The following is a 63,400-nucleotide window of genomic DNA, read 5'->3' as shown; positions in this document are numbered from 1 at the left end:
CTATTTATCACACAGTAAATAGAGACGATTACCCGTGTGAGTGGGCCAATCTTATATCTGTCCGACATACTTTTTCAACTTAAAGTAATGCACTGAGCATTAAGATGCATAAAGATCAAACAAAGATTCCTATGCATTAATAATAAAAAACATAAGTTCATTAATGTAAACAATTTAGGGAAATTACAATATCCCATACATCAGACTCTATGCAATCCTAGAGATTTTACATGACCACAAAACACATCTCTAGGTATTGGCTTTGTCATAGGATTTGCTACCATTCTATGCGTAGATATGTACGGTAAGTTCACATCCTTTCGTGCAACCATATCTTTAACAAATACTTGGTATCTATATGTTTGGTCTTGCCATGATATTTTGAATCTTTGGTGTACGCTATAGCTACTTGGCTATCACAATTAACCAATAATGGATTTGCAGCTTTCTCAATAATACATAAATGATCCAAAAATCTCTTAAGCCAAACTCCTTCTTGTACCGTTGCTGATAATGCTACAAACTCAGCTTCCATCGTGGACAAGGCTATACACGTTTACTTCTTACTACTCCATGATATGGTGCCATAGTTTAGTAAGAAAGCAAATACAAAGGTAGATTTTCTTTCATCTAAATCTCTTCCCCAATCAGCATCTGAATAACCTTCAAGTCGTAGATCCTTTCCTTGATAATTCAATTTGTAATCAGCAGTTCCCTTCAGACACCTCAGTATTCTCTTAACGGCCTCCCAATGCGCTTGACCTAGGTTGGATTGGTATCTTCTCACCATTTCAACTACAAAACATATGTTAGGTCTTGTACACATCATAGCGTACATCAAACTCCCAACAACACTAGCATAAGAAACATGTTTCATTTGTTCCTTCTCTTGTGGAGTCCTTGGACACAATCTATGGCTCAATCTTTCACCTTTTGCAATAGGAGTGTCTATGGGTTTATAATATTGCATACGAAATCATTCAAGAACCTTATTTATATATGTTTCTCGAACGATCTCTTGAAATCTTAACTTCAAGAATGTATGCAGCCTCACCCATATCCTTCATCTCAAAGTTGGAAAACAACCAACTCTTGACAAGATTAACAAACTCCATATTGCTTCCGCAATTAGTATATCATCAACATATAATGATATGATCACAAATTGATCATTGGATCTTTTGATATATACACAATGATCCTCATCAATCATTGTAAAATCATATGCCATTATGGCATTATGAAAACTTATATACCATTGTCTTAACGACTGCTTAAGGCCATATATCGACCTCAAAAGTCGACATACCTTTTCTTCTTGGCTTTTTACTATGAAACCAGCAAGTTGTTCCATATATATTTCTTCCTCTAATTCCCCATTAAGGAAATCAGTTTTTACATCCATTTGATATAACTCAAGATCCATACTAGCCACTATTGCCAGAATAATGCGAATCGAGATAAATCTCACTATAGGAGAAAATGTTTCTTCATAATCAATTCCCTCCTGTTAATTATACCCCTTCATCACAAGGCGAGCTTTATGCCTTTCTATCGAGCCATCAGCTTTTCGCTTTATTTTGAGAACCCACTTGTTCCCAATAGCTTTACGTCCTTTTGGAAGATCAACCAGTTTCCAAACTTGGTTTGACTTCATTGACTCAATCTCCTCTTCCATTGCATGAATCCATTTTTCCTTACTATGGCAATTTAGAGCCTCATTAATATTTCTTGGCTCGTCCTCATCTTGCGGAGCAATCATAAAAGTTTTCTCTTCAATGTCAAAACATCGACGGGGAATACTTTGGCGACTTGTTCGCCGTATGGAAGATTGTACACTTTGCACATCATTCCCCATTATGCTCCCATTAGGATTTGATAATGATGATGTCGTCTCAGCGTGTGGTTGTAATTGAGAATGAGTTGAATTCAATTAATCATTTCTCATATTACTCCCACTTGGATGAACTCTACTAATATCGTTATCTTGATCCAAGGTTTCAAATAGGGACTAATCTTCCCCTATTTCGCCATTCTTAGGAAATTCATCCTCTAAGAATGTGACATCCCGTGATTCAAATTTAGTTATACTCCCACTTCCTGCTCACCTATGAACACATACTCTTTCGAGTGTTCGGAGTATCTTATGAAAATACTCTTCTTTTCTCTAGGACCTAATTTCCCAAACTTGTGAGAGGATTCATGAGTATAAGCAGTACAACCCCATAGCTTAAGAAAACTTAAGTCCGATTTTTTATCTGTCCATAACTCATATGGAGTGGAAATAACTGATTTGGAAGGCACCTGGTTAAGTATATAGGAAGCAGTTAACAACGCATCACTCAAAAAAGTGATAGGTTAGTTAGCATGTGCCATCATGGACCTAACCATTTCTAGTAGGGTTCTGTTTCTTCTTTCCGCAACACCATTTTGTTAAGGAGTATATGGAATAGACAACTATCTTTCTATTCCTTTTTCATCACATAAATTTTCTGAATTCATCAGATAAATATTCTCGACCTCGTTCGGATCTTAATACTTTTATTTTCTTATCTAATTGATTTTCTACCAAGTTCATAAATCTTTTGAAACAACTTAATGCTTTAAATTTATGAGAAATCAAATAGACATATTCAAATCGAGTATAATCATCTATAAAAGTGATGAAATAAACAGCCACATACCTTTCTCTCACATTCATTGGACCACAGACGTCAAAATGGATTAAATGCAGATGAAATTCAGCTCTTTTACCTTTTCCAAATAGTTTCCTTGTCGTTTTCCCTACTAGACAATGCTCACATATGAGCAAATTGACTTTTTCAATGTTGCCCAACAAGCCTTCTTTGGCTAGTCTATTCATATGTTGTTGGCCAATATGACTAAGTCTAGCATGCCACACATTTACATCATTATCATATGAATTAGGAGACGTGAGAAGGGAATAACAAATATTTGCATTAACATAGTAAATATCTAATACAATGAAACCATACAGAAAATAACCACAACCATAGTAATTTGTATTAAAAAACAAATTCACACCTCTATTATGGAAGTTCATATTAAAACCTAGCTTGACCAATACTAAAATAGACACAAAATTCCGACGAATCTCTGGAGCATACAATACATCATGTAGGAATAAAGTGCGTCCACCACGCATGTTCAATTGGCAGGTGCCAATTCCTTTTACTTCAGCTCTGGAGTTGTTTCCCACATAGATTCACTTAGTTCCAGTTGGTACTCATCGGAATTCCACGAAGGATTCAATATCCTTCGTGTGGCTCATGAATCCACAGTCCACAAATGATTAGATTCAGTTAAGAATATAGAACTTAACACAAAAGCAAAGTTCTGAAAAGTACAAGGGGTGTATACTTTCTTTGGCTTACGACAGTCGCGAGCATAGTGACCCTTCTTGTCACAATTATAACACTTCACCCTTGTAAGCTTCTTCATTCGATGACGCTTTCCTCTTTCATGTTGGTTAAGCTTAGGTTTCTTCCCTGAAGGACTTGCTTCCTTGACTTTCCCTTTATTGAATTAGTTAGGACGTTTGCGCTTGGAGCTCGAAGCTCCATGTAAGCTAGAACCAACATGATAGATTTCAGCTTCTGGCTTAACCGCCTACAGGCTGTCCTCTTCCAGCTCAAGATGACGCATTGCATCTTGAAAGGTTTTGATATTCTCATTATGGGTCAGGTGCACTTTCATATGCTCCAAACTTTGAGGCAAGGAACGAATCACTGCTTGCACTTGTTGTTCATCGGTCAGAACATGGCCAGCATCTTTCAGCTCATTAATCATGTTTGATATCTTTCTAAGATGCTGTTTCATGGTTTGATCATGAGACTTCTTATAAGAGTCAAACCTAATAGTGAGTTACCTCAGTCTGGTCACCGAAGTATGACCAAATCTTGTTGCCAATACTTCCCACATTTCCTTGGCATTCTCAAAACGCCTAAACTCTCGCATGACGTCATTTTCCATGTTACTAAGTAACATAATGCGAGCAAGAGAGTTCTTTTTTTTTTTTTTTCCATGCAACAAATGTTTCATTATCTCTCTTGTGCTATGCAGTGTTTCCTTCTTCAGGTTCAACTATGGTCAGGTTAAGAGCTTCTAGTGCCTCTTGCTCTTCCAGCACATATTGGATTTTCATGTGCCATATTTTATAGTTATCGCCATTGAGCTTTTCACATTTGTTCAGCTTGGCAATTATTTTCTTTGTGGCTGAAGCCATTGATCTGAACACACCAGATATATATGCACGAATTATTAATACCTATTATTTATGCATCAATTTTGCACAGACCCATCATATTAATGAACAATTTCAAGTAAATGTGCGAATGGTAACGTTTTTGTTCTTTTTTGTTCCGTGAGAACAAAAACAAAAAAAAAAAAAAAGTGTTTCATTTCCGGAAAACGGTTTTTGAACAAAAGAACGCGTTTGGTAACGTTTGTTCTGGGAATAAAAAATGAATAGAAACACGTTTGGTAAATTTTATTATTTTTTTGTTTCCTTTTAATTTTTTAATATTTTTATTTTATTTTTCATTTTTTCCTTTCTTTTTATTTTTTTCTTCTTTTGGCTGCAGACCTCGCCCGGCCACGACGAGGCCGAGCCTGGGTCATGGTTGGGCGTGGCTCGGCCTCGTCTTGGCCGGGCGAGCTCGGCCTCGCCCGCGCGCCGCGACGCTTGGCCTCGCCGGGGCCGATGACGCTCCGGCGAGGTCGTCGACCCTCGAGGGCGTCGCCGGCCCTCGACGGCCGGTCGGCCATGGCCATGGCCGGCGACCGGCCAAAGAAAAAAAAAAAAAAAGAAGAAAAGAAGAAGAGAAGAAGAAGAGAGAGAAGAGAAACGTTTCTCCAAAATTGTTTCGAACAAGAAGTAAAAATTTGTTGTTTCTTTTTTTTTTTGTTTCGGAAACAAAAAAACAAAAAAGTGTTCAAGAACAGAAATAAAGAACAATTCCATGCATGCCCTAAGGTTTCAGAATCAAAATGTCACTATATTTCCAATCATCCTCCAAAAATCTTAACTTAAAACTATCATTAATATAATTGTCTTATGCAAAATAAATTCTATGAAACTACAAAAACTTCTATGAACTACCCACAGCAGTCAACAATAACAGAAACCGGATAATATTTGACATCCAATAAAACAATAATGTTTTCACATAATACAACTAACATATCAGTTGACACACCAATAATAACTAGGTAGAAAAACATTATATAAAATGTCCACAAAGCACACTAAACAAAGACCAGCCAATACATCTAACACCAAGTCAGTACACAAATTGGGAAAGATCCTCTTTTGTTCAATTTCTTGATCTTTTCCCTTGTAACAATCCAGTAATAATCATCTATAAAATCCATCATAATTTTCCTATATGAATCGGCTTTGTTGATATCCCATATACGATTCAACACTCCTTGCCATTTTGGTGGAAGGGTGTTCATGAAAAATCGCACCATCTCAGACTGTGGCAAGAGACGACCATTCCATATGATCTTTTGAATTTTCCCGTTGACTTCAAGAACGTGATCAATTAAGTCACCACTCTCCCATTGATGATCAGTCAGCTTAGTTATCAACTTAGAAAGCATTTTCTTTTGTTCATTGATAATCGCGCGAATAGGTGTGCGCAACCTAAGAGGAGACATTATTCCTGCAACAAATGCAGAACAAATAAGGGATTACATATAATCCACATAGACTTAATTAGAAAAAAAAAAGGAAACACATCATTTTCCTCTTTTTCATTTTTTTTTCGGTCAACGGTCGTCAACTGTCAACGGGAGTCAACGGTCAACGGTCATCAATCGTCAACGGTTAACGGTCAACGGGTCGGGTTGCCGGGTCAGATCGGGCCGGACGAGCTGAGTCGGACTGGTTAGGTCAGGTCGGATCGACTGACCCGGCACATGTGGCACACGTGCAGCTGATGTCACGATGACATCAGCTAGCGCGTGTCTTGCACGCACTAGTGACGGCACATGCGCACGTGCGCGAGTCGGCCATGCGCGCGCGTGCGATGCACGCGCTTGCCCCTGCGAATTGGCGCGTGCGTTGCACGCGCTGAAGACGCTAGTTCGTTTCGGCTGTGCTTGGGGGCATGTCAGGCAACCTTTGGCGGCGTTCCGCCACTCGTCGCGCTCATCTCGACGAGACCTTCTATCCAACGCCATCAGAAATGGATTTCGACTTACAGAAACTCAAAAAAATGGATGAACATTGCTCATGTGTCGGGATTTTTCCACCCCAATCGGTGTCGGCCGATTAATTTCACGAAAATTAATAAGAAATCATCCATAAACATGAAAGGGGTCAAGAAAAACATGGAAAATGATCGAGAAACAAGAACTATGGCTCTAATACCAATGTAGGGTTTGTACGATTCCCTAAAATCAGATTCGACACTAAATCGAACCCCTAAACTTGTGCGGAAGACGAGCCTGGGAAAAATACATGCATCACCGATCCTAAGGCGCATCACCGATCCTAAGGCACATCACATAATCGAATGTATCTTGTTAGCCACAGATTAAATACCGACGCCAATATGAGGAAGAGAATTTGGCCCTGTTCGATCCGATGACGCCAATTCGCCTTGAAGGGAAGATGGGTGTCGCCTTTTGCTTACTGTTTTTTCTTTTTGGAGCATTTTTTAGAGAGAGAGGGAGGAGGAATGTACGTTATGCCAAAATGTGCGTTCCTCCCTCTTTATTTCCCCCTTATATACGTCCCATCCAAAACGAAACATGTCCCTTCATCATATCCCTCCATCCATGGGCCATAATATTGTGGGCCGGACTTTTAGGCCCAACATGGGTGGACGGGCCAATTTAGGCCCATCACATTAATAAAACCATCACTTAGGATTAATAAAACTAGGACTAAGTATATTGAACCAAATGCAAAGTAATTTAACTCAAACTCTAAAATTCGTTCACTAGCTCGAGCAACCCTATAGATAACTTGAAAGATCAACAAATATAAAGGAAGTTATCCAGAACAACCTCTAATTGCTAGGTTAGTCAATTAGTAACCTTTGAGTTGACAATGAACTTGTAAATCGATGTTAGTTTATCAACAATCACAAAATCAACAAGTGTCCAGTGAATTGACAACTTTATTGCATAATTAACATTTTCAATTTGAACCCATCGAGTCAAAATCTAGCTAACATCAATTTTATGCTTCCAAATGTAAGAATTGAACACGATTAACTAACAAGATCTGAATTGAGCTTGCTAGTTAATCGACAGAGCTTGATACTCCCTTATTAAAAACCAGTTTGGCTGTAGCTTTCGGCTCCCAAAAATTCCACCAAGATGCCTACACTTCAATTCACATTTTTCCTTACCAATAAAATCAACTTGCATCCCAATTACACGATAAAAAACAGTCCCCTGAATTTTCTAAACAAAAATGGCCCTTTCTTGAAATTTTGCCAAAAATCTCGATTTGCAGAAAAATCTTCGGAGGGTGAGTCGACGTTCCTAAAATGACTCATGACATAACAGAATTTTCAATTTCTGAAATCGGATTCAAATTCACGGTTAATTTCAATCTAGCTTGATTTTAGCATGACTTAGCCTACTGGGTAGCTTTTAGAAATTTTTGGTGCAATTGACCCGTGGTTGATTTTCTTTGAGCCACAATGTACCACTTCGACACATTGGTGGCTCTCGGTAATCGTAAAACTCTTAATGTTTCAATTACAGACATAGGGTACCAAAACGACAGAAAAATCAGCCTAGTACTAATCGACAGGAATTTTGCAAGTTGATGGAATCACCCACATTTAGCCATATATCTCAATCAAACCGACCTATCTTTGATCTCTAATCGATTTTTAACTGTGCCGTAATGATCTCTGTAGATGAGCATGGTTAAGTAGTCGATTCCTGGTTGAATTCTTAAGTCTATTACATTAAAATCTCTTAATGACTTCTCTAGATAGTCTAATTATCTCATGAGTGATCAATTCAGAGAATAGCACTATAGGTGCATCGATGAAAGGTCCGATTCATTCAATTGAAAACATAACTGAATTTTTTAGGATGTCACATAGACCGTGCTTGTGTTGTCAGTGGCTATCGCATGCCAAAGAAACAGAAAGCTGATCTTGCATCATGAAATGTCCCAGGCCACCTTAGCTATTCAATCTTGATGTATTTCTTTATTAGATTGGAAGTTGGAACTCCGATGTATTCAAGGTTTTGGTAGGCTCTTGTAATGGACCAATATTCTGAAATGAGTTGAGATTTTTTCACCTTAAGACCAGTAATTCAATTGATAGTTTTCACCTCCAATTGTCTAAAACAACAATTTACTGCATTGTTTGAACTATCAACTTCTAATCTTATTGGTCTGACAACATCTAATTGAATAAACTTCATACTCACATTTCCAATTAATGGATGCTAATCAAAATTTTCCAGAAAGGGCTAATGATATTCATTTTTTTCTATATATGAAGTAGAACTTATTGATCAGTGTAAATCAATTCCATATTGCAAAGGATGACCAAGTGTGGTTATATATTCGAGTTTCACAAGGTTTGTAGATGAGGCTAAATATGTCTAGACTTATTTTGTGTAAATTGAGTGATTAATAAATCACCACCGGCCGTGGTGGCTCCACTGGATAAAGCTCTACTGATTCTCAACGAAGAGGTGAAGGGTTCAAAACCCAAGGGAGGCGCTAGGTATATTAAGTGTGACTCAGGGGTGGTTTTTTTTCCTATTTAAGTGTTACCTGGGGGTTTATGGTGCAGCTGTCGGCTGCAAGCCGATTCTTTCCAGTACAAAAAAAAAAAAAAAAATCATAATAGGCTCAATGATAAGTAATTTTAGGCTTTACAAAATGGAACACAATTAGACAATACACTAAATTTTCTCATATTCTTATCTTTTTCATCCAAAAAAAATTGCTTATAGATGGAAAAAAGAAATTCTTATTGGAAAATTTCTAGTGAAAAGACAATGCCAAGTGCCATGAAAGTTCTTCACGAATTGTTTTTGGTGAAATACTCATATTTTTACGCATGTTCATGATCAAAAGATATGGAAAACTGAACTGCGAGCAGGAAATCCAACTAGATATTTCATAATTTAACATAATAATTAGCAAAGTGTAATGAGCGCCAGGTAGCCATGAGGAGATAGTTCGTTCCTATCCCTCCTTGTATAAGCAACCACCGATCGTACACTCAAAATGCTGTGAATGCATATGTGATTAGGAACATATGTCAACAATTTTCAGTTGGTGAGTGCACCAACTAAATTGCTGCAAATCATTGCCACACCATCGTTCTAGAGAGTTATAACACTCTCAATTGAAGGACTTCACAGCTCTGATTTTGTGTTCACAATGACCGTAGTTACAAATACAATTTCAAGAGCCAAATAGGATTGTGTGATTTGCTTCTCAAATTCCTGCTCTGCCCCATGGATGAATCGTGCGTGAAAAGGTTTGCAGAAGAAGGAATGCATCGAGCGGTCATCAAATTTAAAAAGCTACATCCAGTTCTTGAAGCAATTGGGCTGAAACCTCAGTTTTATTGAATAAGAGACAAGACTGGGTTCCCATTTTGAGCCGTGGCTGAGATTGGAGAATGATTGCCATTCCCTAGATCTACCATTCCCTGCAATCCTATTGAAATTGCAGAAACCGACGCCAAGCAATCCTGAGTTCATATAACCTGGAAGAGACATGTAGATATATTCATTCAGCAAAGTTGATATTTTTTCTGTTAAAAGCATACTCTTAATAAAGCTACATAAATGTCCCAAAGCCATCGCAATTTGGTGAAATTGCAAATGCGTATGCCGAACGTTTTCAAGGGATGGGGGTTTATGATTAGCGTCTCATCTGCTTTGATGACGAGAATTTCCTCATGCGGCCCTTAGAGGTCTAACAATGGCTCTACAGGACGAATTCTCTATTTCTGTAATGTGCATTAATGCAATTCAGTTGGCAATGCATGCCACTTTGAATCGTCCAAAACCAGAAAGTTGAGGAATTGTGTGTGCATTTTTGAGTTCATTAACATAAGAAGGCACATGAATGCTCGCTTATCGGTGCGTATATGGCAATGATCTGGTCGTCTAAGGGAAAATAAAAAGCACATTACCTATCCTTGTAAACCAGCTGCACGAAGTTTGTCCCTGATAAAGTGCAGCTGAGCTGCAACTTTCGTGATGTTCATCCGCTCTCTGCGTGCTTCAACTGAGCAGGCAACCCCGATTGTATAGACCATCTCCAGACATTCGCAAGCTGCATCACCTCTGGCAGTGCCTATATGGCTCTCCATTTCTTGAAGCAGAAGAGGATCGGTAATCTCTAGGAGTTGTTCAGGTAAGGCTTCCTTGACAAACTTATTAAGGTTAAGATTTTCTCTGAACATTTCGTTTGTCGGACTCACACCCGTGAACATCTCAAGCAAGAGAATGCCATAACTATAAACATCGCCTTCTCTTGAAACCACACATTCCATTCCATATTCTGCACCTCATTCGAATTGCAAATAAAAGATAAATAATAGCAGCAGAACCAGTTGAGGCAAAAGGAAATAACGTGCGCACACCTATTGCATTTTTGTTGAATGTAATATGTTCAATTTACCTTTTGGGGACAAAGGAGAGGAGAGTTACCTGGAGGAGCATAGCCGACAGTTCCTCTTAGACCAGCAGAGCTCATTTTCGCTTTACTGTCATCGGTGGATTCAAGTACGACCTTCGCCAAACCAAAGTCTACACCATGTCCAACCATTTCTGCATCTAGCAGGACATTGCTTGGCTTCAAATCACAATGAATAATAGGGCTTTGCAGGTGGTTATGGAGATAATCTAATGCTGAAGCAACATCAATGGAAATATTTATCCTCTGGATGAGACTCAATTTCTGCGCATTCCCATCTACAGTAGCTAATGATTGGCTTGGATGTAGCCAACCTTCTAGGCTGCCATTGACCATGAACTCATAAACCAAGGCCTTAAACTCATTTCCCCCATAATCAATGCCCGAGCATACTGTTAAGACTTTCAAAAGATTACGGTGTCGAACATTCCTTAAAGCCTCGCACTCAGTTACGAAACTCTTCATAGTACCGTGAAGCATCAAATTAAGTACCTTCACAGCAATGACAGTTCCATTCTCATCAAGGACTCCCTTGTAAACAGAGCCAAAACCGCCGACCCCAATCAAGTTACTTGAAGAAAACCCGTTGGTTGCTTTAAGAAGGATTCCATAAGATAGATTCAATGATGAATCATCTTTGGAACTTGAAGCTGGCTCTGTTCTTTTCTTCTTCTTCTTCAACCAACCAAAGTACATAAGAGCAAGAACAAGAGCTATTCCAAGAACCCCGAAGAAAATCGAGATGGCGAGCTTCCACTTAGGGATTAGTTTTTTGCCTGAGTTTTTAGGGCTGCATTTCGGGAGATGAAATTTAGGCATATCTGCACAAAGCTTGTCATTTCCGGAGACAAAAATAGCGCTAACATTAGTAAAGATTCCCTTAGTCGGTAATGTGCCTTCAAAGTTATTACACGACAAATTTAGAATCTCCAAGAAGTGAAGTGCCTTGAAAAACTCTGGAATTTGACCAGATAAATTGTTGTGTGAAAGATCTAGCTCCTTGGCATTCCTCAACATACTAATAGATGAAGGAATGGAGCCTTGGAAAGAGTTCTCTTGCATTTTGAGCACTTCCAATCCAACACAACTACCAAGGCTGGCCGGCATGTCACCTTCTAACATGTTTCGAGAGACATCCAATTGAGCCAAAAGATTCAATTTCCCGACTTCCTTAGGTAGGACACCAGTGAGATGGTTCTGAGACAAGTTTAGAAGTATAGACAGTGATGCGAGACCAATGAACTCTAAAGGTATAGTTCCATTTAAGTTGTTACTAGAAAGATCAAGCTCCACCAAACTTCGGCACTCTGATAGACTTGAAGGAATGTAGCCATGAAAGTTATTATGATTGAGATAGAGTCGTGCAAGATTTACTAGGTTTCCTAATGAAGAAGGAATTGCTCCGGAAAATTTGTTATTCGATAAATCTAGTTCCACCATGTTATGAAGATTTCCCAAAACCGAGGGGACCATACCTGAAAACCTGTTGTGGTCCAACAACAACCTTTGCATGGTGACGAGATTTCCAATTATTTTAGGAATCATGCCAAACAATAGATTCTCCTGCAGCCACAATTCGTAGAAATATGTGGAGAAATTACCTATGCACTCGGGCAATGTCCCGCTAAAACTGTTGCTGCTTGCAGCCAAGAACAGTTCACTACTGGTAATGTTAGTCAACGAACAAACGAAGCTCAAATCATCATATCCTCCTCTTCCCAGATAATTATAACCGACGTCCAACAAGTGGAGCTTCTTTAAGTGGTCCAAAGCAGGCATGCTCCCTAAGAGTTTGTTCCCATTGACTTGCAACACCTGTAAAGCTGTTGCATTAGACATTGAACAAGGAATCACTCCAGTGATTTGGTTACCACCTACTACGAAAAGCTTGATGTTTGGAAGAGTGAAGCCTATATTGGCAGGAAGATTCCCTCCTAGTTGGTTCATACCGATGTTGAACCGCACCACAGAAGAAAGATTGAATATAGATGGAGGAACTGTGCCTAAAAACCTATTTTCTCCTAAATCAAGCCATTCAAGTTTTGTTAGTTTTCCTAGAGCTTGGGGTATCTTCCCACCTAACTCATTAAAACTGATACTGAGAATCTCTAACGATGACATGTTTCCGATGGATGAAGGAATAGTTCCTGTTAGATGGTTGATAGCTAGATCAAAAATTTGAAGCTTCACTAAGGAGCCACACTCGATGGGAATTCCTCCAACCAGCTGGTTGTAAGTTAGGGCAAGTAATGCAAGACGAGCACAACCCGACAGGTTTCTAGGGATTTCCCCTTCCAATGTGTTGAGGTATAATTCTAAGCTACTTAACCTGTGCAATTGGCCAACTTCTTGTGGGATTTCGTGATGGAGACTATTGTTGCCGAGCATCGGGACACTCATGAAGCTCAAATTTCCAATGTGAGGGGAGATGGATCCTGAAAGCTTCTGGTCATTTAGGTCTAGTCTCGTGACGCTACCGTATAGGCGACTGCACGTGACTCCGGACCACTGACAGTGGTCGGTTGTATCATTCCATGAACTCAGCACCCCATAAGGGTCCTCGGTCATTGCGGCCTTGAATGCAAGCAATGCGAGCTTGTCTGTCATGTTATTAGCGGAAGAGACCAGGCTAATGCATGGCAAAAGCACTAGACATGTGAAAAAGAAACGAGATGATGACGAGAACTCAAGGAAAGACATGTTGAGAGGCTCCATAGTACTTGAAGTGAAATCTTAATTGATACCTAAAGAATGTAAGAAAGTTGAAGAAAAGGAATTTTTGGGACGAAAAAGCAGGTTTTGTTGTGATTTGCATATGCATGCTTATAAAGAATATATTTTTCTAGGAGGTCTTTGTAAGTCAATCCTAACCGCGCACGCCAAGTTCATGAGCCATCCAGCTCCATATATCACGGCAAAGTTCTAGTATCAGAATAAAAAGACAATAAAGAGAACCTTTTTAACTTTTCAAAAAGAACCCTGTTTAAAAAGGAAAGAAGACCATTTTAAAAAGGTGCCCTTTTTTTTTTTAATTTTGAATAATGATATAATGACCTCTTATGAACAATCTCACCTGACTCGATCCATCTAGAAATGGCAGAGTTAGGATGAAGCTATAATGCAATCATTTGATTATAGCACAGGAATTTATAAAATGATTATGTTTTTGTTTCAAGGTAGAATATCAATTTCTGCAAATTCAAATACAAATGGCGCTATACGTTGGTTCTTATAATCTGCTAAAGTTGATAACCTCCACTTGTTTGTGGACAAAAATTATCTTCATAAACCAATTTGGGCAATACATTACAACGAAGATGATCCAATAATCTTTAACTGACATTTATGTCACGAAGAACTCAAGAATAGGGCCATATAAAAGAATCCTAAGTGTGCATCTTTCCCCTACACATGACGGGTAGATTTTCTCTTCCTAAAGTGGTGGCTCTCGCTGTGCAGAAATCCCAGTCTTCGAAGGTGGGATTTTTATTACACATGGGAGTTTCCCTCCATTTAGTAGAGTTTATAACACAACACAATCGCAGGATTAGTCAAAACTCACGTCAAGTGTCTTATGTGATAAAAATGCCAAAAAAATCACAGAAATTTAAATAAAATATCACAAATACTTAAAACAAAACCATCCAAGAAGAAAAATCAAGACGTAAAGCCGATAAGAATTTATGAAGTCATCCTTTAAAATTGACTCATATTCTACTGTTCATAAAAAAATAAAATTCAGTCGTCATCATACAAACTAAATGTGCTATATATATGTAAAATATTTTAATACCCCGAAAATTTAGAGAATTTCATATTTTACATCAAAATTCTTGCAAATTTCGATTAATACTTTAGCTTCAGCTAAATTAGATTTGGGATAGTAAGAACTTGATTAGAAAACTCCGGTGACTTCAATAAGTTGATTAGACAAAGTAAAAGTTTAAGTACTTCATGAAAAATTTGCATCAAATCAGGTATTAAAAAAGGAATTTTATCCAAATCTCATTTTCACCTACCGACGCCAAGAATTTGACCCTTTTTCTTATTTATGTATTTATTTATTTATTTATTTTTAGAGTTGATCATTTTCCTTTCCCCAATTATAAAGCGAGTCACTTTACTGGGCCCAACAAGCGGGAGTTTACAACCAAAAGAAGACTCATTGATTGTCGAGTCAACTATGAGTGACTGACCTTGACTCAGTGCGGGGGTGCTTACGGCGCTCCTTCTCTTGGCCGCTTTCCGAGCAAAGGCTTATACGGACCAGATTCACATATGAATTGAGTCAATTACAATCGTGGATAGAACATTTCTTTCTCATCCACACAGAATGAGACAGACACACCTGCACAACTAGTGACTAATTATGCTTTCTATTGTCAATTTAATTTGAATATAAAAGCATAAGATAAAAAAAATCTAGTAATATCTTGAGAATTGTCTTCAAAAGATAAAAGAGTAATTGAAAAGAGAAATTGCTGTAACTATTTTCTCTAATGGAAAACGATAAATCGAATATGAGAACATGAGGTTTGCAAGCCAAAAGTTCTGCCTTAAAAGGCACCTAGAAAGACTACAACCCCTATATTTCCAAGTCGATTGTTTCTAGTTTCTACATTTGGGTCAAGAAAGACTTAGAGGCTGCATAGTAAAAAGGATTGACTTGGAAAGGAATTGTTATTCTGCGTGCGATTCCGTTTCTTTTGCTTGTTTCTTAGAAAAAGGGTGGAATGCTTAGTTAGGAGTGCCTATTCCTAGAATGACCATTCCATTCCTCAGCAAAATATAAACAAATTAATTTTACACAAATATTTCAAGCGTAATCTTGATTTTTTTTCCTTACACATTATAATAATTAAAAAAATTATAGATATTTTGATATTATCCTTTCCATCCCAAAATGATCCAGGACACTTGAAAGAATATCATCAAATTTTCTTCTCGCGGTTCCTTCACAATAAACAAACACAAAATTTGTATTTACTTATTTCGTTTCATTCATTCTCTTGTTTTATTTATATTTCATCAAAATAGTGCTATGTTACACAAAATATATACTTTCTTCCTCTCATATGTGATGCAGAATCTGCTCACATTGAAATAAATAATTTTGAGATAGCAGGCAGTAGACTTGATTTTACTAACTGTTATTGTGCATCCAATCGACGAATGGTACTCCACATTTTTTATTGGGAAAGTATGAAAAACCACCATTACTTTTGCCACTATTACCAATTAACATCATTTCTTTAAGTTATCACATTGCCTCCTAATTTTTCATTGTGAACGCCAATTTGCACATCATACTGGTCAACAAGCTCGACGTGGGCATTGGGCTGCAGAAAAGAGAGGGAGAGCGTTAGAGAGAAAGAAAGAGAGCACACAAAATGAAAAATCAGTTATTTAAGCGATAGGTGTGGTCAAGGATAGTACTTGTAAGTCAAATCTAAGACGTGCATGCCAAGTTCATAAGCCATCCCACTCCATATATCACGGCAAAGTTATAGTATGGGGATCAAAAGGCCTTTTAAACAGAACCCTTTCTGAAAATGTTCCCTATTTAACTTTACAATGATCTCACTTGGTCCGACAATGATGGAGTTAGGATAAAGCGTTAGTGCAATCAACTGATCAAAGAATAAGAATTTATAAATGTGATTATGTTATTGTTTCAAGGTAGAATATCAAATTGTAAATTTAATTACTAATGGCACAATATCTCGGTCCTAATAATCCCTGTACGTTTGTGGCCAAATATGATCTTCGTCGACCAATTTGGGCAATGAATTACAAAGACGATGATCCATTAATTGTTTACTGACATTTTTTTTTTTTTTTTTTTGAGACTCAGGAATCTCTTACAGCCAGCAGCCGGCGAGTAAACATGGAGGACATGTAAGTGGGAGGACCCACCACACCCGGTGTCTCACTTAAGACCCCAAGCGACCGTGAGGGGATTCGAACTCCTCCCCTTCGTGAGGGGGAGAGAGCCCAAATCATCACGGTCACCAAGGCGGTGGTGTTTACTGACATTTTTGTCTTGAAGAAATCAAGAATAGGGCCTTACAAACGAATCCAAAGTGTGTACATTTCTCTTGCACAAAGCGTGAAGATTTTCCCTCCCGTTGGTGGTGGCTGTCGCCATGCAGAGTCCCCACCTTTCAAAGGTGGGATTTTTATTACAGATAGAGTTCTGCCTCCCTTTAGTGTAGCTTACACCCGCGTTGGGTGTTTCGATCCCATTGTCTATTTAGTAGGTTATACGATGGGAAAAAAAAAAGAACACATAAATTTAAGTCGAACACACAAAATGCATAAGCAAGTCCTGGAGGTACTCGATAAATCAGAACAAAATCATCCAAGAAATGAAGGAAAGTCAGGACACTAATAAATCCATTAATCAATTAAGAAGTCATCCTTCAAAATCAACTTATATTGTACTATTCACAAAAATAGAATTCAATTGTAGTCATATGAACTAAATGTGCTATATATACACATAAAATATTCATAAAAGAATATTAAAGTACCTTGAAAATTTAGAGATTTCCATATTATGTGTCAAAACTCTTGCTGATTTCGACAAATACTTTAGCTCAAACTAATCGGATTTGGAGCAGTAGAAACTTAATTAGATGGCTCGTGCAAGTTAAATAATTTGATTAGACAAGTTGAAGTAATTGATTAGAAATTTGCGTTAATTTAGAGATTAAAAATGGAATTGGATCCAAATCTCATTTCCACCCAAGTGCCAACAAGTCGACTCTTTTACTTTGCGCAATTATAGAGCGAATCACTTCACTGGGCCTAACAAGCAATAGGTTTTCACAAGAGAAGACTCGTTGACTTAAGTCAACAATTGATAAGTAACCTTGACTCAGCATGGGAAGGCTTCTGGTGCTCTTTTCTCCCGGGCACTTTCTGAGCAAGTGCTTATATGGACCTACTTCACATATCAATCGAGTCAATTACAGTTGTTGGTGGAACATTTCTTTCTAATCCACTCAGGACGTGGCGGACACACTTGCGCAACAGGTGACCAATCATGCTTTCTATTGTCAATTTCATTTTAAAACTAACGCATTAGACAAAAAAATATCTATTGATATCTTGGAAATTGTCTTCAAATGATGAAGGAGTAACTGAAAAGAAAAATTGCTAAAACTGTTTTCTCAAATGGAAACATGATAGATCGAGAATGAGAACATGTGGTTTGAAAGCAGAAAGTTCCGCCTCAAAAGACACCCGCAAAGACTGCATATCCTATCTTTCCAAATCGAGTATTTCTACTTTCTACATTTGGGTCAAGAAAGAACTTAGAGGACGCGTAATAAAAAGGTATTGCCTTATAATGAAATTGTTAGGGATAAGTGCACTAGAAGTTTTAGAACTTGTCACAAAGGTGCACTAGAAGTTCTAGAACTTGTTACGAAAGTGTAATTGAGTACTAAAATTTTTAAAATGTACAAACAACTCATAAAACTTGTCACAAAATTGCAATTGCTACAAAAGGGCAATCTAGTCTCATAACTTTCAAAAAGTGCTATCAATGGAATGACTTAATTATAATAATTTGGCAAGTTTTAGTATTTGATTGCACATTTTCAAAGCCCAATTGAACTTTCTTGATGAATTTTCCTAAAGCTTATCATAAAAGTGCATTCCGTGATAAGTTTTATGACTTAATTACACTTTTTCAAAGTTTTAGAAATTAATCGCACTTTCATGATAAGTTTTACAATTTTCAGTGTGCTTATTCGAATTATTGTTCCGCGTGCAATTCCATTTCTTTTGCTTGTTTCTTAGAAAAAGGTTGGAATGCTCATACTAGGAGTGCCTATTCTCAAAACGGCCATTTCATTCCTTGACAAAATATTAACAAAATAATTTTACACAACAATTTCAAGTGTAATCTTGATTTTTCCCTTACATATTATAATTTTCAAAGATATTTTAGACATTTTGATGCTATCCTTTCCATTCCAAAATCTTCCGGACACTAGAAAAGACATCATCAAAAACCACCGTTACTTTTGCCATTGTTACTGATTAACATCATTTCTTTAAGTTATCGGGTTGCCTACTAATTTTTCATCGTGGATGCCAATTTGCACGTCACACTAGTCAACAAGCTCGACGTGGGCGTTGGGCTGCAAAAAAGAGAGGGAGAGAGTTACAGAGAGAGAAAGACGGAGCACAGAAAGCAAAAATTCAATTACCAGAATCTCAGGCGTGGTCAAGGACAGTAGTTACTAGACTTGATATTTTGATGGAGAATATATTTGTTTAAGAGGTCTTTGTAAGTTAAATCTCAGACGTGCACGCCAAGTTGATGAGGCATCCTACTCCATATATCACGGCAAAGTTATAGTATGGGGATAAAAAAGCTTTTCACACAGAATCCTTTCTAAAAATGTTTCCTATTTAACTTTGTAACGATCTCGCCTGATCCGACAACGATGGATCTAGGATAAAGTATGAAGATTTTCCCTCCCACTGGGGGTGGTTGTCGCCATGCAGAGTTCCCACCTTTCAAAGGTGGAATTTTTATCACAGATAGGAGTTCTCCCTCCCCTTAGTGTAGTTCATAACACAAGATATTCGTGAGATTAGTCAACACCCCTGTTGGGTGTTTCGACCCTATTGTTTATTTAGTAGTTTATATGATGAAAAAAAGAACCAAAACCATAAATTTAAGTCGAGTACAAAAAATGCTTAAGCAAGGTTTGTAGGTACTCGATAGATCGGAGAAAAATCACCCAAGAAATGAAGGAAAATCAGGACATTAGCAAAACCATCAATCAATTAAGAAGTCATCCTTTAAAATCGACTTGTATTCTACTATTCACAAAAAATATAGTTCAATCGTCATCATGTGGACTAACTATGCTATATATACGTAAAATATCCATAAAAGAATATTAAAGTACCTTGAAAATTTAGAGAATTCCACGTTATGCGTCAAAATCCTTGCTGGTTTTTGACAAATACTTTAGCTCCATCTAATCGGATTTGGAGCAGTAGAAACTTAATGTAAAGGCTCATGCAAATTCAATAATTTGATTAGACAAGTCAAAAGTTTAAGTACTTGATTAGAAATTTGCATTAATTTACGGATTAATCTGGAATATTATCCAAATCTCATTTCCACCTACATACGCCAACAAGTTGACCCTTTTACGTTCCCCAATTATAGAGAATCACTTCACTGGGCCTAACAAGCAATAGTCTTTCACAAGAGAAGACTCGTGATAATATGCCATTACAATAAGATCCAACAGACAAAATCAAGATATTAACAGCTCTACTATGGAAGTTGACATTTGAAGATATTAACAGGTCTTGTTGCGATAAATTTCAATGATAAACTATTCTCAAAGAATACAGCTGCTGGTCTATTTTGGTTTTCATCAAGATATTATTCAAAGCTTCAACTATTGCACATAAGACCTACACAAGTTCTTCCTGGAGCCCAACAAGGTTTGTTACCAATAACATTTATCCCCAAAAAATTCAACCAAAGCACATAACACATGGAACTAGATTAACATACACGTCAACACGTGCGAGAATTTAGATTTTGAGAAAGAAAGGTTTGTTTACAGATTATCACCATGGTCATCCCCTATAGACAATTGACCGTCAAATTAAAGAAAAGTTGGTAGTGGAATACTACTGTTCCTCCATGTTTCACAAATTTAAACCAGAAAGACTGAGAAATCAAGTAGATTGGCAAGTTCAAAATGAGTATTTAACAAGTAGACCATATTCAAACACCCAACATAACCTTGGCACATCACTTTGTGAAGCAATTTTACAGATACATTTTTTTTTTCATAATAAAAGAGCATATCAAAAAAAGACAATTGTATAAATTGAGCAGCAGCAAATTACCGGCCTCAAATTTGTGGAGAGAGGATATGCAGCAATGGAGAAACTGAATATTCAACAACAGACTTAATTGATAAATGCCTTGATAGATGAGGAGGAATCCTATGACACCAGGCCCATAAAGCATCTGCCCTCTCCATTAACATTGTTCGACATCTGAAGTCCAAGAGTATATGACAGGTCAAGAAATAAATGGTCCGAGTATTTTGCATCAACTTTAATGTCATGCACCTTTGGTAAGACTTCGGCCACTCGATATGTGCTTTCCGAACTTGAGCTACATGGTGATGTCCGGCTATTGCAATAGAAGGCTGATAAACTTGATAAAAGAGCAGCAATTAAATGAGCTTCCCCAATATTGGACACATTCAACATGGAAAAGTTGACATTGACAGGTAAACAGCTCACCTTGAAGATGGATGTGCTGCGAGCGAAGTATATAGTGGTGAATCAGGTCGGACACACCAATGTTATGGAGGCACACAACCTTTTAATTGACGCAATATAATCAAATCTCAGGTCAAAGTAATTTATGCAATAATGTCATAGTTCAATATAGTCATCTAAACTGATCATCAGTAACCAGAAAGTCGTTGGCCTTACAGTTTCCCACATCACAGGATCATGATAATGAAGCTGCAAGATATTTTCATGAATCCCTTCCAAGACTAAATCATAGTCACCGCTGCATTAACCACATAAATCCAATAAGGTCATCCACTGATAACAAGGACTGGAAATTGCAATTCTCGGAAATCCCCACCTACCGACTAGAAATCAGAGAGTGCAAAGTGTAGACTTTCTGTCCCTTTCATGTTTTCTCTTGGAAAATCTGCACAAGAAAGAGTCCGCGATTATTAGCTGTAAGTTAGAAACTAGATATAATCAGATAGCTTTTACAGATATCAACTACTTCATTGGACCTCTTTTTCGTATATCAAAGATACTTCCTGAGACGTCCTTTCGACCAACCATTTGAGAACTTATGTCCAGCTGAAAAGCAAAGATATGAGTATTGGTGAAACTCAATAGTATAGCCAACTGCCACTGGCAATGTAGAATATAGAAACCAACAATTCTTAGAATGCAATTTCCAGCAAAACTAATCAACTCTCACTAAATCATCCTGTGAGTATGTAGGGAATGGCTATTTGGTCTTCCTAGTAAAGGGGAGTTCACTTCCTCAGAACCCACATGTAAAGGGATTGCAGATACTTTCCTGCTAATCTGTAGCAGGAAGGATCCATCAATCTACAGCTACAAGATCATACTACTCATCTAATGCTTACTTCTCACAGTTATGACTTTTACATAGCAGTTCATGCGTTTAGTTTTCGAAGCCTCCACTGCAGTTCATATCCACGGAGTCTTCATATCAATGGAAAAATCAGATTTGTCTGGCTACATCGATAAAAATAGCATGACTTCAACTGTTAGATCCAAAAAATCAATTTTTAGCAGAAGTTAAAGCAATTGGAACCTCAGTTCCGACTTCGAAGAAGTAGCCAATATGCTCAATCTACCCACTGCTTTTATTGACCTAATCAGTCAAATCAAATTTAGAGTTATGCTTCTCCTATATACCAGAAGCATGTACATGATCCAAGCTCTGGCACATTAAACTACAAAGAATAATAACCCAATGAAAAAAGGTTTGGAAGCCATCCTCTATCTAACATTGTAGATATCGTTGGATGTATGCCCTAAAGTTACTATGTAATAATTACATATTAGGGATTTCAGTTGTACTATCATTATTATTATTTAATTAATGGCAATAACGTATTCATTCATTTGTCCAATTATTTTATATTTATGGATAATTCCATAAGATCAGTTGCAACTAGACCTATTCTTGAGACGTTAAGAATATATGTGATGGGTTCATAGTTAGATCGAATCTTTAAATCGTTCTCGGTCGATGGATTATTGAGTAGATATTAATAATCATGTTGAGACCGGTGTGTTCATAACTTCACCATTAAGTATTGGATACCTAAAAGAATGATGAGTCATAAGTCATTAGGTATTGTGATGCCTGAGTTAAGAACACAAGTATTTGTATTAGACAATTCACTGAATATGACGCATATGGAACGATTAGCGACATGGAAGCTTTTAGCGTGGTCAATGTCTAATTGTTGTGTAAATAATCCTTAGATCTGAGGTACAATGTTAACTTGTGTGTCAAACAACTATGGTTCACAGGTGCACGTAATGCCAAACCATTGATCCGTCTTTGTATTTGATGGTCATATTTTGTTTATATACGAAGTTGAACGTGTGCGCAATATGGAATCTGTCTCCTTATTACATACAAGGTATAATAATGATATTCTATGCGATCTAATTATGACAATGTATTGAAATCCTTGGCCGGGGTTGTAACCGAAAATAAATTGTTTATGTCTCGAATAAAATGCATGTTAATTAGATTTGTGCATATGATCGAATTCGTAACTTGACAAATATTCAATGGTCTTTATTTGATCGGAACATAGTAAGATAGGGGGATTGAATTATACTGTAGTCAAAACTGACAAGTTCATTATGTTCTTAAAGCATTCACAGTATCTGGGTAGCCATGACATATTACTAGATGTCAATCATGGCTTGTAGGATCCAAAGATTAATCAGGATAATTAATTTTTTTAAGAGCACTAATGTGTTAGTATAAGTCTTACTACTAACTTAGTGATGAATCTAGGGATGTTACACACCATAAAACAATTAGAATAACGTGAAACAAAAGAGAAATGTTGTTGCAAATGTGTTTGCAATTACTGCAATCGAATTGAGTCGATTTGAAATTAATTTAAATAAGATTTAATTTAATTTGTAGTATAGTCACGAGCCTATCTGCATATAATGCACATACATATCTAAAGTGAATATATGTTAATGTATTCCAAATGTACATATAAAGATTATGTTCTTTTTATTTTTAAAGATGATTGATTAATTATTTATTTATTCATTTAATTAATTAATTAAAATTTGAAGCTTTGTGCATGTGCACGACATGCACGAAGCATGATGGTTAGCGGTTGTTGACCATTTATGCACGTTCGTGCATGATCGTCATGATCAGCAACGGTTGCTGATCCCACGATCAGCAACCATTGCTGATTCATGAATAAACAAAGAGAAAGTCCACAAAAAGGTTGCAACAAAAAATAGAGAGAAAGTGGGCGTTTTGTTTTGTGTCTTTGAGACGGGAGAAAGAAAAACAATTCTCTCTTATTCGGGCTATGGCTAAATACATAAAGGATACGGAGAATTGATTCACGTGATTGCTAACACGATTAAAGTGGTGATTATCCGAAAGTTCTCTCTTTCGTTCGAAGTCCGTTGTTGGTGTACCTAAACTAGAGGTTCGACGTGTGTGGGACTCGAATTGTAGAACATTCGAACCAATTTGTATAAATCGCGCTTCGAGAGGTAACTCATTTAACTCCCTTTTTATATATTCGAATTTTTTTATTAAAACGCACGAACAACACTTTCGGAGAATCATGTATTAAATATATCATTTTGTTTCCGCTGCATTCCTTTTGTTAATTTTATCTATACATGATTCATGAAACCCAACAGATATAAGGGACTAAGGCTAAAAAGTATAAGTTAAAATCTTATCATTAGTATAGTAAGCGAGAAATTCCTGCAGATTAAGGCCTCACCACATTGAAAGTTTCCTTCTTCTTGTTCAGAAACTGAAGAGTATTTAAGCAATATTGGATGTCACATTCTGAAATTAAAGACACGGAGTCAAGCATTTAAAGGAAAAAAATCACAAATGAAAAGACCAAGGAAACAATCAGACTTTGTGACAAATACGTATGATGCGTGGCTGGAGCATTTGACACATTTTGACTATCAACTCACCAGTGTACTCTGTAAGTGCAATTGTGCTTGTTTTCATTCCCTCCTTCTTAGGGCACGGCTATTTCCGCAGCGCATATTACTGCGGGCACACCTTTTACGCTAAAGAGACGAAATTGCCCTCATGTAAAACCGCTCCAGCTCCTACAAATCACGGCCACGGGGAGGAGCAATTTTTTGGGTGGCGGGGCCCACCATTTAGGGTTTCATGAGGCACAAGGATTCTGTTCCGAGGCAAGAAAAATCCAAACCTGGAACCTAGAATCTATGTTACCAGTTTTGAAAATTATGAATCAACTCGAACTGAATCAATCGGCTTCAGGGTCATTTCAAGCACCAATAGGGATTTTCTTTTTCTTTTTGCTGCTTCGCTTTATTATTTTTACACAAAATTCACCGCCTAAGTTAAATGGAAATTCCACAAATCCAATATAAGGGCTTCTTGGCTAACCATTAAAGAAGAATTCGTCTTCTAAAGAAAAAGAAATCTAAGATAGATATTTACTCAATAAAAATCAAATCTCCTTTATTCTCAATATTTAAATCTTATCTTAAGTACGAGAATTCGCCTACTTTTATAGAGGAACTAATACATAGGAAATAGATTAAATATTAAAGACATGGGAACTACCCGACTCATAAAGACATAATGAACTAGAAAATGCATCAAAACACATAAAAACTTGAATTTTGACTCTTGAAATCTACAACATACTTAGGATCAATAAAACTAGGACTAAGTACATTAAACCAAATGCAAAGTAATTTAACTTGGACTCTAAATTCGTTCACTAGCTTGAGCAGCCCAATAGACATCTTGGAAGATCAACAAATATAAAGGAATTTATCAAAAACAGCCTCTAATCGCTAGGTTAGTCAATTAGTAGCCTTTGAGTTGACAATGAACTTGTAAATCAACGTTAGTTGATCAACAATCACAAAATCAACAAATGTCCACTGAATTGACAACTTTATTGCATAATTAACATTTTAAATTTGAACCCATCAAATCAAAATATAGCCAACATCAATTTGATCCTTCCAAAGGTAAGGATTGAACATGATTAACTAACGAGATCTAAATTGAGCTTGCTAGTTAATCGACGGAGCTTGATACTCCCTTATTAAAAACTAGTTTGATTGTAGCTTCAACCTCGGAATTGGCCTTGCAAGTTCCAAGTTCAAAGTTTTTTTAGTAAAACTAGTTAGTTCACGGTGAAATTGGAATCGAATCGGTGAATATCAGTTCCTCATTTTTGGAATCGAGAACCATACAAATTTGCTCGTGAAATGATCTTGAACTGGCTAGATAAAGTCAGTTCAAGCAGATTCCTAGGTCTCACTGGCTCAATTGCTCATCCCTATGGGACGCATGAGAGAGCGAACGTGAGAACTCGCTTGAGAAAACCAAAAAGAAAAGCTGAATGCTTACTGGAAGTTATAATCCAGGGCAATCTAGTCTCGTCATTCAAAAAGGCCACGAATGTAGCCACGAGGGCCGCGCCATTGAGCCCATCCTTTTTCATCAATTCGATTTATTAGATACTTTTCTTTTCGGGTTTGAAGAGTTCGACAAAAACAAAATACATGGAAATATACTTCGAAGGTCGGCGTGCGGAGAAGCATATTACCTAGGCCGCTGGAGAGTCGCTCGTCGCCACCTCGATCTTTTTGCATGGACAAAAATGGCAGATTGTCGAAAGACGAAGCTGTTGCAGAAATGGCGGTTCACTTCACAGCTCGGTAAAATCTTTCCAAGCCTCGGCCTTGCCGGGGCATGACCATGTCTGAAGTCCTCCTATCTCGTTCTGCTGGTAATGGCGACTCGAGATAATTTAGCTTCGAAGGGTCGTGATATTTAGGCTCGATGTGGAGGACGACGTCTGTCGGACGAGCGTGGCGTTTTGTCGGATGGAAGAACTTGAAGAAGAAGCACTCATTCTCGACGTTCCGTCGGACAACGACGAGCCGCCCGGACATCGTCGCTGCCAACATCTTGATCACGCAGCACGCGAGGGGTGGCCAGCTGGACGTCGCGCGACGCCTGTTCGACGAAATGTCTGAAAGAACCGTCGTCTCTTGGAACACCATTATCGCTGGTTATTCCCAGTGGGGAAGGTACGGGGAAGCTCTTAGCCTTGTCTCGAGCATGCAACGCGGCGGTGTGAAGCTCAACGAGACCACTCTTTCTACAGTACTGAGCGTGTGCGCGAATTCCCGTGCATCGTACGATGGGAGGCAAATCCATTGCCTTGTTTCGAAATCGGGTTTTGAGGATTTCGAGTATGTAGGGAGTGCTTTGATGAATTTCTATGCTAATTGCCTTGAGATCGAAGAGGCAAAGCGGGTTTTCAAGGATTTTCGTGGTAGTAATGACTTGTTATGGAGTGTAATGCTTGCGGGCTATGTGCATTGTGATCTTATGGACGATGCTTTTGCTCTTTTCATGGAGATGCCTGAAAGAGGCATTGTTGCGTGGACAACGTTGATTTCTGGATTTGCAAAGCGGGTCGATGGCTGTGAGAAGGCTCTTGAGTTGTTTCGGTGGCTGAGAAAGACTAATGAGGCGGCACCTAATGAGTTTACTTTCGATTGTGTTTTGAGGACCTGTGGTAGACTCAAGGCTCAGAGTGTAGGGAGAGTTGTACATGGTCTTGTGGTAAAATCAGGGTATGAGTGTGATCAATCTGTTGGCAGTGCAATTATTGAATTTTACTGTGAAAGTGAAGCGATCGATGAAGCAAGGAAGGTTTATGGAAAGATGTTGCAACCAAGTTTAAACGCTTCAAACTCTCTAATTGGGGGACTTATGCTGGCGGGTAGAATTGAAGATGCTGAGCTGATATTCCGTGGGTTAACTATTAATCCAATTTCATGTAACTTAATGATTAAAGGGTATGCTATGAATGATCGAGTTGCAGATTCAAAAAGCTTATTTGAGAAGATGCCTATGAAGACATTAATATCTATAAATACCATGATTTCAGTGTATTGCAGGACCGGTGAAATTGAGAAGGCATTGGAGCTTTTTGAAGATGTAAAGGGGGAAAGAAACTCTGTCACATGGAACTCAATGATATCTGGTTATATTCAGAATAGTATGCATGAAGAAGCATTCAAATTATACGAGACCATGAGGAGATTAGCCATACATAGAACCAGATCAACTTTCTCAGCTTTACTGCATGCTTGTTCATCTCTTGGATCTCTTCAACTAGGTCGACAACTTCAAGCACAGTTGCTGAAAGCATCATTTGAGTCAAACGTTTATGTTGGAACATCACTTATTGACATGTATTCCAGATGTGGATGCATTGATGATGCTCGAATATCATTTGCCAGCATATTTTCACCCAATGTCGCTGCTTGGACTGCTCTTATCAATGGATATGCACATCATAGGCTTGGCTCTGAAGCAATCCTTCTCTTTGAGCAGATGTTGCAGAAAAAGGTGAACCCTAACGCAGCTACTTTTGTTGGAATTTTAGCCGCTTGTGGCCATTCTGGTCTGGTTGACAAGGGAATGAATTTTTTCCACATGATGAAAGACTATGGATTAAAACCCAACCTGGAGCATTATGCATGTGTTGTGGATCTTCTTGGTCGATCAGGTTATCTGAAGGAAGCAGAAGAGTTTATAAAAGAGATGCCGATTGAAGCTGATGGGGTCATTTGGGGAGCCCTGCTTAGTTCATGTTGGTTCTCTGGAGATGTGGAAATGGGTGAGAGGGCAGCTGAGAAGATGTTTAGTGTAGATCCTAAAACAGTATCTGCTTATGTTATTCTTTCCAACATTTATGCATTGTCAGGAAGATGGAAGGAGAAGAGGAAGGTGAGGAAGCACTTAAGAGGTTTGGAAGTTAAAAAAGATCCTGGGCGAAGCTGGATTGAACTCAATAGCAAAGTTCATGTATTCTCTGTGGAAGATAGAATACACCCACAATGTAACGTGATTTATTCTACATTGGAACAGATAACAGCAAATGTCAACTCGTTTGTGAATCTTGGTTTTGCTTAATGACCAACTCATGAGAGTCACCAGTGGAAACTCTGTGACCTTGCACATTATCTTTCTGAAATGTATATCCAGTGATGATGAATATCACCAGGTGATTGCTGAATCCAACACAAACTGGCTATGCTTAAACTTTGATTGTCGGTTTCTCTTCTTAGGCCACATGTCTTATTGTAGCATTTTTCCTAGAACACTCACTGCAGCAGGACAAGCTGGACAGAGTTATCCTTGAATTTAGCAGCTATTCTGTTAAGCCAGTATAATCCGTTCAGGAAACACTAACTAGGAGCATTTCATAGGATGGTCAACTAATGCTTTTGGTTGGAAATTCTTTAGAAGTGCCATAACGGAGTGAGCCAGTTGAATTCACAAAAAGTATCAAAAAATGAAAATATGCTGCCAGAAGTTGCCATTGCCAATTCCTGACCACAAAAAAAGAAAAAAAGAATAAGGAAAAAGAATCCATCCATCTTCATCAGCCCCTGTACTCTTCTTTTTGGCTGGTCGTCAGTTTTACTTGCTCCTTTCCGTTTTATTTCTTCAATTTTTGGAGCAGTTAGTCTTTTATAATATCAATTATAGCTCTAGATGGTTTATGGACTTAATGGGAGTTGCTCACGTGATGGCAGGAGGCTCACCAGCAGCTTGTAGGGGAAAAGATGCCTATTTTTGCAACCCATCCTAAAAAATATTTTGACCTTTCTCAGTTTCTGTTCCACAAAGGAAATTAGCAACAAAAGAGGTATACTTTCTTCGCTTGTTCTCTGCATGCCTTTTTGGTGTCAATTGTTGCGAAATCACTTCAATCTGGTGAGATTTCCTCCCTCATCAGTTATTTGGGGCAAAATCTATTTTGTTTCTTTTTCTTATATGCCTTTTCACTGTCTGTTCATCCAGTTGTTTGTAATTAGAAAAATTGGCCTAGAAAGATGGTTTTCTGTCCAAGAGCCAAGGCAACTTTATACTGTCCGCTGGGATGCTTTCATTCACTATCTGTTTCATCATAAAAAACCCTACTCGAAGGTGTGACAAGCATTACCCTTGCCCCTGCACCTGATATGCCTCTGGATCCATGCAACATACTAAACACTGTTTGATCTACGGTGAGAACCATCTGGTGTTCTGTTAAGGGTAGCTTGGGTTTTTGCAGTTTAATATTTAGATTATGTTGGCTTTTCTCTGTTTTGTATGATGGCTTCGTTTTTTTCATAATTGGTTGCTTATCCATTGGATAAGGTCTTCTTGATTTAGGCTCTGCTGTACCGTGCTGGGAATAAACTCTGAATATCGTGAGCCTTTATTTTTCCGTCTTCTCATCCTTTTTGTTGTCTTGTTGTTTCTTCAGGTTAAAAGTGAATGTGAGTTTAGCCTTTTCCTGGTTTTCATGTTTATTTTTGGGTCAAGGTTGTCCAGAAGTAAAAATATATTAATGATAATAAAAACACTGTGGACTCTTATGTTTCTGTTCCAATCTTCCTCTTGATGGACTGAGGCATCATACTTTATTATACTGTAGTGTGCCACACCCATTCTTTGTCATTGTCATGGTTCACCAGCCCTAAATGGAACTTTTGTGCATTGCTATAATTGTTCACGTTGATCTTTCTGTCACCTGTTCAATTTCATGTTTGGTCTTTTGCATAGAACCATTTTCACATTACCGTCACCATGGATGTCCTTTAAATCTATTAATTGGTCTCCAGGACGTGTCCATATATTGTCTGCATTTGTGAGAAAAAATTGTAAACTTCTAACATGTTTATAGAAAAAAAAAGCATCATGTTTCTTCAAAGTGGAGAATCTTGGCTTTGCCACTGTAAGTAGTATGATCTAAACATGTAGTTTGATTTCTGTTATTGTTTCCGGTTGGGTAGTTGGAGTATCTTGCTGGAGGGGCTTACAGAAATTTGACGAGACTTCATCTAATGAAGCTAGGCAGCACTGGCATCAGAGGGTCAGTATACTAAGAAATCACCTACATCCTCCCCTGCATGCCAAAAAGTAAACAAAAAACTTGGGTGAGTTGCTATCTTCCTCCCATTCTTTGCATTGTCATTTTTTTTTTTTTTGGTAGTTATGTGTTGCCGGGAGGCAAAGTCCAATTGTTGTGGAACATCCTGAAGATCAAAAGCTTGCAAAATGTAATTGCTGTGGTCTCACAAGTCAAAGATCCTGAATGAATTGGGGGTGCTGGTCTGTTTTGCTGATGTCAGTGCAAGAGGTATCATTGTTAAGCTCGTATGACAGTTTTCTCTTGCAAGTATTATGATAAAATCTCTTTCCAGCTGATTTGTCGATATTGTGTATGAGTTATCCATGCATTCGGCATACACCAATTGTTTTTATGTTGATGTTGTCAAGAAATAATTTAGTGAAGGAAGCTTTTCTCTGATGCAGAGTATTGATATTGGAAAGAAGATTGAGCTGCTGGTACATAAATCGAGAATCTTTGCTGAGGTTGGCAGGGTGTGGATCATATGTAAATTTTGGCAAACATGACCGCTAAAAGACTCTGGATTATACAGTTTTTGTGGGATTCAGGGCTCATGCGCTTAGATAGCGACAATCTTTCCCAATAATTGGGAATTGGTTTCATATGTTTGAATCAATTTGTTTGCATGGCATCGACTAGTCTTTGAAGTTCTCTGAGCATCTTGCGGCCTCCAATATCGAGGACAACATTTCGCATGGCAGGCTTGCATTTTCCTTCTCTCGCTGGAATGCTTGTGGTTTCAATTGCCATTGTAGTTAAGTTTACAATAGTTAGCTTATGCTTGAAAGTAGAACTGTTATTTTGGTTGCAGAGGCATAAAGCGCATTAACTTGTTTACATCGATCTAGGTTTTAATCACCTTAAATCCTTTGATCTATGTGCCCTACTCGAAAATCAATTGGAATGCAACGTACTCCCTAGGCTAGTTCTTTGTTAGTAAAAGATCTTGTTTGGAAAAAGGATGAATAGCAGGCTTTCATGGGTTGAGATGATTATGCTATGACTCCGCGGATGGCCCGACCAAATGTCGGCATTGGACGAGAAATATCACTATTCCTAGCCAACTATACTGTCTCTCTCTGTCTTTTATGGCATTTTGTTTTCACGGACATTCAAAATTTTGCATGGAACAGTTAATCACTCTCAACTATAATTTCGTCCTTCGTCACTTGTTTATCCCTTACACTAATGATGAAGCGTGCACCAATCTTGCCTAGGGCCAAACGTCGACGCAGAGATGAACAAATCGCCCCTTCATCATCATGGCCCACGAAGTATGCATGGTGGGCCTATTGAAAAACATATGATTTCTCATGCGATTTTTGCATTTTGACCGGTTTTGTCCCCTTCACCAACCACAGACCAAGTCGATACGATATTGTTTTCTCGCGACCCATTCTGAACCCAAAAAAAAAAAAAAATCCGAAAAGCCACGTGCGAACCTTGATGATCCTTCATTCTTTCACGAAATTGACGAAGATGGAAAAGAAAGATCACCTAATGCAATAGCAAGAAGAGAGAAAGCAGATCTACCCTCAAAAACTTTCTTAATTCACTGTTTCTTTCCACCATAGTATACGCATGCATGAAGATATTTTACAAGATCTAAAACTTTAACAAGCCAACTGATCTCTAAATGGAGAAATCTCTTCAAAAATGGGAAGTCTCTTCGATCTCAGCGGCACCCATTGGTTCATCAAGTGATCAAGTTCTTCGATGAAAGCATCTTCTACCTTCTGTGCCAACCCGGACGACTGTAATGAGGAAGCTTCTGATGGCTCTAATCCTTGCAATAGCTCCTCAGCCCGGCTTCTTGCCTTTGGGTCATCAGATCCTGGAAATTCACCTTGCAATACATCCAAAAGAATGGGTCGGGCCTCCATGGTCCTTTCTAGCTTGATCAGGCATAAAGACAAGTTGCATGCCTTGTTTGCATCAGGATCAATCATCTGAGCTTTACAGTAAACCACTTCAGCTGCCATAAAGTTGCCCTGTTGCATGTATGCCCATCCTAGGTTGCCCTGCGTCACCAAATAGTAAAACAGTTAAGGTCACTTTGGCAACATGGAACACAGAAATGATAGTATTGTTATTCATGGTGTCATCGAAACCCATAAATCAATTCATCTCATGTCAAAACCTACGCAAGAACCTACGAGTTTCCCAGTACTACATGGAATCAGCTCAAGAGAAAGAACGTCAGCAGCAAAGGACATCAGATGGAAACACACGAATGGCTGCTAGACTATGAAGCCTTCAACAAAGAACCAGCTTGGATGGTATGAAGGCAACTTAGTCAATCGACGCCATGTGTCACATAGCAATGATGACTCTGATTCACTGTGGGTGTTTGATCAAATTACCAGTATTCTGGAAGTCTCTTGCTTGACAGTGACCTGAAACTTCTTTCCATGTGAACGTGCAGTCTTTGTGGGCTTTCTGTTGAAAACCTCTCCATGGCATATCATCCACAGTTTTTGCTTCAATAGTTCAATCTGTTTGTCCAGTCTACCGCATTTCTGCCAGATTCATAAAACACACGCCAAATTTAACAGGTAGAACTGGTAGGTAAATGGCATTCCTGAAAAACTGGTTCTTTAGCTGTCTTTTTATTAACAATCAGAAGTAGGACAGTCTATTTGGTTTTTTCTCCTAGAGAAAAATGAAGTTTCTTCAGCTTCATTTTTTTTTTTTTTTTTTAAATATTAAAGTCTATCAAATGGAAAGTACTCTAGTCGAGGGGTTTTGCACCTACATTCTCATAATTTTCCAAGCAGGTCAGACAAAAAATTTGCCATTTGGACATCACAAACAACTGAGACCATCAGCTAGAACGAATCAACTTATAGAATTCCATTTTGAAGGAAATTCTCTCTGCTTACAATGCTATCTAGCTCTACGTCATATAATACTTCTACAGACTCAATCTGTAAAAAATTGAATATGACAGTTCTCCTGTTAAAGTCTTGCATGCCTCATCAGACAATAGATTCATGACCCAACCTTTCCTTAAGGCGCAAGCAAATGAGTGCTATAATACAGAACTCAATAATGTAAGAATCAATTACCTTGTACAAGTCAATGAGTACATTGTCCAGAGATTCCTGAGCTTGTCTGGAGCAAAGATGCCTAAAAGATCTAATTGCTTCGATCGCTTCTTCTGCTCTGTCTTGCTGTTTCATGATGACGGCCATATCTTTGAGTGCACTATCTACTCTATCCCCTGCATTTATTGCCTTCCGAAACAGACCTATTGCTGCATCTGGATTTTTCTCGGCCAACTGCATTTCACACTGAAATCAATAAGTAACAGGGTACATACTCTGGTGAAATAATCGACAGAAATAACATCTTGGAATTGACTAGGGGTACAAGAAAAATGTCACTGCCGTATAACATTTGTAAATAAGATGAGCCACACAAGGAATGATCAAGAAAGCTAATATTAGATCAACAAGCACACGTACTAAAAGACTAAATCCTGCCATGTCAGATTCAATTCTATCTGGATTACGCATAACTTTCTTGAAATTCGGCCGTCGTAAGTACTTGGGTGAGCAAGGGAACACGAAAAGGTTGGCCCCCGGAAGCCCCGAATTCAAGCAATCCGATCCCACCCATCATCCACGTTTCTCAGTTTCAGCCCAAACCCAGATGACCATCCGCTTTGCTCGAGCAAATACGAAGACAAACATGTCATCCCGCGCGGGCTCCCGTCCATGCATCCTCACCAACTTCAAGTACACGAATCCCATTTCTCGGAGGCTGCCCAGAGTCACAAACGCACGCCCTAACCCTGATCACTCCCGAGCGGAACCACCCAAACTTCAAAACGCCACGAACACGACAACAACGGCGACAACGGGCGACAACGGGCGACAGCAACGAACCTGGACATGCTTGGCTCGAACGTAAGGGCTGTCGCCGGGGGGCAGCTTGTGAAGGACGCCATATGGAGGAGAAGCTTCTTGCTTCTCACTCTTCCTCTGGCTCATCTCTCTCTCTTCCCTTCCTCGCTTCCTTCGCTACGCTCGCGGTTCGGAAATGGCGGCACTGCGCGTGGAGTGACCGACGACAATGGGGGATCGGAGAGAGAGAGAAGGGAACGAGCTCCAGATGCTATGGCGAAGGAGAAGGGATGAATCCGGACGCCATTACGGCCACGTTCGTTGGCGCCGGGTCGGCCAGTAGGACACGTGGCGGCCTCGTATTCACCCCCGGGTTTCTTTTTCTTTTTTCCCCTTCCCATCTGAATTTGTTCGTGCCTTTGTTAATTTGGCTATTAGGTGGCAATTTGGTAGTTTAATCCCCACCAGCGGGCAAAGTGTTAGCCCTTCCCGCGGCGAGGAGAGGACAAAAACGGGGGGTTTCTATTTCAAGAATTGTCGTATGAAAGTACCATTTCTCTTAATATGGAAGCACAGTAGGGACACGCAATATTTTTTAAACTCCATAAGAAAAATATTCTACATTAAAAAAAAGACCACCAAAAATCCTAAATTTTACGTAAAGTAACAGATTTACCCCAAACTTTTTTGTGACATAAAAAATCTCAAATTTTTCAAACTATGACACATTTGCCCATTTTGTCTTCTTTTTTTTTTTTTAATGTTTTTCCTTTTTCATTTTTTTCTTCTTCTTCCCTCCGTCGGCCATGGCATGGGGAAGCCGGCGTCAAGCGAGGGCGGCCCTTGGCTAGGTCGGGCGAGGGCCTCCCTCGCCAGATCTAGCGAAAAAAAGAAGAAAAAAATTTAAAAAAACTAAAAAGTAAAAAATACCAAAATGCCTTATAATTTAGAGTAAATGTGTCACATGACAAAAGTTTAGGGTTTTTTGTGTCATAAAAAAAAGTTCGGGATAAATGTGTTACGGCTGGTAAAGTTATGAGTTTTTCACGTTACAAAAAAAAGTTTAGGATTTTTCGTGATTTTTTCCCCAGAAACTAAACTTTACATGTTAAAAAGGAAAATTATAAAATGACTTGAAAAACGCTGAGATTTGATTTTTAAATATGATTATGGAATCATTTCGTTTTCTAGCATTTAATCAGCTTGTAGGGTAGTAAATCAATATTTTGCTTGATGGCTATATGGTTTTGAAAAAATATTTAAGTACGGACATACTAATCTAGCCGATTGATGGTATTGATGTTTTTCTTCGGCCAACTCTTGAGTAAATGGATTGTATTTTGTAATTAACCAATTATTTTCCTTATGGCTTTTTCTTGACTCATACTCATAAATATAAATGATAAAGCATATATCTATGGAACATTCACTCTTCAAATAATGTTGCATGATAGAACTGGACATTCCACCACAGGCGTGAGTTAACACGGAAATAAATAGAAAAATATAAGAAAAAACACACAAGGATTTGCGTGGATCAATTCTAGTGTTAGTACATACTTTGCGAAGAGAGCAGCAGCAATGAATCCACTATGAATACGGAGATTACAAGTTTTGATCCGTGCCGCTCTTAATCATGAACCCTAGTTAGCCCTAATTGTTCCTCATTCGACATTCCATGCAATCTCTCATGACCTGAGAGCGTAATCAAAACAAAATAATTAATGGGACACATTTGGCAATTCAATGTATGCTGTTGATATGAAGCTGTTTATGAGATCTTTGAAATCTTCGTGCTCATTAAGCTGAGACAGAGGTAGTAATTAAATGAGGATAGTCTCATAAAAGTTACTCCTTGTTATTTGACATTTTAATGGTGGCTCCTTTATGTGTGTTTTAATGTGAACCTTACCGTTGCTTCTCTTTATTGTCGTGCTTGATGCAGCAACAAAAGGGAATCGGTACATAAATTCCTATCCGAAGGTAGTCAGTCTTTGATGCCTCATTTTGCCTTTGGGAATCTCATGTTTTATTTATTTATTTATTCTCACTCACTTATGGAAACTGCTAATCTGAACTTCATTATTCCTTCTCTCTCTTTTTCTACCTGCAATTATGCTGTTCGTCCCTGTTCTACATGCAATGCTCTGAGATTGACTCGATATTTTTTAGAATTGTTCCAAGCAATATCGATGGATGAATGCTTCATGTTTTATGAATGTATAGGCTTCCCTACTCGAGTTAGAGAAATGAGCAAAGAGTTTGTGTTTAAAAGCAAATAAATAATATGCATAGATATATTTGTAAATCCAAATATTTAAATCTCATAATATAAAGAGAGAAACGAAGTTTACTAATTGTGAAAGATTTCTTAGATCTATTACATTGTCAGTCATCTACACGTTCGACATATAATTATAAATCATTTTAAGTAATTGATATTGGATTTAATCAAATTTTTAAAAGGGAAAAATTGAGATTGAAATTAGTGATGCATTTATTTTCAATAAACTAGTAAAGAAAAGGTTTTAAAAATATGGAGAGGATATCTAAAAAAAATTAAATTAAATTATGATTCCATTTTATTGTGAAATATTATGCATATATCTTCTTCTTAGAAAGCATGGGCTCTCATGGAATTTCTAGATCAAAGTTCAAGGTTAAAATGAGTCATTCAGCTTGCTTTCAATATAATAGAGATAGGTAAAGATTATTGTTGTCAAAATTGATCACTTTATAAGTTGAACAACTCCTTATAAAAGAAATACTTAAGAAGTCATTACATGATATCCTCAATACAATTTACAAATTGAGCATCGGCAAGAGAGAACGCAAGAGGCAGGAGAGGAACCCATTTCGCAGAGCATTCAGGATTCTCAGGGATTTTTTAGGCGGCTGAGGGAAGAAGAAATGGCTGCAACGAGGATGACGACGACAAGACGAAGGCCGGGCTATGGTCGCTGAGGGTGGTGGCGTGCCACTTCTCTCTCTCCCGCTCGCTCTCACCTCATCGCGGCGTCTCTTTCCCTCTGATCTAGGGCCGCACTGAAGTGAGGTTCGCAGATCTCGTCTGCTCTCCATTGGTGTTGTTTTTCTAAGGCCAACCCAGCACACGCTCTCCTTCCTCCCTCTGATTCACAATTTTGGACAAGTTTGGGACTGAAGATCTCATTGCTCTCTCTTGCTCCGATACCGCTTGACCCATCTCTCTCCCCTCTAATATAAGAGTTTTTCTAATGTAGACTACGTTAATTGAGATTGATATTTATCATTTTCCGTGATCAGAGAGCTTTAATATGGGGCTAACTTATATGGTCCAAGTAAAACCCGACTATGATGAGAGGGCTTATAGTTGAAAACTTAATAAAATAGTACTCAAATCTGGCTCTAACCCTTGTTGTGGACTACCTTTTCTGTTCGTTCAGAGGGGAATAGACATTAAGTTTAGGGACCGACCAAAAAAAAACAAAGAGTTCAGGGGAATTGCCTAAAAGATGGGCCTACAACTCTCAATAGGTCCCAGCTCTCCCAAACTCATACTTTGCACAACATTGAGTTATTTGATGTTAAGTCAAGTTGAATTCTTTTAAAGCGGAGTGGTCTCTGGTCTATTGGAGTCGGCTAAAAACCAGGTGAGGAATGGAATATACCTCACTTTTTACACAATAAGAGAATCTAGAACATAAGACTTGATTCCACTAGTATTTTATAGCATCAGGGTATTTCTGTCATTTGAACATTCCGAGGACTCAGGGCAAGTGACACTGATGCATAAGCATGTACATTGACAGGCCGTGCTTCTTGAAAAGTAAAATCCAGGGAAATTACTAGCTATAATTGGATGGATTAATCTCAAAGAAATTCCCAAGTAAGATTTAAGAGCATAAAGAAACTTCTGGGCGAAGCATCAGTTGCATCAGATAATAATGATATTTTATAGCATCAGGGTATTTCTGTCATCATTCCAAGGACTCAGGGCAAGTAACACTGATGCATAAGCATGTACATTGACAGGCCGTGCTTCTTGAAAAGTAAAATCCAGGGAAATTACTAGCTATAATTGGATGGATTAATCTCAATGAAATTCCCAAGTAAGATTTAAGAGCATAAAGAAACTTCTGGGCGAAGCATCAGTTGCATCAGATAATAATGATATATATAGATGTAAAGATCACTAGAGTAATTTACTGCACCTCATAATTTAGAATGGTTGACATTAAAACAGCTGCAAAGAGAATTGCAATGAAGATTGGAAAAACTTTTAAACCCAGCAGAGTGAAATGAATATGTTAATAAATTAAGAAAAAAGCTTCACCAAGTAGCAAAAATATAACCAAGAGAAGGAGAATCTTCCTTTTTGTTTATGAACATTCCAGTTTTCCCGCCAAGTACCTTGAGTTCTGATCAAGCAAGCAAGACCCATCTTCTCAGCTTCTCAGCATAGTTCCAATGAGTGAGGACCTTTCCCAATCATCAGTCACCAAGCTTCTTCAGTAAATTGTGTGGAACAGCCGGATATAAGCAAGCTACAGTCTCTCCAGCCAAACCATTGGACAGCATCCTTATAGGCTATTGAATGATAAGGATGTTGACAAACAAGTTTGTCTGCAATCTCTCTCTCAGATGACTCCCTACCCCAAGGATTCCTCTTTTAAAGCTAAAACAGATCCGCACTTTCTGCATAACATTGATTCTCCTCCTCTGTCTCGAGTCATATGTTGCCTTATTTATACTGAAATCCCCGATTGCTCAAACACATCGCCTTTTACCTCACACGGTCTCAATTTGCATGAAAGATCATGACAGAACATTCAAAAAGATACCAATCTAATTTGCTGAACATAATTGCTATAACACTCCACTTCATATTGAGTCTAGACAAAACTGTAGACAAATAGCTTTTGCCATTAACTATGAAAGTACAAACTACTAATCAGAGCATTTTATCATGATTCCCCCAAACTTCATTAGGAGCTGCCTTGAGTCACATCAGCACCTTAGTATTGAGCACGGCCAGAAGTTCCGTTACTACAGGGACACAACGCAATAATAATTACCAGGGGAACACAGCTAGGCATAGAGAATTTAGAGGAATGAAATTAGTAATTGCAGAAGGAAAAGCCATCATCAATTGATTTTTCCTCAAGTTTCAATTCAGTTTCAGTATAGAAAATTAAATATTAAACATGCAGGGATGAAACAATAGCCTACATATGAAGAATTTACCTTTATCAAGTAGCATGTAGACAAAAGACAAAAAGAAGACTTTACCAAAAAAAAAAAAGACAAAAAGAAGAGCATGATTTTCTTCGGTTTCACAAGCATCCTATCCTAGATTAACCTGAGCAAGTACCAAAACTTCCAAACTAGCATGCAAGACCCATCTTCTCATTATAGAGAGCCAACAACTGCGGTGCTTCACCCAAATTACTAGTCACAAACTTCTCCAGGAACTTCTCCTCTGAAACAGTCAACAATGCAGTCAGGCTACAAGGTTTACTTAAACCTTTAGACAGCAGAACTTGATAGACCGATCCTCGAGGAACAATTCTCTTCCTTAAGCTATACATTAAGGCTAACGGACGTTGAGAAATAACCAATGAATCGAGCCCCAGCACATTGACAAAGAGGTCCATTGCAGCAGTAATTTTGCTCTCCGACAATGCCATACACAATGGATACTTCCTAAAAGCTAAAACAACCACCTCCTCGGACCAACCCCACTTGCCATACACACCGATTTTCCTCCTCCACATCGACTCGCTCATGCCCATAATCACGTGCAGAGCCGCGACAAAGATCAGTTTGGAAGGGTCAAAACCCATTGCTTTCACCCTATTCATGGTCTCATCAAATTGCAAGGACCGACACCAAAAAATTTGCCCGTGGTACAAGACTAAATGCCTGATGTTCTCTTCAGGCACTCCGGCACTCCTCAAAGTCGTGATTTCAGGAACAAGTTCAGCTTGAGGATCATCGTATAACAGTCGCGGAGCACGTCCGATGGCTGCGACGGCCTTTTCATCGGATTGCAACAAATTACTGATGTAATGAAAAGTGGGTACCAAATGCTGCTCCAGGCTCCTGCGCAAAATCTTCGGGACGGCAACCACGAGCTTGGCTAATTCGAGGTCGGAAAACCCACTCGAGCCAAAATAATGGAGTTTTGGCAAGAGGGTCTTATCTGGGTCCAACGAAAGCGACGCGGGGAATCTCCTGACAATGTGCGAGATTTGAGCTGGAGTGAAGCCTCGGTCCTTGAAGACGCCGATGACCGCGTCCGGTCTCGAAGGGGTCTCGAACTTGACGAGCTTGGAAGCGGAGAGAGCCGATTCCGGGGACAACCCACAGGAGTTGACGAGGTAGGAGACCGTGAACGATGGCGACTTCGAGGAGGTAGAGGAAAATCTGAGCAGCAGACGGAGGGCATCGGCTTGCGGCGGAAGTTGAAGAACCCTGACGTGGAGCAGGGCTTTCCGAGAGAAATGGAACATGGGTGTTCTGAATCTGATGAACATGAAGAACTCCGGTTCTTTGCTTCTGGTACGAGGTTTCAATTCATGGTGTTTTGCTTTCTTTCCCTTGTTGCTGTCTTCTTCAAATTCAAGATGGGTATTTGAAGGGGGGGTGAGCAAGGGCTCCTAAAACCGCACCGGCCAATTCTGAACGGCTGTCGCCATAATAATAGGTCCGATTCCTAATTTCCAATTTTGAGATAAATTCATTGATATTTTGCTGGTTTTGAATCCCGCAACGAAATATCTTTCACCAAATGTTATCTTTGGTTTTTATTTTGAGGAGATTTAGATTATGTACTAATTTTGGATAGAGATGGTCAAATGCTATGATATATATAACTTTGATTTCAATGAAATCATTCAATACAGATCCGGAACCAATAATATCAAGTTTAGACTTCGCTAGAATTTAATCAATAGCTCAATTCAAATATACTTTAACACGCTAATAAGAGCTAACTATGACTGGGTAGATTAATAAACACAATTTTGGAATTTAATTGACGACACTAGATGATAGAATTAATATTGAGAAAGGATTATTCCTAGATAGGTATATAAGGACATAACGTCGGAATTTAATCAACGACGCTGGACAGTAGAAACAACATTGGGAAGGCATCACGCATGTAGATGGGTACAAGGATACAACATCGGAATTTAATTAACGGCGTTGTCTAGCAGAAACAACACCCAGGAAGGCATTGCTCCTAATTGGGAATGTGGGAATTTAATTGACAACGTTGGATAGCAAAAACAATACCAAGAAAGCACTACTTCTAGATGGGTACGAGGACACTATGTCGAAATTTAATTGACGACGTTAGATAGTAAACACAAAATTGGGAAGGCGCTGCTACTAGATGGGTACAAGGACACAATGTCGGAATCTAATTGATAATGCTGGACAGTAGAAATAACATCGGAAAGGCATTGCTTCTATATGGGTAGAAGAACACAACATTGAAATCTAATCAATGATGCTAGACATTAAAAACAACATTAGGAAGGCATTGTTGTCGTGTAGATATGAGAACACAACATCGGAATCTAATCGACGATATTTGATAGTAGGAATAACACTGGGAAAGCACTGCTCATATATGAGTATAAGGACACAACGTTGGAATCCATTTGACGACGCTGAACGATATGACAACACTGGAATCTAATCAATAGTATCATCCGAGATATTGATACTTGCCGGAATTGAATCAACAACGTGAATATGAAACTATAGCTAAACTAAGCTAAGCTAAGATAACCGGAGAATAAGATAAAAGATTTTGGATGTGTTGTTCGAGAGGCTTCTTGTTATAGAAGCCAAGGTATTTATAGGAAAGTCCCATGAATGTCAAGCAGTTATTAATTTGAATTGCCGCCTTTAGCTCTTTTTTTTTTTTTTTGGTCGGTTGCATTTAGCTCTTGGCATGTTCCCTATTCTTCAACCAATTCATTCTTAACTGCCTCGATTGTGTCTTTATCCATTGATGATAACTTTTTTTTTTTGGGAATTCATTGACCAAGAACCTAGCTGAGTAACTTACTCAGCTAGGTTCTTGGTCATCAATCGCCTTCCTTTCGCACATTATTTTGGCTCCCTTTTTGAATGTCTTTGAAAAACTTGCTCGGAAGTTTACCATCAAAATTACCCAAGACTCGCATCATGATGGCTGGGCACGTGGCTCACCATCGTCGACCATCAAATCTCCATCTGTGTACCCGTCGACAGCCAATATTACGCCAACCTTCACAGGACATATATGCAATTCCCTTTAGCCCTGAAGTGATTTTCACCAATGTGACCGGCACACGACAGCATGACTAATTTTAAGCGTCAATAATTACAGACGTACCAGGTTACAATTTTTCATATTATTAACCCAACTTTCTCTTTTAAAGCTGCACAAATGCTAAGGGAATTGAGGGGTGGGGACGCTAGTACCATAGGTGTGGGTTCAAAACTCGCGCTCTATTAAAAGGGAGCAAAAATCTGAAACAGAATTGAGTTAGAGATATGACATTTTGGTGGTTTTTAGAAAACCCTAAGCTCTCTCACTAAGGTTCGATCCTTAGTCTCCCGGAGCCGTGTGAATTACTAATCTGTAGACTATCGCAGAGAAGAGGGAAATAGATATAAGCAATTCGTGGGACGGCCTCGCTCACCACCTAGAGAGGATGAAAGAAATCACAACCTGTTCATTCTCTTCGAAATGCTTGCGCTGATCACTTCCATCTCTTCTTTGCAAAGACTTGCAATTCATGGGACGGCCTAGCTCACCAATAGTCAGCATGTGTTACTACTAAATCTATACACAACTTATTTCTAATAGACAAGCTTGGGCAACAAATTAAGCGGGTAAACCACGTCATCCTACTAAGTCCTTAAACGATGCTAGAATTGGAAACTGCCCCACCCAAATAATTTCTTGTTTCCTTGTTTAATCTTATGTTTGGTAGTTAGGATAAAATTCGGGATGTAATAAATTATCCTATTCCATGTTTACTTTTGACTCAAGAAACGGTAAAATTTGATATAAGGGCGAAACAATCCGGATAAAAATATCTCAAGTGGGAGTTGGGATAGAAATGAATAGAATTTTCTTATATTCATGGCATAAAAGCTATTTTCTCAATTTTTTTTAAATTTAAAATAAAATAAAATAAGAATTAAATATAATAATATTTGCATTCATATATAAAAATTTCAAAATAACAAAAAAATAATGGACAAATTTCGTTTTTTATTTATATATGTGAATTTTTATTCTATAATATATATTTTGCATATATATATATACATATATATTACATATTATAGATAAATTAGTATAGTTTATTATTTAATAATTTTATTATTATTAAGGAATGATGAAAGGGAATAAAAAGAGAGAAAAAATATATATATATATATATATATATATATATATATAAGTAAATAAAAATGAAGTAAGAACCCGATTTTAAATAATAAAAATTCAAACTTGAAAAGAATCTTTTTAATTCACTTTGTCTCATTTTTCTTAGTATCTCTAGTTCATATCGAAGCTGCACGAGTCCTTTGTAGTTTTTTGTTCATATAAAAAAACTTCACAAAAACAATAAGATAGTCGAAGCTCTTTTTCTTTGTAACTCTCTAGTTCATGTCAAAAGTCTACGAAAGCTGCAAAGGGGTCAAAACTCCTCGTTTTCATCACTTTGTGATTCATGTTGACGTTTCACAAAAGTGGCACGAGATTCAAAGTACTTTATTTTTTGGAATTGCTAAGGTGAATAATCATATTTTCTCTATTTTACTATATTTGGTGCTTATCAAAATTGCTTTAATGATTTACATTTCTTGTCATTGACGAACCTATGGCTCTAAAATGCTACAACAAGTCCTTTTTTCTTTTAAGACGTAGATTGTGCATGCATTTGTGATTTCTTTATTAGTGAATCATGAGAAATTTTCCCTATCTTGTTTGTGCATTTTCATGTTTATTTACATCGATATGTCTTTTGCACCAAACAATAGAAATAATAGAATATGAAAATATCTAGCTTTTTTACTAAATAGTGAATTGAATATAGTAAAATTTCATGATTTTATATCTAGTCATGTTCTAACTAGAATCCAAATGACTGAATGCAGCCTAAATGAATTAAATTGCCAAGTCTATTTTGTCACTATTCACTCAAACAAAGACAGCCTTCAAGAGTGGGTAAACTAACAAGGCTCATTTTGGTGACGTTGGCTTCCCTCATATTGGTTTGCTTCGTGCGTGAAGCTGCTAGATGGTGTGTTAAGGCACTCTAAGTGAACATTGTACTCAATAATAATTTGCTTGTGTTAGGGAAATCCCTTATGATGTTTTGAAGATGACAAAATAAATCAAAAGCTACTAACGTGTTTAATGGTTGAATAATAAACTATACATATGATAGAACATGTAAAGGACATTGTCGAAATCTATGCTGAAGCTAAACTTATTCAGACTGTGTCCATACCTTAAGGCTAAATATATTCAGAAGTAGAATATGTTCAGACTCACGTCAAGATTGTAAAGTCTATTTTAGACGGAAGACACTCAGATTTTACTTTCGACAAAACACTCTCAGACTTTACATCGAAAACGAGACACAAGTTCAGAATGTAACAGATTTAGAACGAAGCATGTTCAAAACGAGACAACTTGACAGAACGTAACATAAGCCTCAAACATATAACGGCTAGTGATCTGGTTTAGATTCTACATCAAGATATATTTGATTGACTCAATCTAATTGATTGACGATTGGTTATTGAAGACAAGATCTTTCTAAATAAAGAAACTCTACTTATGGAAATCAAGATTTTGTTTGTATAAGCGATCAGAATCAATTTGGGATTCTATTTTTGTCACTCAACGGTTACTAAATCTTTAAGATACAAATCTATCTAATGGGTAAATTAGAAGACGATCTTCTAGATACTGTCCAACGGCTAGTTTGGAAGTGGAGAAGTATTTAAGGAGACCAAGGACAGATGAGCAAGTAAGAGACAGTGTATGTCACGCCCTAATCCTCGGGTGCGTGCCCATCCCTACATGATCGATTTAATAGTGATGTCCCAGGACGCATCGCCGACTATTTCATTTTAATATGCATGCGGGAAGTATATAAAATCCCCAAACAATAAAACAATGTGATAGAAATGTAGGACCAATTTTTCACAAAAGACCTTTTATAAACACCCAAGTTTATACACAGATGTCTATAAAAAGGAATCGGCTTTCAACAAAAGAGGAATGTCATAGGACTAACTAGTTAAACATGCTCGCCTATTCTCCGGGCTTCACCTTATAAACTTTGGGCCTCAGGTCCTCCACCAATGTTAACTAGGGACTTAAAGATGGTTATACAATAACCAGTGAGATAATGTCTCAGCAAGTTCTACTATCCTAAGACTCGATTAGGAAGCCAATACACCTTAAGGCTACCTAAGCACAACATGAGTTAGAGGACTTATCTTGGCCTTAGATTCCTCCCTGCAATTTACTATATATCAAATATACAGGAATCACATCAATTTACCCAATCAGATCGAACTATCGATCAATCGACTTAGTCGATTACATGTCACTACGACCCTTCCCTGGTCGGTACATTCAATACTATCTATAAAGTCCTATTATTTCTGGACTACTCACCCAAGGCTGAAAATAGATAGTATAGCTCGTCCAAAGCTGATAATATAGTATACTTATACATGCTCGCCCAAAGCTGATAGATTAGGGCTCCCAAGCTATCATAGTATACTATATATGCTCGTTCAAAGCTGATAATAAGGTATACTGCTCACTCAAAACTAATATATCGCCCGTAGGCCGATATAGTATACCATCTAAACCATCCAACATTTCCACCATTTTTATTATACTCAATAAAATATCGTGTGTGGGTACACGATCAGCCTTTAGCCAAAATACAGTATTTTCACCCTTGAAAATTCCATCATTTATATTGTCCACCAAAATATCTTTGGCGTTGTAAACCGATGCTTGGTTATTTTCCAATAAATTACCCAAAATTAATTAATTTAGGAATAAATCCTAAAATCATAATTAAATCAATTCAGCACAAATTAAAGCTCGAATAAATAAACATACTGCACCATAATAATCAGGATAAAATTCTTTCATTCTGGGGTGACGGAGGGATCGTACCATTCGAGCCTCTGGTCGTCGGCTATCCCAGCCTAATTTTCGGAAAATAAATAATTAATAAAATAATTACGGAAAATATTAAATAAATGTCAATAAATTCAATTTAGGCCCATAATGCCTAATTGGATGCCGAAACAGACTCGGAAAATTTTCGAGGTTCGTTCAATAAATACTGGAACATATTTACTTGCTAATTGCTACAACTAACCACCTAACATACATCGGTAAATCACTAATTTCATTACTCTAATATAATATATCCACCTAATCACACATAATTAAATCTAATCAACCCCTAAGCATCATTATCATACTAAACGAGGATTAGTGAGTTAAACTCATTTGTTTATCAAACTGTTCTGTTCGATTTGATGGGAGCTAACTTTCCTCATAGCGGGCCTAAATTCCGAGGCCGGGAACCACCTCAAACAGGCCTTGAAGTTACCGGTAACCCACAAACTCAGCTTATGTTTTAACCTGTAAAACCAGAGGAAATGGGGCTGGTTAGGGTGGTAAGGCTTAGGAAAGGCAGTAGGGACAGTCTCGGGTCCAAACCGGCGGTGGCTAGCATAGCTGGATAGTGACTCTAGACGCACGGATAGAAGTTGCTAGACGGCGGTGAGGCGTGGCAAGGCGCAACGGCATGCGTGTGCGCGAGGAGGGCGAACGGTGGAGGTGGTGGTGTCGTGCGGCTCCGATGGCTGCTGACTGGCTTTAATGGCTTCTCTGGCTTCTGCTGGATGTTGAACGGCAAGGAGGAGGGAGGAAATAGAGCTGGTCGCCGATCACAAGGGGAGGAGAAGATGAGGGAGCATAGGGGGTCACTTTGGCCAATTTTTCCATTCCCTTATCTCCTTTGACCATCTATGGCCAAGTATGGTTCCTTGGCTCTCAATGAGCCACCAATGCTCACTCTGAAATGGTCCATTTTGGCTAGGCAAGGGGGAAGCTACGGCTTTCACAATTTTTGGCTTCAATGGGACTTGATCTCACTCTCAATTCAATTCCATTTGGCCTCAACAAATCTCGTTGTCGAGTCTTTGATCAAATTGATATTTTTCCTCACCAATATAAATCACTTGCTTCCCAAATTTGTAACAAAAAACGTTCCTTGTTTTTTTCTGAACAAAAATGGTCTTATGCTGACTTTTTTCTCAAAAAGTCTCGGATTACAGAAAAATCTTCTGAGACTGAGTCGATGCTCCTAGAATTTATTGTGACATGACAGAATTTTCAACTTTTGAAATCGGATTCAAATTTGTGGTTAATTTCACTCAGGCGCGCTTTTAGTGTGACCTAGGCTACCGAGTAGTTTTCAGAAATTTTAGTGCAAATGACCCGTGATCGATTTTCTTCCAGCCACTGTTGGAGAAAACTTCATTGTGAGTTTTGAAGCTGAAAAAACGTTTCTATCAGTCTAGTTTGAAGACTTGCAGACTCTTTAGTCAAAGTCTGAAGATCGCCGAACCGCCAGACTTAAGATTCAAATTCTATCTTCATTGACGGTTTCTAGCCCATTGAAGAAGTTTTATCCAAAACTGAGTATTTTGTTGAGGATTTGATTCTATTGACTGAAGAAGATCTCTCGGATAGAGATAGCATCTTGGAATCCATTATTCAAATTGAGATTGATTCAGGGATTTTGGATTCGTTGATTGGCAAAGCATACTTGGAAGGTTCTACTTATGGAAACCTAGATCCTGATTGTATGGGCGAGCATGATTGGTGGGCTATCGTCATATTCCTTAAATAACTTGAAATCTCCTTAATTGATTCTATCCAACGGGTATATTGGAAGAACTCCTTTGGTAAGTGCCAACGGGTATAAAGGCATGGAGGAGTAAATAAGGAAGACATTCTAGTTATTCGAGTGTGTGCACGATAAAAGAATTCCAAAGTTTGAAGCTCCTTGTTCTTTGTTAATTCAATTGTTGAGCAAAAACTTGTACTCAAAAGAGAGTTTATACTTCTGAGAGACCTTGAGAAAGTGTAGCAGAGTCTCTACACTGTGGAATCAAGAAAGAGTCATACTGTAACAACTCTTTTGATTTTTAGTGAAATCCAGTCGGTGGGCTGTCAGTGCGAAAGAGTAGACGTAGGCTTGGATTAAGCCGAACCACTATAAACTCTGTGTTCGTATTCTCTTTCCTAAGCTCTTTTACTTTGATCGTATTTTTATTTGATTATTAGAGTCTAATTTCATTTTCATAATCTATTGCTAAACAGAGTTAGTTTAAAAGTAAAATTATACTCATTACTCTGCAAAATTTATTTTCGCACCTATTCACCCCCTCTAGGTGCTCATACTAGCTTTCACAATTGGTATTAGAGCTTGTGTACTCACTTAAATTGAAGTATTTTTACTTCAGAGTTAACGATCCATGGCTAGTATGTTGGCTCTAGGTCTGGTTGAAGGGCAGAGCAATACTAGACCGCCTTATTTTGATGGAAATAAATACAACATATGGAAAAACAAGATGAAAACATTCCTAAGATCAAAGGATCCTCTGGAATGGGACGTGGTAGACAAATGAATCATTCCTAAAGCTGCAACAATCTCAAAAAGAAGAAAAGAAGCTGTTGAGTCCAGTGAAATGACTCAAGAAGAGATAACCAAGAGACAAGCTCTTGATGCAAAAGCAATTTATTCCTTATATTGTGTATTATCTCCTCCTGAATATAACAGAATATCTTCTTGTGAAATAGCTAAAGAAGTCTGGGATAGATTGCACATCACCTATGAAGGAACTGATCGAGTGAAAGAAATCAGAATCAATATTCTGCTTGGTCAATATGAAGCATTCAAGATGAAATCAGGAGAATCTATTACTGACATGTTTAGTCGTTTTACAGAAATCGTGAATGGTCTTAAGTATCAAGGTCAACCAATCTCTGGACCCATGAAGGTTAACAAGTTACTGCGTGGGCTTTTCAAAGATTGGAACCACATAAAGACATCAATAAGGGAGACACAAAGAATCATGCCACCTCTGTTGACGAATTGGTTTGCACTCTTCAGTCTTATGAAGTGGAGCAAATCAACGAAGATGAAGATCCCAAAGGTAATAAATCCATTACATTAAAATCTAATGATGATTCTGATGTCACAGATTCTGAAAACGATATGGATGATGAAGAGCTTGCTCTCATGATAAGAAGGTTCTGAAAACTGAATAGAAAGGGAAGAAGATTCAATCCGAATAAACAAAGTTCTCAAAAGCTACCCAATCAATCAGCTGAGGATGATGAATCCAATAAGGATGTAGTCTACTTTGTGTTGGAGAAATCTTCGTGAAGTGTTTTGAAGTTGACAAAACGTTTCCATCAGTCTAGTCTGAAGGTCAGTAGACTCTATTGGTTAAAGTCTGAAGACTTCCGGACAGCCAGACTCAAGACTCAAAGTCTATCCTCATTGACAGTCTCTAATCCGTTGAAGAAAGGTTATCCGTAACTGGATGTTTTGTTCGGGATTTAACCTTATCATCCGGAGAAGATCTCGTGGTTGGAGAAGACATATAAGAATCCTTTGATTGATCAAGATTGATTCAATGACTGAAGATTCGATGATTGTCTAAATATTATTGGAAGGTTCTACTTATGGAAACCGAGATCCCGATTATATGGGCGAACAGGGATTGATGGGCTATCAACACGTTCCTTTAATAGCTCGAACAATCTTCCTAATTGATTCCGTCCAACGGGTAGATTGGAGGAATTCCTTTGGTAAGTGCCAACGGGTATGATGGCATAAAGGAGTATATAAGGAAGAAGTTCTTAGTTATTCGAGGTGTGCGCGATAGAAGAATTCCAAAGTCTGAAGCTCTTATTTGTTTAGATAAATCTTTTGAGCGAATACTTGTATACAAAAGAGAGTCTATATTTGTGAGAGACCTTGAGGAGGTGTGGTAAAACATCTACACTTTGTGGAATCAAGGCAAAGCTGTGCTGTAACTTCTCTTGATCATTGAAATCCAGCCGGTGGGCTGTCAGTGCGGAAGAGTGGACGTAGGCTTGGAATAAGCCGAACCACTATAAATCCTGTGTTCAATTTTCTCTTCCTCACTCTCTCTATCTCAATCGTATTTCATTTTGTTAATTAAGAGAGAATTTACTTTCTATCATATGTTAAGAATCGCTTCCGTATATCGATAAATTGTTTAGGCTCCTATTCACCCCCCTCTAGGTACTCATACTAGCAATATCAATTGGTATCGAGCCCGTGTACTCACTTTGTTTGAAGTGTTTTACTTGAGTTAAAGATCCATGGCTAGTATGCTAGCACCGGGGCTGATGGAAGGGCAAAGTAATACCGCAGACCACCCTACTTTGATGGAAAGGATTACAACATCCGGAAGAACAAGATGAAAGCTTTCCTACGATCAAAGGATCCTCTGGAATGGGATGTTGTAGAAAAGGAATTACTCCTACCACCGCATCGGTCTACGAAAGAGGAAAAGAAACTGAAGAAACCAGCGGAATGTCTCGGGAAGAAATAATCAAGAGACAAACACTCGATGCAAAAGCAATTTACTCCTTATATTGTGCTTTTTCACCAACTGAATATAATAGAATATCTTCTTGTGGTACAACAAAAGAAGTTTGGGACAGATTGCATATCACCTATGAAGGAACAGTCAGTGAAGGAAACAAGAATCAACATTCTTCTCGGTCAATACGAAGCCTTGAGAATGAAACCGGAGAATCAATATCGACATGTTTAGTCGTTTTACGATATTGTGAATGGTCTTGAAAATCAAGGTCAACCAACTTCGATCCCATGAAGGTAAACAAGCTACTGCGTGGACTCTCCGAGGATTGGAATCACATAAAGACTTCGATAAGAGAGACGCAGAGAATCATGCCACTATCTCGTCGATGAGCTGATTGGAACTCTTGATCCTATGAAGTGGAAAGGATCAATGAAGATGAAGATCCAAAAGGTAAGAAATCCATTGCATTAAAATCAAATGATGATTCGATGATACAGATTCAAAGATGATATGGACGATGAGGAGCTTGCTCTCATGATAAGAAGATTCAGAAAACTAAATAGAAAAGGAAGAAGGTTCAACTCAAAGAAACAAAGCTTTCAAAGACAGCGAGACCAAGTCTTGATGATGAGGAACCAAATAAAGATGTAGTCTGCTTTGAATGCAAGAAAAAGGGACACATCAGACCCAACTGTCCTCTTCTGAAGAAGAAGAGAGGAAAAGATGAAAAATTTCGAAAAGCTCTCAAAGCCGAAACCTGGAGTGATACTGAGTGTGAAGAAAGTGATAATGAATATGCCAATCTATGTCGATGGCACAATCGGACTCGGACTGGATCAAGCTCGGGATCGAGACTCGAGACAGTGAATTTGAGGCAAGTGATTTTAAAATTCCTGTCAAAGTTTCTAAATATATTGATGAACTATGCTTTAGTCTTAAGACTTCTCTCAAAAGAATTTCCGAACTGAAAAAAAGAAAACTCAGCTCTAAAACAAAATGAAAATGTTTTAGCGAAAAGAGTCAAAAGTCTAGACTTGTCTGTTTCCAATCTTAAAGAAAATGAAGATAATCTTTTAAAAGAAAATGCTTTTTAAAAACAGATTTATCAAATATATCAAAGAAATTTTCTATAGGGTCTGAAAAACTTGAGAAAATTCTTTCAAAGACAAAGACCTTATTTCAATAAGTCTCGGTCTAGGTATGACAAAGAAACAATCCCCTTGATTGATTTTCCTAAAGTAAAAGAAAGAATTAAGAAAAGACTCTCAAGTGAGGTTTACAAAAATCACTTCAAGAAAGTTTTTGTAAAACCCAGGCGAAATGCTCTCGGATGTTCTAAGTGCAACAGTCTAGATCACTTTGAAAAAGAGTGTCCTATGGTATGGAAACCTGTTAAGATAGTATTGGCTAATCTTTTATCTTACTAACACCAAAGGACCCAAGAAAATTTGGGTACCAAAGAAAGCGTGAGACTTTATTTTAAATGCGGGTCTCCGTCAAGAAACAGTAAAGTGGTATCTTGATAACGGATGCTCAAGACACATGACAGGGAGACTCAAATTGCTTTATAAAGATTGCTCAAGTAAATGGTGGAAAAGTTTCATTTGGAGGAAACAGACAAAGGAAGTATTGTGGGATTTGGAACTGTGAAAATTGGAACTCTCACAATAAGTAATGTTTCCTTAGTGGAAGGACTCAATTACAATCTTCTCGATTAGTCAATTGTGTGATACTTTGGTTTCAAGATCTTCTTTCAAGAAGGAACATGTTCGGAATCGGTAAAGACTCTACTCGATCTTTCATGGGTCGAAGACATGGAAATATCTATCTTCTGGATGTGAAACCAAATGAATCGCAATGCCTTATCTCAATTCAAGACGAAGCAAGCTTATGGCACAAAAAGCTTGGTCATGTCAACATGAAGCAATTAGCCAAAATTTCTTCAAAACAGCTTGTTCGAGGACTACCCAAATTGCCATACCAAAAGACTGATTCATGCACTCCATGTATTACGGGAAAGCAGGTAAGAAATTCTTTTAAGCCAATTAATTATGTCTCTACTAATCATGTACTACGGTTGCTGCATATGGATCTCTTCGGACCAACCGAACTCAAAGTATTGGGGGTAAGAAGTATTGCCTAGTAATTGTTGATGATTACTCCCGTTTTACTTGGGTATATTACCTTGCAAGTAAGTCTGAAACCTTTTCGTATTTTGAAAAATTTGCTAAAATGGTTCAAAATGAAAAAGGATGTGTTATATCTAGTATAAGAACAGATCATGGAGGTGAATTTGAAAATCAAGATTTTACAAAATTCTATGATGAATCTGCTGTAAGCATGTGTTTTCCTCTCCATATACTCCTCAGCAAAATGGAGTTGTGGAAAGAAAGAACAGAGATCTCTTCAAGAAATGGCTAGAACTCTTTTAATTGAAAGTAAAATTTCTTCTCGATTTTGGGCTGAAGTCAAGTTTCAACATCATGCTATATCATCAATAGAGTCTTCTTAAGATCTATTCTTCGAAAACCCCTTATGAGTTATTCAAAGATAAGAAGCCTATTGTTTCATACTTTCATGTATTCGGGTGCAAATGTTTCATATTGAAAAATGCAAAAGATCGAGTTGGTAAGTTTGAAGAAAGATCAGATGAAGGTATCTTCCTTGGATATTCTACTTCAAGCAAAGCCTATAGAGTCTATAACAAGAAGAGCCGGATCATGGAGGAGTCAATGAATGTCAAATTTCAAGACTCAACGCAAGATGAATCAAGTCGAGACTCATCAAGAAGAGTCCGAACTCGCTACTGAGACCCTCCAAAGTCTACAACTCAAGAAGCATCTCGAGACTGGAAAACCAGCTTCAAGATGTTCGTGAAGATCTAAACAAAGAAAGAGATCATCAACCGGACAAATCAACAAGTAACTGGAAGCATAAGTCTAATCATCCCAAAGATCTTATAATCGGCGAAATTAATGAAGGAATTCGCACCAGATCCAAAAGGCGAGAAGAGTCTAGTCTTTGTGGCACTCGTTTCTGAAATTGAACCAAAGAGCATAGAAGAAGCTTTATCGATGAAAGCTGGATTGAAGCTATGCAAGAAGAGCTCGAACAGTTCAGCATAAATGATGTCTGGAAATTGACATCCAAACCAAAAGGTAAAACCGTTATTGGAGCTAAATGGGTTTTCGAAACAAGATGAACGAGAAAGGAAAAGTCGTACGAAATAAAGCAAGACTCGTGGCGAAGGGATATACGCAAGAAGAAGGAATAGACTATGATGAGACTTACGCTCCGGTGGCAAGGTTAGAAGCTATTCGACTATTACTTGCGTTTGCTTGTTATAAGAATTTCAGTTATTCCAAATGGACGTCAAAAGCGCCTTCCTAAATGGATTTATCCATGAGGAAGTTTATGTGGAACAACCACCAGGGTTTGAAGACCCAAAGAAGCCGACTCGCCTTGACCGAAAAATGCTTTGTATGGTTTGAAGCAAGCACCTCGGGCTTGGTACGACAGATTGAGTAAGTTTTTAATTCAAAATGGTTTTGTCAAAGGTAAAGTAGATACGACCTTATTTATCAAGAAGGAAAACAAAAGTTTCTTACTTGTTCAAATATATGTGGATGACATTATTTTCGGATCCTCTAATGAGAATCAGTGCAAGAAATTTTCTGAGTCTATGCGGGATGAATTTGAAATGAGTATGATGGGAGAATTAACATTTTTTTTTTTTTTTGGTCTTCAAGTAAAACAATTGGAGGAAGGAACTTTTATTTATCAAGAAAAATATGCTAATGATCTTGTCAAAAGGTTTGGACTAGAAAAATGCAAAAAGGTCGACATTCCAATGTCAAGTTCTTTAAAGATAGACAAAGATGAAGAAGGGAAGAAAGTTGATCAAAAGCTGTACAGGAGCATTATTGGATCACTTCTTTATCTTACTGCCTCTAGACCTGATATTTTGTTGAGTGTTTGCATCTGTGCTAGGTTTCAATCAGATCCTAGAGAATCTCATCTCAGTGCTGCGAAACGCATCATTAAATACGTCGCTTCATCATCAAGCATCGGTCTTTGGTATCCTAAGAAGGAGACTTTAATCTTCAGGATATTCGACGCAGATCTGGCCGGTTGCGAGTTGATAGAAAGAGCACTTCAGAACTTGCCGGTTGCTTGGAAGTAGGGACGTGTCTTGGTTTTCAAGGAAACAAAGCACCGTGTCTCTTTCAACAACGAAGCAGTATGTAGCTCTGGGAAGCTGCTGTTCGCAAATTCTATGGATAAAACAACAGCTAAGAGACTTTGAAATTGAAGACTCATGCACGGAGATTAATTGTGACAACACCAGCGCTATCAACCTCACCAAAAATCCAATTCTCCACTCAAGAGCAAAGCATATAGAGATTCGACATCACTTTATAAGAGACCATGTTCAAAATGGAGATGTTTCAATTCAATTTGTTGACTCAAAGAATCAACGGCGGATATATTCACAAAGCCTTTGGAGAAAAATCAATTTGAGTCTATACGGTCCGGACTCAACATTTTGAGATATGAGGATATCAAAGTCTAAAGACTTTCGGACTCGAGCTAACAAGACTTTATCTACTGTCTTGGCTCGACCTTGGTGTAAGTCTTTCTCTCTCCAATCTTATCTTGAAAAGGTACGATCATCGATTGTGTTTAAATTGTTGCTATATTTAATTAACATAAATATTGCATCGATTCATTTTCAAAAGGGAAGTTATTTTTGAAATAACTATTTTTGCGGATAAAGACAATTATTTTGAAAAGGCATATTTTTATTTCCTTTGTGACGGTTTGTTTACTCTTCTTTTTAACCGATTGTGCACTGTCGATTTCTCTTCACTTTTCTATTCACTTTTCTCTCAAAAACCCTAGAAAGCATCGATCCTCAATTCCCGTTTGTCTTCTTCGCTCAATCTTCAAAAAGTTTTCATCTTTTCCGGAAAGTCAAGCAAGGAATCTTCCAAACACCGAGAAAGATGTCATCTTCACGAAAGTCCTCAAGAATCGCAAGCGGGGACCACGGAGAATGAGTGAGGGGCCTACGCACTTCGATCTTACTGAAGATGAAGTTACCCCGGATCGACAACCGAGCCCACAACATTCTCGGCGGCGTCGTCTCCTCCATCTAGTCCTCAAGGCGGTGTTCATTATCATCAAGAAGAAATCATCGAGGATGCGGACCCGTAAGAGTTCAAAAGCCCGCTTTTATTTACAAGCTATATCGTGCCTTAAAAGGAATTCGTACTCCTTTGAACTATGTTAATGAGTTTCTTAGAGACAAAGGATATATGAACGAATATATCTTTCTGCAAAAAATGGAAAGTTTGGGAATCGCTCGTAAAGGGGTGGCTGAGGAAACCCTTGTGAATATCCCAAGTGATCCTCATGACTGGGGACCGAATCCTGTAGATGGGAATGATGATGACAATCTGTTCAGATCTATTTCAACCGAAAATGGGTATTGCGGCTGAAATTCAAGGAAAAATGGGAGATTTGTTCGAGATCAAAGGAACAAAAGGATCGTACTCAAAATTGCTGAAGCGTGGGGTAATAAACCCTAGGAGTGTGGACTTTGATTTTCTGGATCTTTGTGAAAGTGAACTTGAGGGAAAAGTTCGGTTATCTTCAACTTGAAAAGTTTTGCTCGACTCAACCGAGGCTTATATTGAATTGACTTGCATATTTCTATTCAAATCTTAGCTTTTGGATGCGAATAGATTCTCCTTCGATGTTAGAGAACAAGACTATGTTGTGGATATGAATATGCTTTGCGAGATGTGTTAGAAGTTGAGAGAGGCGGATATCAACCAATCAAAGTTTCCATTCTTTGGGGCTACACTTGAACCGGTGAAGGACATGAGAATAGATGAGAAGATCACCTACTCACGGATGAATGCATTCAACATCTTGCTTCACAAGATTGTCATCAATTGCCTTCGGCCGAAATCAACTTCCAAAACTGATGTTTCAAGTTCTGAGGCAAAGTTGATGTATGCCATCCTCTGTGGTAAGAAGTTTTCTCTCCCTCATACTGTTATGTTTCACATGTATAGAGCAGTGATGAAGGACAGAGGTCAACTCCCTTACCCAAGCCTTGTTACGAAGTTATTCGGACATCGAATATTCAGCCTCCGCAAATCTTTTGTGTTCGATCATGCGATCATATGGTGGTAGGACTGAAAATGGTGACCAAAATGCGTCTGAAGGAACTGAGCAAGGAATTGGAGAAATTCAAGGAGAAGACTCCTACCAAATCTCATCAATTCTCTTCTTCTGCTAAGAGAAAAGGGAAAGAGCCCATGGCTGCTTCATCAAAGAAAAGAAGAGCTCTCCTCGTTGAGGATGAAGATGATGACGAAGACATCACCATCTCTCGCAATGGCTTTGAGGAATTTAGGTCGTCTGTTCCACGAAAGAATCGGAACAAAAGACGAAAGAAGCGAGAGGAGAAGGAAGAAGGAGAAAGAGAAGCGAGCAAGAAGCGAGAGAAAGAAAGACTGAAGAAGAAATAAGAGAAGAAGGAGAACCCGATGAAATCTCTTCTCCACCCGTAGGCATGGAAACGGGGGAGATCGGGAGAAAGGAGTGACGTCTTCATATCTGATGCAAGTGAAGGAGTCAATCGCTCGCCTGCAGACCCAGAAGATGTTTATGCATCTCGGTTTCCGAAGAAGAAGGTCATGAAGTGTCATCACCAAATCTGCAAGACTATGCTTTGATCTACCATCTTACGTAGATCGAGCCGAAGCAAGTACTCGGACGATAATGGAGCAGATTTTCGCAAAATCATGGATCTTCTCTTGGAGATGAAAGGTCAGATTTATGCCTTGGGATGCGAAGTTCAAAGTTTGAAGAATGAAAGTCAAGCTTCTTCCTGTTCTTTGAATGATAAGATGCAAGCCCTCTCTATTCGAATCAGGCCAATGCCAAGAGTGAGGAGGTTGTACAGTGAAGGAAGACTTTAAAAGGTTTGGAAGGCATCGTTCGATCTATGGAAGATTTCCAGCTTGTCCGCATTCCCAAGACTTCATCTCATCCTTTTTAATGATGACAAAAAGGGGGAGAGATGCATGATTTGATCAAAAAAACTTTCAATCATTTTTAACTGTTTGTTGGATTGTGTTGTTGTTTAAGCTGTTTTTGACAGACTTTGACTTTGTTTTGTGTCCGGATGAGATCGAACTAGACTTGGACTTGACTTTGCTTCTATTAACAAGTATTGATATCTTATGGATGGTTTTATTATATACTAGACTAACCTATTTTCTGTGGTTGCAGATTCTAGTGTTAATCTTTTAGTCATTCATCTCTATAAGATATGCATATGTGTTTGAGAAATGTTTTGCAGGTCAAAGTTATCCAAATCTGCATGAAGGTTTTGTCACCATCAAAAATGGGGAGATTGTTGGAGAAATCTTCGTGAAGTGTTTTGAAGTTGACAAAACGTTTCCATCGTCTAGTCCGAAGGTCGGCGGACTCGTTGGTTAAAGTCTCGAAGACTTCCGGACAGCCGGACTCAAGACTCAAAGTCTATCCTCATTGATCTCTAATCCGTTGAAGAAAGGTTATCCCGAACTGGATGTTTTGTTCGGATTTAACCTTATCATCTGGAGAAGATCTCGTGGTTGGAGAAGACATATAAGAATCCTTTGATTGATCAAGATTGATTCAATGACTGAAGATTCGATGATTGTCTAAATATTATTGGAAGGTTCTACTTATGGAAACCGAGATCCCGATTGTATGGGCGAACGAGATTGATGGGCTATCAACACGTTCCTTTAATAGCTCAAACAATCTTCCTAATTGATTCCGTCCAACGGGTAGATTGGAGGAATTCATTTGGTAAGTGCCAACGGGTATGATGGCATAAAGGAGTATATAAGGAAGAAGTTCTTAGTTATTCGAGGTGTGCGCGATAGAAGAATTCCAAAGTCTGAAGCTCTTATTTGTTTAGATAAATCTTTTGAGCGAATACTTGTATACAAAAGAGAGTCTATATTTGTGAGAGACCTTGAGGAGGTGTGGTAAAACATCTACACTGTGGAATCAAGGCAAAGCTGTGCTGTAACTTCTCTTTTGATCATAGTGAAATCCAACCGGTGGGGCATCGGTGCGGAAGAGTGGACGTAGGCTTGGAATAAGCCGAACCACTATAAATCATGTGTTCAATTTTCTCTTCCTCACTCTCTCTATCTCAATCGTATTTCATTTTGTTAATTAAGAGAGAATTTACTTTCTATCATATGTTAAGAATCGCTTCCGTATATCGATAAATTGTTTAGGCACCTATTCACCCCCCTCTAGGTACTCATACTAGCAATATCACTTTGAATGTAAGAAAAAGTGACACATCAGACCCAACTGTCCTCTGCTGAAGAGAAAGATAGGAAAAGTTGAGAAATATCAAAGGGCATTTAAAGTAGAAACTTGGAGTGATACCGAATGTGAGGAAAGTGATGATGATTATGTCAATATTTGTCTCATGGCACAATCAGACTCAAATTCAGACTTTGAGACAGACTCAGACTCAGACAGTAAAATCGAGGTAAGTAATTTAAAAATTCCTACTAAAGTCTCTAAATATATTGATGAATTGTGTCTTAGTCTCAAAACCTCTCTCAAGAGGATTTCCGAACTTAAAAGGAAAAATTCTGCACTGAAGCAACAGGAAATTGTTTGGAAAGAAAATGTCAAAAGTTTAGACAAAAGTGTTATTACTTTAAAAGAAAATGTAGTCAATCTTTCAAAAGAAAATGCATTCTTGAAAAATGATATTTCAAGCATTTCTAAAAGGTTTTCTATAGGATCTGAGAAACTGGAAAAAATTCTTTCAGCACAAAGACCTTACTTCAACAAATCAGGGTTGGGAATGACTACTGAAACCATTCCTTTAATTGATTTTCCTAAGGTAAATGAAAGAATTAAAAAAAGACCTACAAAAGATTCTTACAAAAATCATTTCCAAAAAGTTTTTGTAAAACTTGTAGGCCGTAGTGTTCTTAAATGTTCTAAATGTAACAGTTCAGAACACTTTGAGAAAGAATGTCCTATGGTTTGGAAACCTGTGAGGAAGGTTTGGGCAAAAACTGTATATCACACTAACTCCACTGGACCCAAGAAAATATGGATACCAAAGAAAGCTTGAGTTTCTTTTTTAAATGCAGGTCACTATCAAGAAAAAGGTTAAATGGTACTTGGATAGTGGATGCTCGAGACTTATGACGGGAAACTCAAACTGCTTTATAAAGCTTGTGCAAGTTAATGGTGGAAAAGTTTCTTTTAGAGGAAATAACAAAGGAAGAATTCTAGGATATGGAACTGTAAAGATTGGAAGTCTCACGATCAGTAACGTTTCCTTAGTAGAATGACTTAACTACAACTTGCTGAATATCAACCAGCTGTGTGACACTGGTTTCAAAATCAACTTTCAAGAATGAATATGTTCAGGAACTAGTAAAGACTCCTCTCAGACTTTTACGGGGCGAAGACATGGGAATATCTATCTCTTGGATATCAAACCAGAAAAATCCCAATGTCTAATCTCAATTCAAGAGGAAGTGAATCTATGGCACAAAAGACTTGGGCACATCAACATGAAGCAAAAAATCTAGATCTCTACAAAGAAGCTTGTTCGTGGACTACCCAATCTGACATACCAAAAGTCTGATCTATGCACACCATGTGTATTAGGAAAACATGTAAGAAATTCATTCAAACCAATAAATCAAGTGTCGACTAATCATGTTCTGTAGCTCTTGCATATGGATTTCTTTGGACCAACCAGATTTCAGAGTATTGGAGGTAAGAAATATTGCATAGTAATTATAAACCCAAGAGCATAGAAGAAGCTTTAACTGATGAAAGCTGGATTGAAGCTATGCAAGAAGAGCTTAGGCAATTCAGTATCAATGATGTTTGGGAATTGACTCCTAAACCAAAAGGCAAATATATCATTTGAGCTAAATGGGTTTTCAGGAACAAGTTGAACGAGAAAGGAAAAGTCGTAAGGAACAAAGCAAGACTCGTGGCCAAAGGATATACACAAGAAGAAGGGATAGACTATGATGAGACCTACGCACCAGTAGCAAGGTTAGAAGCAATTAGATTATTACTTGCTTTTGCTTGTTATAAGAATTTCAAGTTATTCCAAATGGACGTCAAAAGTGCTTTCCTAAATGGATTTATCCAAGAAGAAGTCTATGTAGAACAACCTCCCGGTTTTGAAGACCCAAGGAAACTAGACTCTGTATTCAGACTATAAAAGGTGCTATATGGTTTAAACCAAGCACCTCGAACTTGGTACGACAAACTAAGTAAGTTTTTAATTAAAAATGGTTTTGTTAAAGGTAAAGTGGATACTACACTGTTTATCAAAAGAGAAAGCAAAAACTTCTTGCTTGTTCAAATTTATGTTGATGATATTATTTTTAGATCATCTAATGAAAATCCGTACAAGAAATTCTCTAAGACTATGCAAGATGAATTTGAAATGAGCATTATGGGTGAATTATCCTTCTTTTTCGGACTACAAGTAAAACAATTGAAGAAAGGGATTTTCATTCACCAAGAAAAATATGCTAAAGATCTTGTTAAAAAGTTTGGCTTGGAGAATTGCAAAAAGATAGAGATACCAATGTCAAGTTCCTCGAAGCTGGACAAAGATGAAGGAGGAAAGAAAGTTGACCAGAAGCTATACAGGAGCATTATTGGTTCACTTATTTATCTTACTGCTTCTAAACCTGACATTCTGTTTAGTGTTTGTATTTGTGCCAGATTTCAATCAGATCCCAAAGAATCTCACTTAAGTGCTGCAAAACGCATTATCAAATACGTTACATCTACTTCTAATCTCAGTCTCTGGTATCCTAAAGAATGAGACTTTACTCTTCTTGGATATTTAGACGCAGATCTAGCAGGATGCAGAGTTGATAAGAAGAGCACGTCGGGCACTTGTCAATTACTTGGTAATAGGACAGTATCTTGATTTTCGAGGAAGCAAAGTACCGTAACTCTTTTTACAGCAGAAACAGAATATGTGGCTCTTGGAAGTTGTTGTTCACAAATTCTGTGGATAAAACAACAGCTAAGAGACTTTGGAATTGAAGATTCATGCACTGAGATCAAATGTGACAACACCAGCGCAATTAATCTCACCAAGAATCCAATTCTTCATTCAAGAGCAAAGCATATAGAGATTCGACATCATTTCATTAGAGATCATGTTCAAAATGGAGAAATCTCGATACAATTCATTGACTCAAAGAATCAACTAGCGGACATCTTCACAAAGCCTTTAGAGAAAAGTCAATTTGAGCTTATTTGTTCCAAACTCAATATCTTAAAGTCTAAAGAAGTTCAGACTCAGGGATAAAAGTCTCATAATATTCAGACTCAGAAGATGAAGATCAACGACTGTAAGTTATTTTCATTTTTAGAAATTTATCTCTAGGATAAAATCTTGAAAAGGTACGATTATCTATTAATCTGTAATTGATTGAACTCGAAAAGGTACAATCATCTCCCTAGTATTCGTGATTATTGCAATCATTCCTTTTCGAAAAAGGGGTTATTTTTGAAAAGACAGTTATCTATTTTTCAAAAAGGCAATTATTTTTGAAAATGCATTTTCTATTTTTTCCTTTTTACGTCGTTCCGTATGCCTCTTTTCGACTGCTTTATATACTGATTATCTTCCTCAAAAACCCTAAAAGCACAGACCTTCATTTTCTTACTTTTACTATCTAGTTTAATCTTCAAAGTTCTCACCTTTTTTCGAGAATCGAGTTTGTAATCTCTCAAAAACTATGAGAATGGCATCCCAAATAAAGTCTTCAAGGATCGCGAACAAGGGACTGCAACAAATGCGTGAGGGTCCTACACATTTTGACCTCACCGAGGAAGAAGAATCTTCGAGACAGGAAAAGAGCCCACAACATTATCAACAGCGTCAATCTCCTCAAGCTAGACCTCAAGGTAGTGATTGTAGAGCGGAGGAAGAAATCATTGAAGGCGCAAAACCCGTAAGATCTCAAAAGCCCGCTTTTATCTATAAGCTTTACTCTACTTTGAAAAGGGGAGGGACTCCCTTGAAGTAAATCGATGAATTTTTGAAAGATAAAGGGTATCGAAATGAAACCCACTTTTTGCGGACAACGGAATGATTGGAGATTGCTCCTGCGGGGTCGGCAAATCGAGCATTTGCAAATATTCCTAGTGATCCACGTGTTAGAGGTCTTAGTCAGCTTGATGGGAATGATGATGACAAAATGTACACTTATTTCAAGCCTAGAATGGGTGTTGGGGGTGAATATTCGAAGCAAAATGATAGATTTGTTTCGCTCGGATGAACACAGGCGACTTTACTTTAAGTTGCT

General features: G+C 38.1%; 4 protein-coding genes across 11 annotated transcripts; 1 reads left to right on the top strand and 3 right to left on the bottom strand.

The window, feature by feature from the left end:
• Positions 1-10,160: 10,160 nt before the first annotated feature.
• Positions 10,161-13,273, bottom strand: LOC104417145 (probable LRR receptor-like serine/threonine-protein kinase At3g47570). The gene is made up of 2 exons (XM_010028463.3): positions 10,681-13,273; positions 10,161-10,531 (listed from the first exon to the last, which is right to left on the bottom strand). Exons 1-2 carry the CDS (start codon positions 13,271-13,273, stop codon positions 10,161-10,163), a joined length of 2,964 nt encoding a protein of 987 aa, XP_010026765.3.
• A 12,539-nt stretch (positions 13,274-25,812) lies between these two features.
• On the top strand, positions 25,813-31,101 carry LOC104414369 (pentatricopeptide repeat-containing protein At2g13600). 7 transcript variants are annotated; one of them, XM_010025446.3, is made up of 6 exons: positions 25,813-28,551; positions 29,087-29,199; positions 29,355-29,560; positions 30,332-30,411; positions 30,532-30,678; positions 30,855-31,101. In XM_010025446.3, the coding sequence occupies exon 1, from the start codon at positions 26,310-26,312 to the stop codon at positions 28,458-28,460; it is 2,151 nt and encodes a 716-aa protein (XP_010023748.2). In that variant the 5' UTR covers positions 25,813-26,309; the 3' UTR covers positions 28,461-28,551; positions 29,087-29,199; positions 29,355-29,560; positions 30,332-30,411; positions 30,532-30,678; positions 30,855-31,101. The 7 variants fall into 7 exon arrangements, with proteins under 7 accessions (XP_010023748.2, XP_010023746.2, XP_039154730.1 ...); XM_010025444.3 differs by having other exon boundaries at positions 30,332-30,678; XM_039298796.1 differs by having other exon boundaries at positions 29,355-30,411.
• Positions 31,102-31,958: 857 nt separating this feature from the next.
• LOC104414368 (protein SULFUR DEFICIENCY-INDUCED 2) lies at positions 31,959-34,651 on the bottom strand. 2 transcript variants are annotated; one of them, XM_010025442.3, is made up of 4 exons: positions 34,341-34,651; positions 33,519-33,731; positions 32,814-32,969; positions 31,959-32,471 (listed from the first exon to the last, which is right to left on the bottom strand). In XM_010025442.3, exons 1-4 carry the CDS (start codon positions 34,443-34,445, stop codon positions 32,064-32,066), a joined length of 882 nt encoding a protein of 293 aa, XP_010023744.1. In that variant the 5' UTR covers positions 34,446-34,651; the 3' UTR covers positions 31,959-32,063. The 2 variants fall into 2 exon arrangements, with proteins under 2 accessions (XP_010023744.1, XP_010023745.1); XM_010025443.3 differs by lacking the exon at positions 34,341-34,651 and adding an exon at positions 33,918-34,324.
• Positions 34,652-38,457: 3,806 nt separating this feature from the next.
• LOC104414367 lies at positions 38,458-40,957 on the bottom strand. Its single transcript, XM_010025441.3, has one exon. It carries the CDS (start codon positions 40,814-40,816, stop codon positions 39,665-39,667), a length of 1,152 nt encoding a protein of 383 aa, XP_010023743.2. The 5' UTR covers positions 40,817-40,957; the 3' UTR covers positions 38,458-39,664.
• Between the last annotated feature and the right edge of the window lie 22,443 nt (positions 40,958-63,400).

This window comes from Eucalyptus grandis, chromosome 8 (genome assembly GCF_016545825.1).
Source record: "Eucalyptus grandis isolate ANBG69807.140 chromosome 8, ASM1654582v1, whole genome shotgun sequence".
NCBI lineage: Eukaryota > Viridiplantae > Streptophyta > Magnoliopsida > Myrtales > Myrtaceae > Eucalyptus > Eucalyptus grandis.
This window is presented reverse-complemented; position numbering and strand designations above follow the sequence as displayed.

What these genes read in the sequence shown, in the direction of transcription:
- LOC104417145 (XM_010028463.3), bottom strand. Translation starts at nt 13,273, where the DNA reads ATGACAGACAAGCTCGCATTGCTTGCATTCAAGGCCGCAATGACCGAG. An exon ending in TGTCGGCTATGCTCCTCCAG is followed by an intron (nt 10,532 to 10,680) that starts GTAACTCTCCTC and finishes AATGAGGTGCAG; the next exon opens with AATATGGAATGGAATGTGTG.
- LOC104414369 (XM_039298797.1), top strand. Translation starts at nt 26,310, where the DNA reads ATGTGGAGGACGACGTCTGTCGGACGAGCGTGGCGTTTTGTCGGATGG.
- LOC104414368 (XM_010025442.3), bottom strand. Translation starts at nt 34,445, where the DNA reads ATGAGCCAGAGGAAGAGTGAGAAGCAAGAAGCTTCTCCTCCATATGGC. An exon ending in TTCGAGCCAAGCATGTCCAG is followed by an intron (nt 33,732 to 34,340) that starts GTTCGTTGCTGT and finishes TGTGAAATGCAG; the next exon opens with TTGGCCGAGAAAAATCCAGA. An exon ending in TACTCATTGACTTGTACAAG is followed by an intron (nt 32,970 to 33,518) that starts GTAATTGATTCT and finishes TGAATCTGGCAG; the next exon opens with AAATGCGGTAGACTGGACAA.
- LOC104414367 (XM_010025441.3), bottom strand. Translation starts at nt 40,816, where the DNA reads ATGTTCATCAGATTCAGAACACCCATGTTCCATTTCTCTCGGAAAGCC.